The sequence below is a fragment of the Panthera leo genome, chromosome D1 (assembly GCF_018350215.1).
Source record: "Panthera leo isolate Ple1 chromosome D1, P.leo_Ple1_pat1.1, whole genome shotgun sequence".
In the NCBI taxonomy this organism is placed as follows: Eukaryota; Metazoa; Chordata; class Mammalia; order Carnivora; family Felidae; genus Panthera; species Panthera leo.
Genome location: NC_056688.1, coordinates 110,940,090 through 111,006,333, shown reverse-complemented (window position 1 = coordinate 111,006,333; position 66,244 = coordinate 110,940,090). Strand labels below are relative to the sequence as shown.

General features: G+C 58.9%; 2 protein-coding genes across 6 annotated transcripts; one reads left to right on the top strand and one right to left on the bottom strand.

The window, feature by feature from the left end:
* Nucleotides 1-17,210: 17,210 nt before the first annotated feature.
* Nucleotides 17,211-43,792, bottom strand: IGHMBP2 (immunoglobulin mu DNA binding protein 2). Of its 5 annotated transcripts, XM_042903952.1 has the most exons (16): nucleotides 43,646-43,792; nucleotides 41,010-41,179; nucleotides 37,518-37,701; nucleotides 37,187-37,284; nucleotides 35,454-35,617; nucleotides 33,025-33,225; nucleotides 31,293-31,440; nucleotides 29,700-29,874; nucleotides 26,888-27,070; nucleotides 26,433-26,551; nucleotides 25,919-26,013; nucleotides 24,861-24,984; nucleotides 23,190-24,035; nucleotides 21,054-21,440; nucleotides 20,806-20,978; nucleotides 17,211-18,221 (listed from the first exon to the last, which is right to left on the bottom strand). In XM_042903952.1, the coding sequence occupies exons 1-16, from the start codon at nucleotides 43,729-43,731 to the stop codon at nucleotides 18,024-18,026; spliced, it is 3,351 nt and encodes a 1,116-aa protein (XP_042759886.1). In that variant the 5' UTR covers nucleotides 43,732-43,792; the 3' UTR covers nucleotides 17,211-18,023. The 5 variants fall into 5 exon arrangements, with proteins under 5 accessions (XP_042759886.1, XP_042759887.1, XP_042759889.1 ...); XM_042903953.1 differs by lacking the exon at nucleotides 21,054-21,440; XM_042903955.1 differs by lacking the exon at nucleotides 41,010-41,179 and having other exon boundaries at nucleotides 43,646-43,715.
* Nucleotides 43,793-43,845: 53 nt separating this feature from the next.
* Nucleotides 43,846-56,777, top strand: MRPL21 (mitochondrial ribosomal protein L21). The gene is made up of 7 exons (XM_042903962.1): nucleotides 43,846-43,967; nucleotides 48,191-48,248; nucleotides 50,338-50,423; nucleotides 51,579-51,742; nucleotides 54,161-54,213; nucleotides 55,180-55,283; nucleotides 56,663-56,777. The coding sequence occupies exons 1-7, from the start codon at nucleotides 43,868-43,870 to the stop codon at nucleotides 56,725-56,727; spliced, it is 630 nt and encodes a 209-aa protein (XP_042759896.1). The 5' UTR covers nucleotides 43,846-43,867; the 3' UTR covers nucleotides 56,728-56,777.
* Nucleotides 56,778-66,244: the final 9,467 nt, after the last annotated feature.

The window sequence follows — 66,244 nt, the reverse complement described above, 5'->3', positions numbered from 1 at the left end:
CGCGGGCCTCCGCGCACAGAGGAGCTCACCCGCGGGGCCCGGCAGGCGCCCGGCGCCCTGGCCACGTTCCCCTGCGTGGGTGCCATGGTGGACAAAGGCGCAGTGGCCCGGCCGCTGAGCTTCCCCGTGCAGAGGGGCGCTGAGGGCACGTCGGTCCTCCACCCGGCCGCCGCCGACCTCGTCTTCCTCGGGCCTGACCATCCTGAACGCCGGCCCCCAGGCGGCCCCCACGAGCCACGAGGGGTGTCAGGCACCTGGCCTACGGCACACAGGCCTGAGCCCGCTGGAGTTCACCGGCACCCAGCCCTGCCTCTCAGTCCTCGTCCCCACCTGTGACAAGCACGGGGCGGGCCACCCTCCGGCTGCTGCCCCTCCTGCCGACCACGCTGGCCTTGTCCTTCCACGGCGCGCCCAGAAACGCCCACCTGTGGCAGGGCTCCACGTGGACACCATCCTCCACGTCTTCACGCGGGGCAGCTCCGGGACCGTCGCGATCCCGTCCAGCGCGGTCTTCGTCATCCAGACTCAAAGGAGCTCCTGGCGGCGACCGCGGCCCACGCCGCCGTTCGCGGTCATCCCGGCCTCTGTCCTGGTGTTCCTCACCCGCGCCCTCCCCGCCCCTCGGCATCTACTGGCTCGACCCGCCCCCCACCCCCAACCCGGCGGACGAAGACTGTGTTCCGCCACCCGGAGTGCCTGTCCTCGGCCGCGAGCCACAGCGCCCAGCCTGTCATCTACTTCCCGATGGGCGGTCCGGGCGGCGCGAGCCCGCGTGAGCTCCTGGGGACCGTGCTCCGCAGGGCGCGGAGCGGGGAGCCTGTGCTGGAGCGCGGACGCCCTCCCCCAGCACCAACCAGGTCCGAGCCGAGAGCGGGGCCTCCGGACGCCCCTGCCCCGGGGCTGCCCCTGCCCCGGGGCCGCCCGCTGACGCTGGCCATTCACAGCTCTGCCCCACGGCTCCCCGCCCGGCTCCTGCCCTTCCCCGACTCTGAGCGCCCAGTGTCCGCTTAACTGGCAAACGGCCAGTATGAGCCGGGTCCTGCGGGCGAGGGCAGGACACAGAGGAGGCGGGCAAGCCACCCAGGCACGTTTATACAGAGTAATCTTGACACCAGTCAGGTGTGGGAGGCAGGCATTCCACAGCCTTGGGCAGCCGCCGGGTGCCCACCCTTCAGATGCTGAATCTGATGTTGCGAGAGAGGTCCCGCGGGTCCTGGGCAAGAAGATGAGCAGCTAGGCCATGGCGGGGGGTGTGGGGGGGAGGCCAGGAAGGGGCAAGGAAGGGGGGCGAGGAAGGGGCAAGGCATCAACCGGTTAGGAGGTGGTTCCGCATTTCAATGGCCTCAGGGCCTTACTGCGCACACAGCAGCTGAAAGCCCAGCCCGCACAGTGACCAGATAGGGCGGCCACCCTGTGCCCAGCCACATGGGCAGCACCTTCCACACTGGCAGGAGGCTGTGCGGGGCCGTGGGCTGTGGGCAAGAGAGGGTGTGGCTACAGAGTTGCCAGGTAGGTGGTGCGGGACGGGCGGAGAAGGGCACCCCGGAAGACAGGACCTGATGGGAGCAGCGTTTCTAGGAGACCTGGCCCGGGCGGGAAGGTGCTGGGAGGGGAGGGGGCATCCGGGGCCACGGGATCCGTCGGGACCATGGGCCTCTGCACCAGCCCCATTCACCCAGAGACCTGCATGCCAGAACAGGGAGCAGGGGTGGGCAGAGCCCCCCAAGTGACTGCCACCCTGCTGGGTCAGTGCCCCCCAGGAGACACACCCCAACCCTGCACAGACCACGCATACGGTAGGCATTCAACATGTCTGACCCAGTGAGAATAACACTACCGGCTTGCAAGATGCGGGACACCCTCGCTTCCTTCACACTCTCCTTTGGGCCCTTTCCCACCTCCTGCACACACTCCTGGGCAGTGACAGTCATGGCCACGGCCTGCAAGGTGTCCCTGCCTCAGGGACTTACTCCAGTCCACCAAGCATCCGCCTCAGGGCCTTTGCACTTGCTGTGCCCGCTGCCGAGAACGCCCCTCCCCAAGCCGTGCACAGAGCTCTCTTCCTCAGTTTCCACGGGTCACTGTTTAAACATCAACTCTTCAGAGAGGCCTCTCCTGATCACCTGACATAAAACAATGTGATACATGGGGCACGTGGGTGGCTCAGTCAAGCGTTTGACTCTTGATTTCAGCTTAGGTCATGATCTCATGGTTAGTGGGTTCGAGCTCCACCTGGGGGTCTGTGCTGACAGTCTGGGTGGGGCCTGCTTGGGATTCGGGATTCTCTGTCTCCCTCTCTCACTGTCCTCCCCCACTGGCTCACGCTGTCTCTCTCTCAAAAATAAATATTTTTAAAACTGTGATACACATACACTCCCAATCTGCCTCACTTCCCTGGTATGTTCACCACTGACCGATACGTTACGTGTTTACGTGTTCACCAAGAGGGCAGAGGCCATGACCATTTTGATCACTGCTGTGCTCCAGGCCTAGGATGATGCCTGGCAGACAGGGGCCCAGGACATGTTTGTGGGATGCCCACTGGTAGGCACACTGTGGGAGTCCAGACAAGGGACAGGGAGAAAGCCACAGCGGTGAGGCAGAGTGGTAATCCAGATAGCTCAAGTCCACAGTTCACCTCCCAGAGGGCCCTCCTCAAATGAAACCCTTAAGCATCCTCCCCCACACCTGGGTGGGAGGACCGTTCCTGTGGGCACACGCGTGTGACTGTGTCAATGAGAGAGGAAGAAATGTGTCTACCTGCTGGTGTTGCCATCCGTGAGCGTGAGTGTGTCTACAGTACAAAACCCACACGTTCCTCAGCTAGTGCCAGCCACTGGTCTCCAACTATTTCATGCATCTGTGATTTTTTTTCTCCCTTCTGCAGGGCAAACTCCCCAAGAGGAGGGCCTGACTCTTCAGCCTTGCCCAAGGCTGCTGGCCAAGACTGAAGTCCATCAAAAACAAAACAAAACAAAACAAAAACACAACACCTGACTTCCGGAATGAAAAAACAAGTCCATGCATGAGCTGCTACCTAACTTTATCAATTTTGAGATGATGTTATTAGGAGCATACAGCTTTAGGAGTGTTATGTCATCCAAGGGGAGTTGGCGCTTTGGTGATAAATTATGAAGTTATCATCCTCGATCCTAGTCATGTTATTCCTTACAATCTATTTTATCTGATATTAACTTGGCTCCACCAGGCTTTTTTTGGTTGGTGCTTGTTTCTTCTTGCCTCCTTTGACTTTCAACCTCTCTGTGTTCCTATCTGTTAGCTATATCACTTGTAAGCTATATCACTGAGCTGTTATAGTGATCGAGGGAAAGGACTGGCTTTGGCCCTGGCTCCATCACCACTGTCCTGGGTGCCCTTGGGCCCATCTTGCACCCTCTCTGAGCTGTCTTCCCATCTGTATAATGGGAACAATCCACCCTCTACCAGTCTTCAATGTGGAAAGGACACACAGGTCCTGCATCCATCCATCACTGGGCACTGAGAAGCATTATTCCAAAGGCGAAATCCTGGGCCCCTCCAATGACGGGTCTGTAGTGGGTTATAGAGCCGTCTAACCAGCCCAGCCCTGCCTGAGCCATCCCAGGCCCTCTCTATCCTGTCCCGGGTCCAGGTAGGGTCAGGTAAAAGATGTCAACCCTCCAGAAGACTTGCAGGCTCCCAGAGGATGAGCTCGCATCCCAAATAAGGCCATGACTTACTTGGCTCTTGCATGGTCTATGTGTCATTTTGTGTGGCAGGGCTGTACTCATTCTTGATTGGGAAATTCCACTTCAAACGTGGAGAGCTCGGGGCTTGCTCAGGGAGAGTAAACAGAGGGCAGTCAGGACAGCCAGAGGCACCCGGATGACCAGGAGAGGTCAAGGTGACCGAGGGAGGCCAGGATGACGGGGCAGCCAGGATGATAGTACACAACCTCCCTGCCAGTCCACTCTGTTGCCAAGATCCCCTGCCCCCAGAGGCTCCTTTCACCTCCTTTTTGCCAAAGGGAACATTTTTGCCTTTTCCAGATCTGGCGCACTGCAGTCTGACTGGGGCAGAGCCAGGAGCACGCGGAAGAGGGAAATGCAGAGAGAAAAGGACAAATGGCCTGTCATCTCACTAAGCCTTCCTCCCTCCCCAAACTCCTCTCCCTTCTCAAGCAGTGATGGGGGAGCGGGGAGAAGAAAAGAAACGGCCACTTAAGAGAGCCCCTAGACCCTGCAATGAGGACGCATAAGCATCTCGGGCCCCACGAGAGAGGCACACGGGCCGCCCGGGCACAGGGACCACCTCGCGGAGCGCCCAGCCCTCCAAGTGACCCGAGGCTGCCTCTCCCCGGGCCAGGCTGTCGGCCCTGCACAAACAAAACCTGGTCAGAGAGAGGGACGCTCTCTCTGTTTACCAGCGTCCTGTGCAAACCCCACGCCTGCCACTCGGCCCCGCCCCGGCCCCGCCCAGACAAGCCCCGCCCCAATCCCAGCACCCGCCCTATCAGATCCCTCTGTGTAAGCCACGCCCCGGGCTCCACCCGGCTCCACTCACACGCAAGCTCCAGCCCCGCCCGCCCCAAGCCCCTCCCAGCCCCACCCCCAGCCCCCACTTTGCCAAGTGGCTCCCGGAGCAAAGCCCCAAGTACACCACACCCACGCTCCTGCTGTGCCTGGTCCCCACCCTCCGCCTCCTAAAAAGGATTCCCCAGCAGGGCTGGAGAGTCCTGTCCGGGGTAGAGACGCAGGGCTTGAAGCTGCCTCCTGCTAGAGCCCCCTTCGTGCCAACTGCCTCCAGTCACATCCCCACGCGGGATCCCCTGGCCTCTGGGCCTTGGATCCTAGGGGCGCCTGAGACCAGCCTCCCCCTTCCCAGCCTGGTCGGGGAGGGGGGGGGGGGCGGTGTGCTGAGTAAGGCCCCAAAGCATGACGACTACAGCACTCCCCTCCCTCCCCCATCCCCAGCTGCGACACTGACCCAAGACTTCCCATTCCAGGGAATTTCTCCCAGGGAAAGATTCCACTACATCAACCCTATGGGGCCACAGGGAAAAGGACATGAGAGAAGGCAGGTGAAAGACGGCGTAATGCCAGGCACGTGAGACACTCGCCACGTGGTTGTTAAGCAGCAGTCAGGAGCCCTCACTGGGGGCCAGGGACGGTTCTAGGCACCACCCGGTACTCAACAGCACCGGCAGGTGTTAGGAGCACCCTCCTCGTAAGGCTGAGGCAGCTGGGGTGGGGGGGGTGAGGGTTGAGTGGCCCGTCACCAAACCAGGGGGCGGCAGAAGTGGACTCAGAAGCCAAGAATTGGGCTCCAGAATCCATGAACTTGGCCCACGGGCTCTTCAGCCCCCAGAGGGTGGGCACCCAGGTGGGAAGGTGAGTGTGTGTTTCACACTCTTCCGCAAACTCAGAGCCCGGCACAAATTCGCACTGGTCAACAAATGCTTAGTATTCTCCATTGTAAAACCAACCAACCTCAGGTCTGTATCCAGCGACAAGGCCAAGAACAGGAATGAGGGGCCATTCTGAAAACGGAAGAAAAAGCAGAAGCACCCGCTGGTCAGAGCAGAGAGACGCCCCCCCAGCTCGCCGGGTGGAAGGTTGGAGGGTTCTTTACCGCGTGTGTTAGATTCCCGGGGCTGCCGTGACTGACCACAAACTTAGTGGCTTCAAACCACACAAATGCATTGTCGTACAGTTTGGGAGGTCTGAAGTCTGAAATGGATGGGCAGGGCCGACTTCTTTCTGGGAGCTGTAGAGGAGAATCTGTGTCCTTGTCTCTTCCAGGTTCTAGTGGCCCATCTGCATTCTCTGGCTGTGGCCGCTGCTCCACCTTCAAAGCCAGTAGGCTAACACCTTCAGGTCACTCTCTCCGCTCACCTTTTCTGTCTCTCGCATGCCTGCCTCCCTCTTTAAGGACTTAATTAGGCCCACATGGACAATCCAGAATAATCTATGGCAAGTTTCTTAAATTAATTACATCTGCAAAGTAGCTTCTGCCATTAAGGTCACATATACACAGGCGTTGGAGATGAGGACACAAATATCTTTGGGGGGGCCATTAGTCTGTCTACCATACTGTGGGAAGTGGCCTGCCCAAGAGGTAGGACCTACAGACAGTGTGTAAGGTTTTCCCAAAGAAACTAATGAGCCCTTCCCTATAAACTGATAGTGAAACCAGTAATCACTGGTGCCCCCCCCCCCAACAGAGTTTGCCATCAGCTCTTAGTACTGCACTCTTCAATAAAATAAAAATAGAGTCCATGATCTCCAGGGAACTTTTAAACATGAAAGACGAGGTGCCAAAACAAAATGGAGAAAGGAACTCAGAGGAAACAGATCATGCAGGGTGTTGAGGGAAGAAGCAAAACAGCAGAAGATAATGCCTTCTGATGCCAGGGTAAAAACGATCTTCAACCTAGAATCCACACTGTCAATTCAAGACTGAGACTAGATAAAGAAAAGTCCTCAAAAACAAAACAAAACCAAAAACCAACTACCTCCCATTCACTCTTTCTCAGGAAAGTCACTAATACCAAAAACCAAGAAAGAGGGGTTTTTAGTTTTGTGAGAATGTCTGAGGATGAATTTGTGAAAAGTACATAGAAAATTAAGCAAATGAGAAAAACAAGGCAATGAATAACTAGTAAAAACAAAGAGCTGTCCAAGAAGGAAATGTAGTCAGAGTTTACCATATTTCTTTCTTCTACCCTGATTTGTCCTCCTGCATGAGCCCATCCCATCCCATGCCTTAAATGCATTGTGGAGTCAGTGACTCCCCCTCCCCTATTGTATCCCATCACCCACCTCCCTACTGAGCTTCAAACTCTGCTATCGACCTGACTTCTTAAAAAATCTCTCCCTGGGTGTCTAATAGGCTCCACAGACGTAGCATACCATCAGCAGAGTCCCTGCAGTCCTGCAGATCCTGGCTCCAAAACTTCATTCCTCTCCCAATCTGCCCTGTCTCAGGAATTATAACCCCATCCACCCAGCTGCCCAAGCCAAAACCCGAGGAGGTGTCTTAACCCCTCTCTTCAACCCCTCATCTCCCACATCCTTTCAGCAATCCTGTAAGTTCCAACCTCTAAAATATCCTCCACACACCCAATTCTCTCCATCAACCCTGCACTCTCTCTGACCCTGCAACCTGTTTTCTACAAGCCCTGGGGGCCTGCCAAGGACCCTCACACAGGGTGGCTCTAAGTAAAATCCAAGCTCCCTTCCATGGCCTCTGAGGTCCCGCCCCACCTGGACCATCCAATCGCTCTCTGTCCCACTCACACTCACCTCCTACTGGCTCAACAGTGTCCACCTTGTTCCTATTTCAGAGTATTTCCTCTTATTCTTTTTTTGCCCCAGTTTGAGAAACAATTGACAAACATCACTCTATAAGCTTAAGGCATACAGTACAATGATTTGATTTACATATGTTGCAAAATGGTTACCCCAATCGGTTCAGCTAATATTGCCTTCACTATTCTCTTGACCCAGAATGTCCTTCTCCATGGTCTTTGCATGGCTGCTCCTTCCTAACATTCAGATCTCAGTTCTAACAACACCTCCTGGGTGTCACCTCCTTGGAGAGGTCTTCCCAGACCCCATGAGCTTCCCCTGGCCACTCTCTGAGACAATCTTATTTCACTGTCCCTCTCCTCACCCCACCCAACATCACTTCCAGAACATTCCAGCCCTGAGGGCTCAAGAACCCTGCATGCTCTGTTCATTCTATGTCCCACTGTACCCCAAAGCTTAGATAGCACCTGCCACCTAAAAAAGTACAGAACCAAGGGGCGCCTGGGTAGCTCAGTCGGTTAAGCATCCGACTTCGGCTCAGGTCATGATCTCGCGGTCCATGAGTTTGAGCCCCATGTTGGGCTCTGTGCTGGCAGCTCAGAGCCTGGAGCCTGCTTTGGATTCGGTGTCTCCCTCTCTCTCTGCACCTCCCCTGCTCGCATTCTGTCTCTGTCTCTCTCTTTTAAAAAAATAAAATAAACATTAAAAAAAAAATTTTTTTTAAGTGCAGAACCAAAAAAAAAAAAAACAAAACCTGTAAATAATCTTAATCAGGAGTGAGCAAACATTTTCCTGTCAAGGACTGATAGGAAACATTTTAGTCTTTGAGGATGACACGGTCCCCACACAGCTACTGGATTCTGCCATTTCAGTCAAAAGCAACTATAGACAACAGTAAACAAGTAGGCGAGGCTGTGTTCCAATAAAACTTTACTAACAGACACTAAAGTGTGCGTTTTATACCATTATCATAGATCTTCTTTTGAATTAAAAAAAAAATTTATGTTTTATTTTATATTTGAGAGAGAGAGAGAGAGCAGGGGAGGGGCAGAGAGAGAGGGAGACACAGAATCCGAAGCAGGCTCCAGGCTCCGTCCGATCTGTCAGCCCAGAGCCCGATGTGGGGCTCGAACCCATGAACCGTGAGATCATGACCTGAGCCAAAGTCAGACGCTTAACTGACTGAGCCACCCAGGTGCCCCTGGATTTTTTTTTTTTTCAACCGTTAAAAATGGAAAACCTGGGGCACCTGGGTGGCTCAGTCGGTTAAGCGTCTGACTCTTGATTTCGGCTCAGGTCATGATCTCATGGTTCTCGAGTTCGAGCCCTGCGTCAGGCTCTGCACTGGCAGTGTGGACCCTGCTTGGGATTCTTTCTCTCTGCCCCTCCCCTACTCACACGCTCTCTCTGGCGCTCTCCCTCCCTCTCTCTCTCTCTCAAAAATAAATAAACGTAAAACATAAAATAAAAATGGGAAACCCCTTCTTAGCTTGTGGGCCATACAAAACAGGTGCTGGGCCAGACTGGGCCTGCGGGCTATACTTGCCAATTCCTGATCTGAAGAACAAACATTAGGGGGATGGTTTACTAAATTATGGAGAGCCCCATGATGCGAGACTGTGAGACTCTTTAAAACGACAGTTGTGACAAAGGCAAAAAACACGGGAAATGTTTGTGACTCGTTCAGTGAAAAACAGCACAACACACAAGGGGATGAACAGCTTGATGGCGACTATGCAAAATTATGCAAAAGCATGTGGAGGGCGGTCTGCCCAACACTGAAACAGCCGGGCTGAGTCAGCAAATCACGAGGGGCGCAGGGGTGCTCATCATTCTTTCTACACCTTTTTCTTCAAGAACCAATACAACAATTCTTGGCTCCTGGCATAAAACGAAACTTCGGAGGCCGGGGACGCGGCACGGCCAGCGACTAAAGTAACTTCTGGGGGCATCAGGCGGTGAAGCGTCCGACTTCGGCTCAGGTTGCGATCTCGCGGTTCGTGAGTTCGGGCCCCGCGTCCGGCTCTGTGCCGCCAGCTCGGCCAGCAAGTGTCCCACGGGCGCCCCTCGGCCTGCCCGCAGGCCCGGCCCGGTCCACACAGGCTCGAGACGAGCTCCTCTGTCCGAGGGACGTGGCCTCGGAGCCACAGGGCAGAGGCGCGGAGGCCAGACCCGCCTTCTCACTGCCCTGTGCCTCCGTGTCCTCGCTGGAAAAATGCAGCTGGCCAGCACGCCTCCGTCACAGTGGACAGTCAGGGCCAAAGGACCGGAGAGTTCTAAAGAGCCCGGCTGAGAGGGCAGGCAGGAAGTTCCGTGTGCGTTTCAAGAAGTCTGGGGGACACGGAGTGACCCCATGAGCCAGCACTTACGCTCCCAGGCACATGCCCAAGCCGCGAAAATACGTTCATGTCAAATCTCGTCCCGCGGCGCCTGGCTGGCTCTGTCGGCGGAGCACGCGGCTCTTGGTCTCGGGGCTCCGAGTTTGAGCCCCACGTTGGGTGTGGAGCTCACTTAGGAAAATAAAACAAAATCTTTAAAAAAAAAATACAAAAGAAATAAAACCTGTGCACAAATGCTCATAGCCGCACGATTCACGACAGACAAAAAGTGGAAAAAATCCAAATGTCTACCAACTGGATGGGTAATTCATTACGAATGGATAAATACGGTGTCGTCTAGCCATACGAAATAGTACTCAGCCCTCAAAAGGGATGAAATCCTGACGTGTGGAGGAAGCTCGAAAACATTCTGCTCAGCAAAGGAAGCCAGGCACAAAAGGCCACACGCTGGGTGATTCCATTTATACGAAATGTCCAGAATAGGGAAGCCATAGAGACAAACGGGTCTGTAGGGACTGGGGGGCGGGGCGGGGGGCCGCTAACGAATGCGTACAGGGCGGAGGGAGGGAGAAATGGGGGAGGGTGTCAGTGTCTCGCGGGGACAGAGTTTCCATCTGTCACAGCCACACGACAGTGCGTGTGCAGTGAATGCCACCGAGTTGTCCCTTTTAAAAGGATTCGAATGGCAAACCGTATTGTCGTTTATCTTACCACCAAAAAAAGAAGGAGCGGCAATCAGGTCCTCCGACCGCTGTGCCCCTCAGTGAAGGCTCCGACCCAGTCTCGGCGAGGACTAAACACAGGTCTTGTCTGCGCAGCAGGTAAAACAGGGGATGCTCCTCGGGGCCCGGGGTGCAGTGGGGCGGGGGCTCCCACACAAAGAGAAGGACATCCAAGGGCGCCTGGGAGGCTCAGGCCGTTAAGCATCCAACTCTTAATATCAGCTCAGGTCATGATCTCTCGGCTCGTGGGTTCAAGCCCCGCATCGGGCTCTGAGCTGACAGTGTGGGGCCTGCTTGGGATCCTCTCTCTCTCCCTCTCCCCGACTCGCACGTATGCTTTCTCTCAAAATAAATAAAATAACCTTTAAAATAAAGGGGGGGGGGTGGTGCCTGGGTGGCTCAGTCACTTATGCGTCCAACTTCAGCTCAGGTCATGATCTCACCATTCGTGGGTTCGAGCCCTGCGTCGGGCTCTTTGCCGACAGCTCAGAGCCTGCTTCAGATTCTGTCTCCCTCTGCCCCTCCCCTGCTTGCACGCGCACTCTCTCTCCCAAAATAAATAAATAAGCTTCAGAAAAAAATATTTCATGCAAAAGACCAAGAGATAGAAACGGAAGAGGACAGAAGAACTAGAACCTGGGCCCAGACCTGCCACACGCCTGGGAGGTGTTCCGGGAAGGGGACAGAGAGAAACCACACAGAGGACAGCAATCAGGAAAACAGTTTTGGAAAACTCCCCTGGGCAGAAGCAGGGAAAGGCACTGCGCTAACCACAGAGGGAAGGACCTGAGCCACCGTCCCAGGGACCACCGTCAGCCCTGGGAGGACAAAAGGGGCACAGAGGGTGTCCAGAACGCAGCAGCTCACGGGGCGGGCCCCACAGAACAGGGGGCACCGTGTGGCCTCTGAGATCAGGCAAGAGGCTGGTTTTGGAAGGACCAGAAGAAGTCTGGGCAGGAGACAGCTGCCACCGCTGGGGGGGCGGGGAACACTCGGAGGGCCAGGGAAGAACAGGACCCCAGTCCCTCGTCCCAACTCCATGGGAACAGCCAGCGGCCCCGGGGTGAAGACAGGGGAACAATGAGGGGGCAGCGCTGGGACCCAGGGGGCAGGTAAGCACCTGCTGAAGGCCTAGCAAAGAGGAGCTGCTGGCAGACGGGTGTGGAGTGTGGGAGAAAGAGGGGGGACAGGATGACTGCAAGAATTTGGGGGATCTGGAGGATGAAGTTCCAGATCTGGAGGCCGTGTGAGTGTCCTGGGGCAGCTGTACCCGGAGGCTGAAAACAACAGTAATTCCTTTGTTCCTGGCTTCCGCAATCCAAAGGTGTGGGCACGCCCCCTCCAAAGGCTCTGCAGGGGGTTGGGGGGAGGGTGTCCTTCCTGCCTTTTCCAGCTTCTGGGGACCCTGCCTTCAACTTCACACGGTCATCCCCTCCTCTCGTGTGTCTGTCCTCTGTGCATCTCTTATAAGGACACCTGTCGCTGGGTCGAGGGCCCACCGGCCTCCAGGATGATCTCTCGAGATCCTTCATTACCCTGCAGACCCTTTCTCCAGGTAAGATCACATCCCCAGGTTCTGGGTATTAGGACGTGGACGTATCTTTCAGGGGTCACCATTCAGCCCACCACCGAGGGGCTGACAGATGAGGCCGCACGGATTCGGACACGCTGGGTTCGAGATGCGTCTTGAACATCCAAGGGAAGACGTGAGTAGTTCATCGCTCGGCATTGGGGGCAGACAGCGAAGCCGATCGTCAGCGGGGAGCCCCGAGGCTGTGCGCACAGCGGCTCAGGCCCAGTTTGCGGGACACGAGCCCGAGACGGAACTCCGGGGCGTGGGGTTTATTGGGAGAGGCCACTGGGGAGAAGACGGAGGGGAAGCAGGGAGGGCTCAGGGGGAGCTGGCTGGAGACCAGGGCCGTCAGCCTGACCCCGCGGCAGCTCTGGGGGACAGACTGTCCCTCCAGTTGTCCCCCCGGAGGCGAAGGGCTAGTCAATCTGCCCGCGCCCCAGAACCCACGAGCGTGGTAACTGGTTGTTTCATACGACAGTTTTGGGTCAATGTATTACGCGGCCGCAGTAAGGGGAACAGCCTTTCTTCCTGTGATGAATCGGGGAGTCCCGTCCCGGCTGCCAGGTTCAGTGCGTGAACCTGGCTCCGATCCCGGCTCAGAATCGGCCCTTTTGCGGTCCCTGTCACCCACGGCAAAGCGCCTCCTGCTTCTCGCCACACCAGGTACCTCGCGGGCCCACGGCGTCCACGCCGCTGACCGCCCTGCTCGGTGCCTGGAAAAAACACGGATGTTTATCTTCTTTCGAGTGTGGCTCTGTGTTTTTAAAACTTTCTCCACCGGCTCAGAGACGGGGGTGGGGGGCGGTGCCTCTCGGCATAAACCAGCCATGTCACCTCGGCCTCCTGCAACGCGGGCCGCCCTCCGTGACGGGGCTGGGAGTGCCCCCGGCGAGGCCTGAGAGCCCCGCTGCCCCACCGATAGAGTCCTCGGCGGAGGCCTCGCCCAGAGCACAGCTGAGCGGCCGCACGGTGGGAGCGAGGGGCAGGACCACTGTGGCTCCCGGGACCCTGCCCCACGACACGCTGGCCGCCCCCATCAAGGCGTTTTCCCGAACATTTAGAGAGCGAGCTCGCACTCTGGATGGGGTCTGCCAGGGCGGGTCTAAGGGCGGGGAGCGGGGGAGGAAGGCGGGAAGGAGGAAGCCACAGGCTCTGTCCTCTCCACGCGAGGAAAGAGTGCGAAAGACACGAGGACAGACCAGAAATTCCCTGTGCAGGGTCGGCGGTGTGATCCCAGCCCGGCACCCGCACCCCTGCCCACAGCCAGGGCCGCCAGCAGCCTCCACGGCAGCGCTGTGCAAACCGGGAGCTGGCACCCCTTCCTCCGAGGGGCGACAGCCCGTGTACATGACTTGACCAGCAGGCACGAGAGCTGCAGCCCCCAACTCGCCCCTAAAGCCCACCCTGCATGGCATTTGCGTGGGGGCCCGCTGCCATCTACCCCAGGAGGTGACAGGCCAGCCGGGCCGGGACCACCCTGCCTGCTGATGCTGCGCTCCGGGTGAGGGCTAACGTGAGGGGCATCACAACGGAGGACGGCCTGGGCGCTGCGTTCCGTGGGGGGACCCTTCGGCGCGTCTGTGCCTCCGGTCCCGACTTCTGTCTCGGTTCGCAAAAAGAACCCAACCGTGGCTGCCCCATAGAAGGAGGGTCACTTGTGATGTGGAGCAGGTCCCAAAATGGTCGTTTCCAAATATTCCTTGGTCACCTACCCCTCTCGACAACACAGACGTAAACTGAACACCGTGGCCAGGTGGGATTTATCCAGGAGTTCAAGGCTGATCTGACACACAAAAATCAACTAATGCCACAGGCCATATTCATACAACCGAGGACAAACCCCATCTCAACGGGCACAGAAAAAGCATACGATGAAGTCCCATGTCTATTCATGATTTAAAAAATAAAAAAACGTATAAACGTGGGGCGCCTGGGTGGCTCAGTCGGTTGAGCGTCCGACTTCGGCTCAGGTCGCGATCTCGCGGTCCGTGAGTTCGAGCCCCGTGTCGGGCTCTGGGCTGACGGCTCGGAGCCTGGATCCTGTTTCCGATTCTGTGTCTCCCTCTCTCTCTGCCCCTCCCCCGTTCATGCTCTGTCTCTGTCTCAAAAATAAACGTTAAAAAAAAATTTTAAAAAAATGTCAATATTTAGGGACGCCTGGGTGGCTCAGTCGGTTGAGCGTCCGACTTCGGCTCAGGTCGCGATCTCGCGGTCCGTGAGTTCGAGCCCCGCGTCGGGCTCTGTGCTGATGGCTCAGAGCCCGGAGCCTGCTTCCGATTCTGTGTCCCCTCTCTCTCTGACCCTCCCCCGCTGGCACTCTCCCAAAAATAAAACATTTTTTTTACAATTTCATAAACAAGCAAATAAACAAAAACTCTCAGCAAACTAAGGCCAGAGGGGAACTTCCGGGCCTGATAACTACAAACAGGTACGAGGGAGTTGGGTGGGGTGACGGCTGGCAGAGTTCACGTTCACGGCGTGACCATCACACCTTCAATAAAGTCGCACAGCAGGACAGCTCGCTGGCCGCTGAGGGCAGGGCCGGGCGGCCGGGCGGCCACCAACAGAAGGATCCTCGGACCGGACGCCCCATCCCCAGCACAATTAAAAATCTGCCCGCCCGGATGAGAAGTCTGCTTACTTAGCCCGCTTTTCCTCCAAGCAGTTTCCAGACCAAATAAGGCTGCAGCTCTTGCAGTGCTCCTGGCACAGAACACAGTTCCTTTTAAGTGCCAGGTTATAGCTTGGGCCTAAAAGGTCCCAAAGCAGCACGGTGCCCGTCAGCCCACTGGTCCCTCCGGGTAACGCTCCAAACAACCCGGGTAAACACAGAGTGGGCAGCCTGGGCCGCCGGCAGGGGGCGAGGCTGAGCCCTGCTGTTCCGAAGGAAGCCTGGCGTGCCCGCGCGGAGGGCCAGGGCTCGCTGCACCCACACCTTCTGCCGGCAGCTGACCGGCGCCTGGGGCCCTGGGCGCCCTTGCCTCGGCCCTGAGCAGAGGGCTGTGTGTTTCACCTCACCTTTGCCGCAGCTCTGCGAGACGACAAGGAGGCGGGCGCCCCCTGAGCACTGAAGCACCAGGCACCGTTCTGGGGGCCTGGTGACTTTCAAGCAACTCATCTTTGCAGCAACCCTGGGAGACGGGTCCTGTCATTTACCCACTTTACAGATGAGGAAACAGAGGCATGAGCCACACAAGGGGGGAATCTAGAATGAACCACCCCCCCCGCCCCGGGGCTGACACACTCCGAGCAGGGGCTCCGTTTCGTGCCATGGTGCCCCCTCCCCCCAAAAGAAAAGGCAGGGCTCCCGGCTGGGTGCCTCGGAGGAGAGGAAGCACGCCCACCCGGAAGGGACCCCTCCGCTCCAGGCTGCTCCCCCAGGAAGGGCTGCAGCCTGCGGGTTACCGGCAGACCGCACTCACTGGCTAAGATGTCAGGCTTGGCACGTTGTTTCCTGTCTGGGGGGCTACCCTGTCCAGGCCAAATGTAGGACATTGTCCCAACAAGGTCTCTCTGGGGCGACAAACGGCAGCTTTACGCGTTGCAATGGTCAACTCTGATATTTTAACGATGCGTCAGGACCAGCTTGAATGGAGGTCGGCGGTGGAGGGTGAAGGCTCGGGGGGGGGGGGTGGCGCGTGGGGGTCACAGCGAACCCCGTGCCGGGCCACCGCCGCGGAGCCTGCTAACCCACACCCAGGTCTTGCAACACGTGACGCTGCCCGTCGATCATTCTGTGGGCCTGTCGGCACGGCTGGAGAGGCGAAGACGGTTCTCAACCCCGTGAGCTCATCGCCGAGGAGCGGACAGGCTCAGGGAGGCGGGGACTCGCGGAGGCCTCCCACGACCCCAGCCCAAGCCCCGCGGCCTTTCTTTGAGCTCTTCCTGGCAGGATGGCTCACGGGAAGACCACGTGGGTGAAGGTACAAGACCCGCTCCCTCTCTAAGGAGCAGAGGAGTCCTGATTCGGTACCGCCTCCCTGCTGGGGCCGGGTACACCCAATGGGATACACAAAGGCACGACGGGACCGGCAAAGGTCATTCTAGCTGCGAGTGACAGAACCTCAAGACAGACTGTTTTCAGCTGAGAAAGGAGACTAGTTCAGGACACCGGGAAGAATGGGGTGGGGGTCAGGTGCGGCTGGATCCAGGCGCTCAAACAGTGTGATCGTGTTCTTTCCCTCCCCCAGTTTTTGGCTGTTTCCGTGTCGGCCTCCTCCCCTCCTGCGGACAGGCTTCCTGCAGGTGGAAGGTTGGCTACCAGCCACACCCTCAGGAAGAACGGCCAACATCTTTCTCAGCATCTGCGTATGGAGCGCAGGCCAGAACCCTGATGCTCCCTGGCCGGACTCTGGCCCGTCCCTGAACCTGGCCTTGCCGTGGCCGTGGCCACAAAGACAGGAAGAGCGAGCGAGCGTCCTCAGCAGCCAGGAGAGCGCCTCTGTGCCCGTCAACAACGGTGAAGCAGCGGGTCGTGTGCACGGAACTCCCCACCTTGCGGTCATCTCCTTGCCTGCCGCCGGCCACGGGCTGCTGGGGGCGGTGAGGACTGCACCCGACCGTCCTGCGTGTGGGAACCGGCTGTCCCCACGAGACGGTGGCCCAGCACCGGCAAAGCAGAGTGGCCCACGTACGCGGGCCTGGCGCCGAAGACACAGGCAATAAACGTGCTGAATAAACGGCGTTGGGGGGGGCAGCGGCACGGGGATAAGGCCTAGGAGGCCCCCGAGGACGACACAGACATCTCGAACGCCCGGTCAGGGAGGCCGAGACACGAACGGCACGCAGGGCCAGAGAACGCAAGGTCTGCACGAGGGGGGCCGGGAGGGCTGGTGGAAGGAAGGCAGAGGACGTCGCGAGTCGGGCGAGAGCAGGCGGGTGGACGTGAGGGGGAGGGCAGACCCCCGGGCCCCCAGGGAGGCAGCATCTCTGGCACCTCCCTCTTTCTTCCCTCGGGGGGCAGCCGCTCTGCCACGGTATTGCCACGGAGCCCGGCCTGGTTCTCCGACCTTGCCGATTTCAAACGTTCGTCCCAACCGGTAGAAAGGCAAGTAGGACGGGGATTTTTTCCTCCTCTTGTCATCTGTTAACGGGACAAGCTCCCCCCCCCCACCCCGCAGTGGCCCTGCGCGTCCCCCTCCTCGCTCAGAGTGTAGTTCATGCCTTCTGGAGGCCAAGAGCTGAGAGCAAACGTCAGCTCACCCTGAGCTCAGGGCCCTCACTCCACGAAAGAGACGCTGAGCAAACGGGACAGCACGTTCCCCGTGAACACGTAACAAACACCGGGTGATGTGCGTATGTCTTTATTGTTTTCTCAAATAATTTCTACCCCGTTTACACAAATAACACCCTGGGACTAAAACAGGACGTGCCTCTGAGGCTCTCTTCAATAAGGCAGCTGGCAGAGACCTCCACCCACACAGGGCCCGCACGGGCCACACGCGAGGGGCCCTCCAGACCTCGCAGGTGCAGCCCGAGCTGTGCCTGCCGCCCGCGGGACAGGGTGGCTCACGGCAGCCACAGGGGACAGGAGACAGACGGACGGACGAGGGTGAGCCAGCTGCAGGGGGACGTGCGGGAGGAGCGCCCCGGAGAACATTCTCAGAGCCCATCTCAGGCGCGCTGAGTTCTCGGGTGCTCTCCCTCACTCTGATGGGCCGAAAGCCGGCCGGGCCCTGACAGGATTTACTTTTACAAAGCCTGAGGGGGCATCGGACCTGGGCAGGGGACACAGAGGCACGTCTCCAACGGAACTTAGTGACCCTCATGGCAACACCCCAAGATTCAGACGGGGTGGCGGCGGGGGGGGGGGGGGTTCTGACCGGGAAGGAGAGAATGCACCGGGCGATGGTCCTGGCAGTGAGGGGGAGGAGGTAGGGTGTGGGCACGCCCGGGGAGAGGGCTACCTGGCCTTGACCACATGCCCAGGCACCCTCCCGTCAGGTTAGAAGAGCCCACCCTTTCTCCCCCAGACCCCGAGCCCCACATGGCCGTGGCACAGGCAGGTGGGTCGGGTTGCACGCTGTCACGGGGAGCAGCCACAAGGAAGCAGAAGGCAGCCATGCTCGCCCTCACCCGTTCTTTCAGAGACACAAGCCCGTCACTTCTCCTTTTCCTTCCGTTTACTCTTCCTCTGGCTGGTCAGCTCATCCAGCTTCTTATCCAGCCTCCTCTGGAGCTGGGCCCTCTTGGCTGGGTCCAGGGACCTGTCCTTGGTCCCGCTGCCGGCGTAGAGGACTCCTTCCCGGCTGATCCTCTGCCGGGCGTGGGCACGAGCTCTCTCCCCACAGCCGTGGATCTGGGGGGCACACAGCAGTCGGTGCTGAGCCAAGTGGGGACAAAGGTCCCGCGACTCTGCCTGCTGCCCCCGGACGAGGTCCTGGAGGGCTCCTTACCCTTCCTGCACCCGGATCCTGCACGTTCAGGGCTGGGGGGGCCGGAGGGAGCACCCGCACCCAGCCTCCAGCCCCGCCCTCGGCTTAGCCACGCCGTCCTCTGACAGGGGGACATCACACCTGTGTGTGCCACCAGCAGTGGCATTTGAAAGCAGAGCGCGAGCCCCCGCGAGCCACACCGCCTTTCCACGAGCACGCAGCCAAAGCACGAGCAGGCTGCTCCGGGCGACAGGCCATTTTCTCTAACCGGACCCCAGTGCTAGGCCCGTCCCAGGAGCTCCAAAACGTGCATCAGCTAATGACGTGCCCCGGCGGTTCGAGGACGCTCTGACATGACCCCTTCTGTTCTTGAAAGGAGAAGGAAGACAGAAGGAGCCCCCTGAGCATTTCCCCAGCGCCGGGCACCGAGGCCACGGTGCCACGTGTGTGAGTCACGGCTTCTTCTGGAAAGCCTGGGCTTCCCCGTTGCACAAATGAAGGCTGCCTCCTTGGGAACTGCCGGGTGGGACCCAGTTTGGACTCAGCAAGGCCCCAGAAGAGACAGCTCAGCGGCTCACCCAGCCCGCTGTGCACAGCCCACCACACCCCTGTGCCGCGCCCGTCCCCTCCCCACTCGGGGGGGCGTCCCCTTCTCCTGCCCCTTCCGGGTGGCCCTCCTCCTCCACACCCAGCACCGGCCTGCTGCTCCTCCCGGCACCTCGGTGAGGGCTGAGGGGAAGTGAATTTGCCCACGTCACAAAGGGAGCAGGTGACAGAGCAGGTTCTGAGGCCAGGTCCCTGCCACCCAGCCCTGGGCCTCATCCCGCAGAGCAGCTCAGAGCAGACAGACTCGCGGCCCGGCCCGCAGCGGCATCCGTGCTCAGACGGGCTATTCCACGGAAGGCACGGGGACCGCACGGTCCACTCGCCCCTGTGGGCTCCCACCGCCCGGCACCAGGGACCAGCACAGGCCGTGCCAGTAACGCACACTGGCCTCCCAAACCTGGCATCTGGCCATTTCTAAACATTCTGGATGAAAATCTTTCTAGAACACCATACGCTTTGTCAACAGGCATCGACAGACTGCACACCTGTGTGTGGAGAAAGTGTGCATGTGCCGGGGGGGAGGGGGGGAGGCGAAGGGGAGGAAGGGTGTGAGGGAGAGGAAGAGAATGAGGGAGGAGGTGAGGGGAAGAGAAGAAGGAGAGGGGAGAGGGGAGGGGGGAGGGGGGAGGGGGGGAGGGGAGAGAGGGGGAGGGGGGAGGGGAAGGGGGAGGAAAAGAAAAGGGGGGAGGGGAAGAGAAGGGGGGGAGGAAGAGAGAGGAAGGGAGGGAAGGGAGAGTGAGAAGGAGAGGAAGTAGGGGAGAAGGGGAGGGGGAGGGTGGGAGAAGAGGGGGAGAGGGGGGAGAAGGAGAGGGAAAGATGAGGAAGGAAAGAGAGAGAGGTGTGGAGGGGGTAGAGAAAGGGAGAGAGGGTGAAGGAGGAGAAGAGGTGAGGAGGTGGGAGAGAGCAGGGGAGGGGAGAGAAGGGGGGAGAGAGGGGAAAAGAGGGAGGGAGAGGGGAGGGAGGAGACCCTTTCCAGGGTCGGAGGCAGCAGAGCTCCCTGCGGGCAAGCACTACAACCCCTGACCCAGAGCGTAGGGACACCGTGAGGACCCCCACGTAGGTGGCCCAGGACGGTGACGCCCCAGGTGCCACGATCCCTCCCCTGTGCCCGCCCCTCCCTCTCCCTCCGAGAGCCCCACTGCCTTCCTCCCACGGCCCAAACCAGAAACCCCAGGGCCACCGTGCGCCCTCCTTCCCCTTCTCATCGTCACCTACAACCACTTCAGGGGCCCAGGGGCCCCCTCCACGCCCCCCACTGCCCGCCCCAGGGGAGGCCCCGGGACCTCCCAGCCTTGCCGGCGGCCTCCTCCGCACCCCGGCCAGGTCTCCAACGCTCCCCGCAGCTTCCAGAGCCAGGCCCTCTCAGCCTCCACCCCTGACCCCCTGCCCCCTGCTCTGCTCCCAGCTGCATGCATGCGCCCCCTCCCCGGGGGCCTGCCCACATGCCCTGCCCGGCCCAGCTCCCCACCCCTGCTGCCAGAGGCCCTCCCTCCACACACTCGGCACCCGACACCATCCACCGCTCTCACACCCAGGTCCCCACGGCCCGTGCCCCCCGGGCGGAGATCCCAGCCATTCCTGCTCAAGGAACGAATGAAGCAGCAGCCAGGCAGCCAGCCCGTTTCAGACCGTGGGCCAGAGGCCCCAGCTCCCCTCTACTATGCCACCGAAAGACCCCAAACGCGCTTAAACAAGATCCTCTCTGCCCGGAACTCCCACCGGCTAGGTTTGTAATGTGATGCGTCAGAAACCAAGCCCAGGTCTGTGTCCGCTTTAAAAGACTCCGTGCTCGTGACCCGCTACCCTTTCTGTCGGGAGCGCATCTGGCCAGGACCGAGCCCCGGAGACACGGCCCCACCGTCCCCCCGCCCAGCGCCCCGAGCCCCAGCAGGGCCAGCGCACCTCCGGCAGGTGGTGGCTGAGGCAGAAGCGGCGGCCACAGTGCAGGCAGAGCTGACCCAGGGTCGCGACGCTGGCTGTGCACTTAGCAAGGCCGCAGGTGTTATCGGCCTTCACGGCGGCCGAGACCAGGGCGTCGAAGTCCTCCTCGCCGGGCAAGTCTATGGCCACGTGTCCTAGGGGAAGAAAAGCGTCACTCACGCGGGGGGGAAGGACACAGAAGCAGGACGAGAACCCCCCGCTGGACCCACCTTCACCCCCACGGAGCCGCTCTGCCCAGCTTCCTGCCTTCGGGCTCAGTGAACAGGCAATGACCCTCCGTCCGGCCCGGTGTCCGTCCAGCCCGGGGCGGCCCTTCCTCAGCGAGCTAGTAACCGTCACCGCCAGGAGGTGCGAGCACCGTGCGGACTCCCCGGAAGGAGTGGCGGCCCACGGAGAGCGCCTCTGGAAAGCACATCCTCTTCCGCTGAGCGCACGTTTAAAGACAAGAACGCGCCTCACGCCATCGACTGCACAAACGAAACCCAACGGATGCTGCCGTACCCGGGACGGCCAGGTGAACCACGGCGTAGTCACGGGCCCCAGCGCCAGGGGGCCGTAAGCTTCCTGACCAGGTGCGCACAAGTCCTGGAAAGTTCCTGCGGAACGCTCACGAGTGGAAAAGAACACGAGGTCACACGCACCCGTAACTCTGTGGGACACACGCCCCCACCACAAACGCACACGCAGACACAGACACGCAGGGAACACGGCGGGGGGAGGGGGGGCACCAGCCGGGTGGCTCTCGTCAGTTATGCGGCTGACGGGCACGACAAGGCGAGGCGGCCGTTTCCCCGAGCAGATTCTCTACGAGAGGCGCACCGCGGGGCCAGGTACACGGGCCAGGTCAGCCTCGGAGGGGACGGGGGAGGGGGGCAGCCGGCACACCACAGGGCCTCCCAGTGCCCCCGCTGCAGCCACTGCCACCCTTCCGGGCAGGGCCACCTGCGAAGGGGGACGTGCCCCTCCCCGTCCCCCAGGACGGGCCGTGGTAGAAGGCGAGCTCTACAGAGGGCAAGGCGGGCCAGATGTGCTGATGCCCCAGGAGCAGCACCAGGGGAGCTCGGAGAAGGCCCGAGAAGGTGCTGGCTGCTCACTGGCAACCTCGGGAAAGGGACACGCCGCAGGGACCAGGCAGACGGCGTTCGGGCCCCAACCGGAAAATGAGATCTCATCGACAGAGCGCTGACCGCTTCTACCACGGGCCTGAGCACCTGTCATTCCCCCAGCCCTCCAGAGGGACAGGCAGCCCTTGATCACTCAGTGGCACCCTTCCCCGCGGGGGCCCCCAGCCGTGGCCCGAGGGGCCCGCTCAGACTGGCCTCTGCTTCTCAGCTGCTGGGACCTCGGCACAGCCTCTGGGGACCTGTCCTGCTGGGTCACGCTCTGACCTGAGCGGCAAGGCGAAATCGGGAGGCGGCTTGAAGGAACGCTTCAAAACTAAGCAGTGCTACCGTCCCCTACATGGGGCAAAGTCTCTCCAGGATGCTCTGTCCTCAACTGACCACCCCACACACCTTCTCCCAGGTCCTCCTGTCATCTCGTCCCAGCATCTGCCCTGCACGGCACTCAGCACCTTCTTGGTGTGGTTTAAGGAGGCACCTGACATTTCCACCCTCTGCCAGAACACCCATTCCTGGGCGGCAGGGCTGACCTCGCTCCCCAGCACACGGCCGGGCGCCTAGAGGCCACTAAGTCCCCCAGAACGACATCGGCTGCACCCCCGCTCTGCGGTGCTTTCACAGACCAGGAATCACACTTGTGATTCCCACGCGGCTTTGCTCCCAGGAATTCAGTGAAAGAAGGAAACGCTCGGTGGCCCTGCTCAGAGGACAACAGCGGGAGTACGACTTTACCCAGAGTCTGCAGGAAATCCACGTCATGCCCGTGGATGCCCCACCACTGCGCGGGACGGGGGCAGAGCAAACAGCCCCAAGGGGCAGCGCAGGACGCAGGTGGCCCCCTTCCTGGGATGGGGACCCGGGACGGCGGACGTGCGAGCTGGGCTGTGAGCAAACGAGGCTGCCGCCCGCACGGGGGTCCGTAACTGCCCGAGGGCTCCTGCACGCAGTCCTCGTCCCCTCCTCCTGGCTCTTGCACCCCGACGGCTGCCTACCTGCCAGGCCCCACCTGATGAGCCGGGGGGGGGGCAGAGGCCACTGTGGCCAATCGCCGCCCTCGGGGAGCTCACACCTAACCGATTAAAAACAAGGCGCGGGACGCGGAATCAGGGCCGTGGCACCAAGAGGAAGTCCCAATTCTGGGGGATGGGGTGGGGGACTTCAAACGGGCAAACGCCCCGTTAAGGGGACACCGAGCTTGCGCTCTCCTCAGGTAAACTCGCTTACCTTTTGCTTCTTTTTTCTTTTTCTTCTCCGGTAACTTGCGCGGCCCTGAGCGCGAGGCCCGCTGCCCCTGCTCGGCCTGCGGCTCCCGCCGGCTCTTCTCCCTCTGCAGCCTTTCCAGGTGCAGAGCCTTCAGATCCGGGGGGTCCCGGCCGCTCTGCTCCCCGGGAGGGGGCTCCGCCTCCGTGGGGCCGGGGGCCGTGGGGCCGCCCGCTGGAGGCGGCGGGGCAGGCGGGGCCCTCTTGCTCACGGTTATGAACCTCTTCTTCCCTTCGCCGGTGCTGTCGTGCCTCAGCCCGTGCTCCTCCGCTATCTGGTGGATCCACATCCTGTCGTGTGAGTTCAGGGACGCGGGAAACTCCAGCCGCGTGTTCTCACTCGCCACAAACTCCGCTATCTCGGCCCTGAAGCGGTCCGCGCGGTCTCCGCCGTCCGCGGCCTCCGGGCAGAGGCCGCCTCCGTCGAGGCTGGGCTGAGACCCGACCTCAGGGCCCGAGGGCTTCCCGCCAGGCGTCTTCCGCTGCAGCCCGGCGGCCGCCCGGGCCTCCTGGACCCCCTCCCGCGGCCGGCTTCCAGGAGGCTTCCCGGCAGCCGCGGCCGGGTCCCGGGGCCTCGCACCAGCTTGGCCGTGGCCCTGGGAACTCTCGTGGGAGTAGTTTTCAGGGACGATGTCATCGAGATACTCAAAGGCCGTGCGCACCTCGCCGTGCTCCGTGAAGTGATCCAGCAGGGTCTTCAGAAAGGCGTGGCTGTTAACGGTGCGCGAATCACACACGACCGCCACGTGGCGCCGAGCGCGGGTGACGGCCACGTTGATCCGCCGGTCCTCGGCGAGGAAGCCCACTTCGCCTGCGAACGAGGCCGCGGTGAGTGGCCGAGCAGACCCGAGACCGAGGAACAGGAAATCAACGCTTCTGCCCACCGCGGGGATCAGCCGACACCCCCTCCGGCGACCGCCGGGACATCAGGCCTGCGCAGACTCCCCGCTGCCCGACCCCGGCTTCCCAGGTCTGGCTCCACGGCACCCGGTCCGGGTGTGGGACCCCCAAACCGTCGGTCACTTCCAAGTACGGGCTCCTCCCTCCGCCCAGCCCAGGGGGTGGCTGCAGCCGAGACCCGGGAAAGCGAGGGGGATTCTCCAGTGGCTTCTCCCCCGTCCCCCGTCTACCCCACCTCTCTTGTCTGCCTTCAACCTTCCACTGAAAGCGCCTTACAGAGCCCACATAAGCCCTTTCAGGGTCCCACACGCCCTCCACACGGAGGACCCACAAGCCCCAGTGGCAGAAACACCAGGCCCTGAGGCCAACTTCACCTTGAGGCCAAAAGCCAGGCTCTGTGCCTCAGCCCCGCCGCCCGCCCCCGGGGCAGGATGCCAGGTGGGCCAAGCATACCCGCACCTGCACGCTGCTCAGCCTCCAGCTCTGCCCTACCCCCCACCCCCCATAACACCCAGCTCACAGGCAGCCCCTCGGGATCCTCCCGGCCCCGGCGGCTCCGGTCAGGGCCTCACTGCACCCCACGCCTGCCGGCTCTCTCGCCCGCCTCTCACCCGATGCTGAGCTCACGGAGGCCACACTCGCACCGCCCTGCACAGCCCGGAGCAGAAATCTGGTACGCACCCCCGGATGACCCTCCTCTGTGCTTCCCCAGAGGAGTCTGCTGAGCCCCACGTACCTTTCCTATTGGATCTGACGAAGGACAGGACCACAGCCTCCTTCTCTCGGCCTTGGAAGCCATCGACCGACTTAATTTCAAGCTCGGGGTGCCTGTGAGCGAGGCTCTGCCTGAGCAGGTCCACCTGGAACACCAAGCAAGGCCGCGTCCCCATCGCAGCTCAGGCCGGGGCGGCCCCGACACTCCGCCCTTGGACTCCGCCGAGGGCCTCAGCCTGCAGAACCAAAACCACTGCACGGAAGCCCTGCAGAGCCCCAGAGCCGCTGTCCGACAGGTGTCCGTGAACGCACAAGGCAGCGCGTGAACAGGTCGGACGTGACCCACGCCCCAACACTGACATCACACCAGCTCTTCTGGCTCACGACAGCCACCTGCCTCAGACGCCCCTTGGTGTGGTGTCCACACGCCGGGAAGGGGTGGCAGCCCGCCCACGGACCCCACGACACCCTGCCGTGGCCGCGTCTTTCCCACCAAAGAAGACGGGCTTTGCTGATAAGCCCACAGGCGCCGAGAGAGAAGACGTGAGCAGAAAAGAAAGGAGTGAGCACGGGTCGTTCTGCTGGCCCACCCCCACCCCTCCTCCAGGCGGCACCCCGATCTTCCTGTCCACCCACGCTCGTCCCAGGAAGCACAGCCAGCGCCCCCGCCCAGAGGTGGGCAAGGACCCCGCACCAGCCACGGCAACCAGCTCAGGGATGGGGACCCGAGCCCGACACAGAAGATCCAAAGCTGAGACCCTGTGGGAGATGCCGTGGAGGGTCAGGCGGTCCCCGGGGCCGCCCCGTAAGGACAGCGCCCCCGGACAGGGCTACCGGGAAGCTGGCCAGAAAACAAAGCCAACCAAGGAAGCAGGTTGACATCAGGGCGGGGCAGACAAGTTAGAGCAAGTAAAACGGACGGACGGACGGACAGAGGCTCTTGCTGAGGTCACGTGAGCCCCGGATCCGGTCGTGAGGTGGTCGATTCCACCTGGAGTTTGCAGTCAGAAGAGACCGTGAATCACCCCTTTCCCGTCAGCCGCAGCCCGGGGACACCGGCAGAGGGGGGCCCTCTCGCACCTGGAGGTTGTACGGTGTGATGACGGCAATGTCGCTCGCTCGGACGCCAGCCTCCACCAAGGCCTGGACGTGCAGGCTGACGAGACGCACCTCGCCTGGGGAGCAAGCAGGCCGCGGGGTCCAGGTCACGCCCTCGTTGGTGCCGGTTTCTTCAGGACTCCGCCCGCCCCGGCCAGCGGACCCAGCGTCGGCCTGGGGCACTGCCGGGTCGCAGGCCGGCCGGCTGGAGCCGGCAAGGACGTGGGCCCCGTGACGTTGGGTGCAAGCCGGCGGGCTGGGACCTCGGGGGAGCAGGGACCACCCCGTTCACCCTCCCGGGCCGGCTCCTTCGCCGAAGCAGCGCCACCCGCCGAGAAGGGCACCGCGCGCTCCCGTCCGGCCGGAACCCCGCAGCTCACCGGGGGACCCCCCCACCTCCCCGCTAAGGTCCACAATCGCAGGCCCTCTGCTGTCCACACAGAGGAGCTCAGGGTCCGTCCAAACCCAAAGGCTGGCCCTGCCCAAGCAGGCTCACCAGGGTTCCCCTTAGACTGGTCGTCCTCCTCTTCGAGTTCAAAGAGCCCGCAGCCGGCCGTGTCCACGAGCAGCAGGGGGATGCCCGTCTCCTCCGTGGCGGCCACCCCGGGGAGGTCCCTGCACCGCGGGCGGACACTGAACACGTGAGGCCAGGGCAACGAAGCAGAGCCGGGGCCCTCCCGACAGGACTGACGCTTCCCTTCGCCCCGTCTGGTGCGGGCCCTTCCCTCTGGAGGACGAGGAGCCCGGGAGCACCGGAGACCGAGCGCCCCCCGCTGGAGCTCCCCAGGGCCAGGCCCCTCCCCCCTCCACCCTCCCCCCTCCCCCCTCCCGGAAACCGGCCTCGGGGGCGCCTCTGAAGTCTTCACAGCGCGTGGTTCGGGGGACACAGGGGACTCCGGGGCACGAGGACCCGGCAGGGCGGGCCGGGGAGGGCACGAGCGGGTCACTCACCGCAGGAGGTGGCCCGCCACGGAAGGGTGGGCGGTGAGCCGCCCGTGGTACAGGGCCTCGGAGGCCCACTGCATGATGGCCCGGTGCATGCGGTACTGCACCGTCAGCGTCCGCACCACGCCCGCGCCCCGCTCCGCCGCCAGGCGCTCCATCAGGCTGCGCGCCAGGCCCGCCGCCGCAGCCCTGCCCCGAGAGAGGAACCGGGAAGGGGCGCCTGGGTTCCCCCCGTCCCGCCTGACACCGGCCCCCAAACCTCGGGACCCGGCTCCGCCCCGGTCCCCGCCTAAAGTGAAGGGCGTGCTCGGCTGAACACCGGCCCCCAGAGAAGCCCGGGTCCCGAGCCTGGGACCTGCGAACGTGTGACCCTCCGAGCGCGAAGCTAAGGTGGGCCCGGGGCCGCCACGGGCTCCTCCTCAGAGGGTCAGGGCAGAGAAGACGGGACCGGAGGGCGGGAGTCGCTGCCGGGGGCTCCGCAGGGGCCCCGAGGGAAGGGGGCGGCCCCTCTGCCGGCTGGAAGAGGCCGACAAGTGAATCCTCCCCCGCAGCTTCCAGAAGGAACCCGTCCCTGCCCACGCTTGGATTTGAACCCACCGAGGAAGCCTTCCGACTTTTGATTTCCAGAACCGCGGAACAACGAACCCGCGCAAACCTACCTCGTCCGCATCTGTGATGATCTAGCGCAGCGGCAACAGCGAGCTGCTACGGGTAAACTTTTCCACAGCCGATACCCTCGGCCGCAAGTAATCCCTTGCTAAGCACAACCGCAGCTTAACGTGCTGGGCGCTTCCTGCGTCCCGGGTGCCGCTCTGCACCCCTGATACTTGTCAACCTAACGCCCACAAAACCTGAGGCGGGGGTCACCGCTGCGCTTGCCCCTTCCCTAGGAGGAGAGTGCGACCAGAGAGGTGAAGGGAGCAGCTCAAGGCCGCCCAGCCAGCGATCTCCGGAGTCGCCATCTTAACCACAGCTCTCGCCGCGTGGGTGACACTAAAACCAGGGGACGCTTGCTCATTCTAGCTCGGGGGCCCTTCCCCGGAAGCTCGTAAGATCTCGCGCTTAACCTTTTGTGATAAAGGCGTCCACCAAAAACGACGCCAGAGACGCGAGTGAAGAGGTTACCGGTCCCAACGGCAAACACGGAAGCACCCAGCACGTTTCCCCCTGACACTCTGCCCCCTAGACACAGAGGGTCCCTGCTCCCAAGGGCACAGCCCCAGACGTCCTCCCCACAAAGGCCTGTGGAGGACAACGCGGTCTTTCAAGGACCCCCGGGACCCCGGAACAGACCGCTCCTGTCCTGCAGTCTGCACGCTGACTCCCACCGCGGGGGCCGTTCCCCGGCCAGGACCAACTTCCCAAACGCAGTCCCCGGTTGCCAGCCACACCGCGTGGATGGGACACCCTCTCTCTCTGAGGGATCCTGACCTGACGCCCCCCCCCCGCTCCGGGAGCCGCACCCCCCTCCGGCAAGGCTCCACCCGACAGACATGGTATGGGCACATCCCCCACATCTCCGAGGGCTGCTGGACCTCAGAACAAGTAGGGAGCGTCCCGCGGTCAAGCGCGGCCCGTCCACACTCACCCCGAAGGAGAGGCCGGGCCCAGGCAGCAGGGGGACAAGAAGAAAGCCCCCTGCGTGCAGGGAGAGCCCCGGCGCCGGGCTCTGGGAGTCTCCTGTCCCCCCGCCTCGGGGGTGGCTGGAGCGGCCACGGTCCCGGGTGCACTTAGAGACGCGCTTGGGTCAGAGATACCCACGTGCTGGCTGTGGTCCCGGCTGCACACGACTTCCATTCTAGGTGGACCAGCCAGGGAACGGACAGAGAGACACGCACCACCGCCAGAGCGCGCTCAGGAACGCGCAGCTGTAACAAGGGACCCGCAGGGGGTGGGGACGCGCTGAGGCGGGGGGCGGGCAGGGACCCGCCGGCAGTGGGGACGCGCTGAGGCGGGGTGGTCACGGGAGCCCGCGAAGTGGGCTCATCTGAGAAAGTACTGAGTGGAGGGAGGGCATGGCCACCCAGGGTCCGGGAAGGAGCCGTCCGGACGGGGACAGCAAGGACAGAGGCCGGTGTGGCCGAAGCGGTGCGGGAGGGGTGGCAAGACCAGTGCAGCTAGGCAACGGCAGGGACCGCTGTGTCTCTACAGAGACCCCCCTGTGGCCCAGGTCAAAGGACGCGCCTACAGGTCAGGACTGGAAGAACCCGTGCCAGGCCGTGCGCCAACGAACCCGGAGGCCAGCCGGCCCGCCCACAGGGGCGCCTCCCTCGGCTCAGGAAGGCTCGCCTGGCGGGAACGGGCACATCAGCCCGCCGGCCTCACCAGAGAAGCTCCGTGCCACCAGCACGACCGGCCACGGCGCCGGGTGCTGACGCTACGGACAGGCGTGTGGCGGCCACGACCCCCGACCTCAGGAGCACACGGTGGGATCGCCTGACCTCTAAACAAGTACGCGCAATAAAACGGGTGCTAGGGCTTGGGGCGCCCGGGTGGCTCGGTGGGTTAAGCGTCCGACTTCGGCTCAGGTCATCATCTCCCAGCTCATGAGATCGAGCCCCACGTCGGGCTCTGTGCTGACGGCTCAGAGCCTGGAGCCGGCTTCGGATTCGATGTCTCCCTGTCTCTCTGCCCCGCCCCTGCTCACTCACGCGCGCACTCTCTTTCTCAAAAATAAACACTAAAAAAAAAAAAAAAACGGGCGCGAGGGGCTGTCATCAGGAACGTGCAGGAGGGCACGTCAGGGCCGCTGCGCCCAAGGAGAGACGGAAGGGGGTGGCGGGTGAGGGCCGAGGAGCGCCGCGGGCAGGGGTCTTACTTGGGGGACACGATGGTGGGCGGCAGCTGTTTGTGATCTCCGGCCAGGATGCACTTCCCGGCCTTCAGCAGGGGGATCCAGCAGCTGGCTTCGAGGGCCTGGGCGCACTCGTCGATGACCACCACGTCGAAGTGGCCGTCGGGCAGCAGCTTCAGAGGGCCGTCGGGAGAAGCGCCTGGTGGAAATCGGAACCGTGAGCCTTCACAGAAGGTGCCAGAGGCCGCACCCACGCCGGACGAGGCCGCGACGGGCCGGGGGTTTCAGAACCCAGCCTGGCATGAAGACTGTGTGAGAAGCACTGGGCGTCTTAGAATAAAAACGGGGAAGGTCACGAGAAACCTCCCGTTCCGGCCCACCTGCGTCTAAGTGTGAGCACTGGCCCCCTGGCCAAGGGCCACTCCCACAGTCCAATCGCCAGAATCGATCTCCCCCTTGGGTCTGGGCCCAAGTCCCCGGAAGGGTGTCTCTTTTCTAAGTATTATTCCTGTATCATTTTCTGAATTTCGAGCTTAATTAATTCCCCTCTCTGCTGCTCTCCCAGACGTACCGAACAGTAAACTGAACGTCCATCCAGGGGGAAGCCTCCGTGTGTCTGACGGCACGAAAGCACAGCCCCGGCTCCTCCTCGGAACAGCAGTGCCGTGGCAAGAGCTCACGTGTGAGGATGACCCGGGCCCCGCGCCAACCCCCACAGACAGCAGTGAGCCTGGGCAGGGCCCCCAACCCTGAACCTCTCTCATCTACAAACGTGGGCACCGCCTGTATCGCACAGGACGGCTCCCGAGACCAGACGCTCAACCAGCTGGGCCACCCAGTGGCTACTAAACCAACTAAACCCTGTGTTAGTTAGGTTCTCCACAGAAACACAGAAGCAGAGGCAGGCTCTGAGCTGTCAGCCCAGAGCCCGACATGGGGCTTGAACCCACGAACCGTTAAGATTACGACCTGAGCTGAAGTCAGGCGCTCAACCCACCACGAAACACAACCTATGGGATGTTATACGTATACCTTAATATAACATAGCGATTTTTTGTAAGGAATTTGCTCCTGCAGTTATGGAGACTGACAAGTACTTGGGACTCGAACTCACCGACCGCGAGATCATGACCTGAGCCGAAGTCGGTCGCTTAACCGACTGACTGAGCCACCCAGGCGCCCCTGGAGGCACTTGACTCTACGGTACTTGCTGGAAGGCGGGTTCGGGCCTGCACAGCCCGGACGCCCCCGCTAATCACTGTCCTGACAAAGTGTCAAATTACCGACAGCAGGAAGGAAACAAGTGAGGTCGCCCGAGATGCTACACGCTGTCAAAGAAGGGGAAAGAGTGAATGCTAGACCTACAAATGCAATCACGTAGACTCAACAAACAGATTCCTTGGAAGACGCCAGCTGGCTCCACGAGCAGGAATGTGGGCGCCCCCGTACCGATTCGAGAAACGTCCTTACAGGAAGACCGCAGGCCCGAAGCCTTCCCTGGGAACCCTACCCAACACCGACGGACGGTTTTATGCAAACCCGCCCCCCGCAGCCTGTGGGAGGAACCGCGCCTCCGTCAAGGGGGCCCCCCGGAAGCGGGGCGCACGCCCCCCTCACCTGTGTTCGTTGCCAGCACCACGGCTGCCGACCTGAGGCTCTCCAGCATGGCGGCCTCCTCCCTCTCCTTCAGCTCTTTCCGTAACAGCTTGATTTCGTTCCAGAAACTACTCTTCTCTCTCTTATCCTGGGTCTGCCTGTTCTTCAACTACAAAGGAAAGCCAAGAAAACGTAAGTATTTGGACATGACTTTGCACCTGCTTAGCTCTTTCTCGCTCCCAAAGCGCTTCTGTTTACAACCAGCGGGTCCACCGCGTGAAGTTCCTTGAGGGGCACTAAGATGTCAAAAACCTTTCTCGACGGAGCAAACGGATACACGCAGGTGACCGAGCACCTGACGCCCTCTGTGGCCTTACAGCTGCTGTCACCTGCACCGGCAGAGGCAGAGAGACAAAGGCCAGGTCCTCGAAGCAGATGGTGTCTTGAACTGTAAGCTCACACAAAACCGGAAATTGGGCCCTGCCCGACCCTGCACGGAATTGCCACACACGCCCGTGCAACGAAGAGCACCTGCCAGCCCAGGATTTGGGTTTTTCGCTGCTTACAGAGGAGAGGCTGCACGCCAGTTTCCACTCCACATCTGCCAAGGGAGTAACAGCTCTTCCCGGGCCCATAAAATGCTTAGCTAAGCCCCAACTTCCTGCAATACTAAAAAAGACATCCTTCCTTATCTGTGGTTCCTGCTTTGGAGCACAGGGTTTCCAGGGCTGGCAGAGGGGTTTTACTGCGCCTCCCTTACGGAGAAGATCCCGAAAGCACTGATTAAACAGGAACAAGAAGTGAAATCATCCGCATTTGCAACGGAGGAAATACCATCGCTGCACATTCCCACGCCACCTGTACCCTTGAATGACATGTTTTCAACTCGTCCCCACCTCTGCTGGGCCCACGCTGGCATCCCGTGAGCCATCCCACTATCCCGCAGGCCCGCGGGAAGGTTGACTCACAGCCCTGTGGGGCGGGGACACGGAGGAGGCCACGCCAACGTGAGGCCGTGAGGCCGGCTGACAGTGAGCAAACCGAGCGGACGTTAAGTCACAGGACCACGGAGTTCCAGAGCCCCAACTGCAAGAAGAAACACGTCTCCGCCTGACCCACTGCCTGCTGCGTCTCTTCCACAGGGAGGGTGTAAAATGGACCAGAGACTGGGAGGATGAATATTTTTTGAATTTTTATTCTCAGGCCGCTGGGTATTTTCTTGCCGACGTGACCCAGCCAGCAAGATCCGATGAGGTCCTCTTGAAGACGACCCCCCACCTACTCACGCAACTACCTTGACAACAGTCGAGTCCCTACGAGATGCCGAGTACAAGTCTCTACCAAAAACAGGCAGCCCTTCCTTTCTTAGTAAAACTTGGGGGAAAAATTTTTTAATGGGCCATCCTGATATCTGAAATTTTTTTTAAATGTTCGTTTTTGAAAGAGAGAGAGAGAGAGAGAGAGGGAGTGCACGAGCTGGGGAAGGACAGAGAGAGAAGGAGACACAAAATTCGAGGCAAGTACCAGGCTCCGAGCCATCAGCACAGAGCCCAATGCGGGGCTTGAACCCATGAAGCCATGAGATCATCACCTGAGCCGAAGTCGGACGCTTAACCGACTGAGCCGCCCAGGTGCCCCCTAATGTTTGAAATTCTCAGAGGAGCTGACGGAGGCCAAAAAAAAGCAAGAGAAACACAGACAGAAATGTCTCCCGGGAGAGACCTCAGATGAGAAGGCACACAGAGGGACGTACGAAGGCCTGATCGATGTCCTTTCTGATGTCTGCGACGATCTGGGCGCTGTCGCTGCGTGCCAACACGGCGTCGAGGGAGTGCTGCTGAATGCAGTCCAGCAGCCGGGCGGGGTGCCCGAGGCGCAGGACCTTCTGCTGACACCGCGCCAGCCGCTCTGCCAGGTTATCCACGGCGACGTTAGAGGGGGCACAGCACAGCACCTGGGGAAGCAAGGCTCGCGTTCGGTGACTTCTTTAACCACTCAAGTTCCCGCTAAAACGGACCAAGACCAAGGGAGGAGGATCGGAGCGTGTACAAGAGGTCGTGTCAACGCATAAACACGCAGACGCAAGCATGAGTGGACACGCCCCACAGGACACGTGCTACAGGGGCGTCTGGTGGTTCAGTCAGGGGAGCGTCTAACCTTCGATTTTTGGCTCAGGTAATGACCTCACAGTTCGGGAGTTCGAGCCCTGAGTCAGGCCCTGTGATGGCAGCACAGGGCCTGCTTGGGATTCTCTCCTTCCTCTCTGCCCCTCCCCCGCCCACACACACGTGCGCACACTCTCGCATGCAAAATAAGCATTTAAAAATATGTTTTTTTTTTTAAAAAAGAACACATGACCGCAGACTGACACAGTATCTGGAACTTTGGTCTTAAGAACTATTGAGGGGCACCTGGGGGGCTCGGTCGGTTAAGCCTCCGACTTCGGCTCAGGTCATGATCTCATGGTTCGTTGGGTTCAAACCACAGGACGGGCTGTGTGCTGACAGCTCAGAGCCTGGAGCCTACTTCGGATTCTGCCTCTGTCTCTCTGTCCCTCCCCTGCTCACGTTCTCTTTCTCTCTCAAATATAAAATAAAATATTAAAAAAAAAAAAAAAGTTTTTCTAAATAACAACTACCAGTGACCAAAATACCAAAAATGTTAAATAATTGGCAACTGGGGGAAAAAAAGGACTCAAAGATTAAAGTGTGCTCTGAAATTATCAGGTTTGAAGCATCCAGCTTCTTACCAATGAAATCACTTTATCAACTCACAAAGTGGTACGAGGGAAAAATCTTTCTGATGGGCTCAATCTTGCGTCTAGAACTCTCCTGTAGTGCCTTCCATCAGCAAAGAAAAACCTGAAGTTCCACCATGAAACACAGGTGGCGGGGGCTCCTGGGGGACTCAGGAGGTCGAGCGTCCGACCCTTAATTTCAGCTCAGGTCACGATCTTACGGTTCGTGAGTTCCAGCCCCGCATCGGGCTCTGCACTGACAGTGAGAAGCCTTCCGGGGTTCTCTCCCTCTGCCCCTCCCCTTCACGGGCACGCACGCACACTCTCTCTCTCTCTCTCTCTCTCTCAAAATAAATAAACTTTAAAAACAAAAAGCAGCACGTGGCAGCTGGCAGAGGAGGTGGAGAGGAGAGCCCCCCCGCACACACACAAGCCTCGGTGGCAGGCGCCCCCCCCCCAACCCCCACCCCATCGCCTTCACCCCCACCGGGGGCCCGAGCGTGAGCATGAGCATGTCCTGTTTCACCGTTTATGGAAACGGAAGGCATCCGATCAAACCACCAGACCTGCTTCCCACCAGCGAATGGTCATTCATCCAGTTTTCAAGTGCCACTCACCTGGCGGAAGCCACCGGACAGCCCCGTGACCAAGTGACAGACCTCCCTACGCTCTCGACGGCAGCTCTGCCTTGCGGAGAAGCGTGAGGTACGGAGCAAAGGCTCTGGGGAGCGTGTCTGCCGAGTTCCAATCCTGGCCCTGCCACGCACTGTGACCGGGGCACAGGACCTCAGTGCCTGCTTTCCTCTGGGACCTGGGGGTGCCAACGGTCCCCAGCACCCAGGGTTGCCCCGACCTGAGTGAACACGCAGAGAGCGCTCAGGAGAACTGCGTCGTAAAAAGTCAAGCGTTGACCATCATCGCTCTAATTCTCATCACCATCTGACGTGTCTAAACGAGAAAGACTTTCCAAAGTCTTCCACGGGCTCAGAACCCACGAGGACTCACGTGGATGCACACGAGGACAAAAGACCCCGTCGGGACCACTGAAAACGTGCGTGAATAACAGCATACAATCACCCCGTTCCACATCTCGGGAAATCAGTCATCTGGGCACCACACACGGGCAGCGCGCCCGTTAACGGCAACACGTCTGTCTCCCCCGACCAACCGCAGAGCTCCTGAGGGCACGGACAGACCTGCGCACAGCGCGGGCACAGCAGGCGCGCCGAGCGGGACCCTGCGGACCGATGCTCCCGAGCGTGTGCCCTTCCCAGGCGCCCTGCAGCTGTCGGAGATCCGCCAGGGCCCAGCCCCACGCCCAATCAGTCCACGCTCGGGAACGTTCCTGACCAACCCCAGAGCGCAGGCGAGGACACTGCTGAGCACCCGCGAGCCGGGCGCGCGGAACCCCTTCGCCCTGTCGGGGCTCTGGCACCCACGCCCACCTTTAAGCCCCGTCTCACAGCCTGAAGGATGATTTCGACCACAGTGGTGGTCTTCCCAGTGCCGGGAGGCCCGTGGATGATGGCAAGTTCCTTCTGGGACAGCGCAAAGGAGACGGCTTCCTTCTGGGAGGCGTCCAGGGAGGTGTTACAGAACGGCGGCGGCTCTGCGGGAGGGGCAACACGGTCAGGCTGGGGCCCCGCACCCCCCGGTGCCTCCTCCTTGCGGACGGCGCGGGTGGAAGGAAGCGCGCACCAGCCTCCTGGGTCTCCCCGGGCATCAGCCCGTCAACACAGAACCCACCTGCTTTGTCTCCAAAAGCTTCCTCCCAGAACAGGAAGCGGCAGGCTGTGGACCACGGGCCCCAGCCAGCCTGCTGCCCGCTTTCGGCCGTCCGGTCTCACCGGAACCCAGCCACGCCCGTTCGCTTACACGCGGCCTCCAGCCACCGCCAAGTATCTCCCTCGTGTGCCGTGTGCTCCGAGAGCGGGCCCTGGGCGTCCAGCTCTGCCCCCAGCGCCCGCCGGAGGGCACCCGACCCCTGAGTGAGCACAGCTCCCGGGCACAGCGCCCTGGTCGAGGCAGGCCAGACTGAAACCAGCTTGGCAAGCAGCAGCGATCACCTGACCCGAAGTCCCAGCGCGCCCCACCTCTTGGAACCGCATCCCTTTTCCTCAGGGACACCTGCCATAACCACCACATAGCCTGCTCCTTAAAACACGGCAAATAAACTTCTAATTCAGTTTTTCCCGCGCATAGCAGCCTCTCGATAAATAGGTGACAGAATAAAACGTTGAGACGTAAGTGCTTTCAGAATCTGGAGAAGTACCATATGGCAGCCACATCTTTAAAGGCTACTGGCACGGCATCACGAGGGCGTGAATGAGCCCCGCCACCCCAGGCGGCAGGGACAGACCGAGCGCTGCCGAGTCAGGAGATGGACGAGGGTGACATCACGGGCGGTGCTTGGGGAGGCAACAAGCCCCCTCAAAACTGAGGCTCTTCAAGACCACTGAGGGGTATGAGAAAGTGCAGGCGAGGAAGGGGAGCGTGTGCGTGTACGTGTGTCTGTACGTAGAAAAGACCAGAACAGGGGCGCCTGGGTGGCGCAGTCGGTTAAGCGTCAGACTTCAGCCAGGTCACGATCTCGCGGCCCGTGAGTTCGAGCCCCGCGTCAGGCTCTGGGCTGACGGCTCGGAGCCTGGAGCCTGTTTCCGATTCTGTGTCTCCCTCTCTCTCTGCCCCTCCCCCGTTCATGCTCTGTCTCTCTCTGTCCCAAAAATAAATAAAAAACGTTGAAAAAAAAATTTAAAAAAAAAAAAAAAAAAAAAAAAGAAAAGACCAGAACACGTGCAGCTTGAAAGATGCCGAAAAAGGAACAAAATGCACTTAGAACGGAGACTTTTCAAACAAACAAACAAAAAATACTACTGGGCAAACGCTATACCCAGCCATCACGTATTTTCGTGGATCACTGAGCTAGAACATCCTCACATTTTAAAACGATGTATTTAGGAACACTCGAAAGAACGTTGGAAAGTCGATGGAACGAGCTGCTTCTTGGCACCGAGCGCTGGACAGTCCGGTTCACGTGAGTCACTCAAAGAAATTTAAAACAAGACACAGAGATTCCCTCCAACTGTACATCCTCAACCTCTTGCTGAAACACCCCAGCTCACTCTGCTCTCAGTATTTCCGGAGTGATCTCGTCGACCGGGGAAGAAAAGGCTCTTACGTGTTTCACTGGCAGGACTGGGGGGTGATCCACCGAAGACGACCTCTATGAGGGAGGTCGCGGGGCCAGAATGATACTTCTTTAGGGTAATGAGAGCTCTGCCAAGGGAGAAAAACGAGAATTAGGAGCTGGGTGAAAACCAGCCACTGATTCAGTGCCCGAGCCCCTGTCCCAGCACAGCCACCTGCAGCCACCACCCCCTGGGAGGGGCACCGAACGACTCCAGACTCAACTCGACTGCACTCCTTTCCACCACAGGACAGGCGGCCAGGGTGAGTGAGCCACGTTAAAGGAAAAAGAACATGTGATTCCCAGGCTCACTCGCCCTTACTTTTTCAGCCGCTTATAAGTGACGTCATTGGCGAGTTTTAACAGTCTGTAGGCACGCTCTCGGTCTAAGCTCAGCTGGAAATCATGGGACTCATCAAAGGCTACTGTGACCGATCTCTGCATGATCCGGGTCAGGATCCCCGTGGCCAGCTGACCGCCTTCGTCATACAGACCCACTATATCTCCTGCAGGAACAGAGACTCCGGTTATACAAACACTGAGCCAAGTTAAACGGTGAATTATTTTCTATGATAAATTCCAGCATTATTTCAAATACCCTGTTAACTTTCTTTAGAAATGAAATCAATAGCAGTAAAAAAGTTTAACTGACATCTAAATTACGTACAAAAGTTGACTTGAGATCAATGAACTATTTAAAGCAGACACGCCAGGGACAACACCTGGGTGGCTCAGTGAGTTAAGTGTCCAACTTCAGCCCAGGTCATGATCTCATAGTTCATGAGTTCGAGCCCCGTATCAGGCTCTCTGCTGTAAGCACCAGGCTCACTTCGGATCCTATGTCCCCCTCTCTCTCAATCTCTCTCTCAAAAATAAATATTTTTTAAAAATTTTTAACAAAAAAATTAGGACAAACGTGCCAGTCAATAAAACCTTTTGAAGTGCCTACTCTGTGCTAGGCACTGTTCTAGGCGCTGGTCCAATTAGAAATAAGACACACGTATCAGCACTGGAGGTTTCAAGGTATTATGCAGCCCAGGAGGGGATGGAGAGGGACGGGGGTGTCATTTTATTTATTTTTAATTTTTTTATTTTCAAAGAGGGAAAGAGAGAGGTGGCATGCACAAGTGAGAGAGGGGCGGAGAGTGAGGGAGAGAGAGAATCTCAAGCAGGCTCCGCAACGTCAGCACAGAGCCCGACGCGGGGCTCAAACTCATGAACTGTGAGATCATGACCTGAGCGGAAATCAAGAGTTGTATGCATAACCGACTGAGCCACTCGGGCGCCCCAGCGTGTCATTTTAGAAACAGGGTATGGCAAGGGGCCCTGAGTGGCCACAGGTAAGCAGGATGGGCCCTGAACGAAGCGGGGGCCACGAGCACATCTAGAGGAGAACATTCCAGGCAGAACGTGAGCACCAACGGGGGGACAGAGGTCATCTGCTGCCCACCCAAGTACGGACTTCCCCACTTCCCACAGTAACTGTCGGGTGACTCGCCCACCCGCTGGGTGACTCTGAGGGGCTTCCCTGATGCCAGGGACGGAGCACACAACCTACACCTCAGCCAATCACTGCTGCCACGTCCCTGGCCACAGTGACTGCTCAGAGATGAGCCCCCTGAACACGGTGAGACTATTGCTTGCACCTGGCAAAAAGGCCCTCCCTCTGTCCAGCTGGACCAGAACCCTGAGGGCACATGGGGGCTATAACTGCGATCCTGTGTCGCCTGAGAAGGAAGCCACCCCAGGACAGGGCAAAGCCAAGAAACGGAGAGAAGTCTGAGCGACCTCCCGTGGGCCCTGAAGCCAACCTTCTAGCATCACAACCAACGCAATCTTTCTCGCCCAAGCCAGCGTGGCCTGGGTTTTCATCACCTGGAAGGGGAGACATTCCGACCAAAACAGACTCCACTCTGAGATAAAGCCAGAGCCACCCACACGCTTACATCCCATTCATTCCGTGTCTGAAAGTGTGTGCCCCAGGTCAACCAGGCACCAGACGCACTGACCCCGCGCTGTTTTTCTTCAAGCAATGAGCTTCACCCGCACCTTAAACCTTTTCTCTGTGTTCTCCCCAACTTTATAAAGACAGACAGCAGGTGGCAACAATCCCCCAGGGGCAGAGTCCAGTTCTGTCTGTGCGCCCATGGGGCTGAGCACAGAGGACCCCGTCTCTACCGTGACCTCCCCACTAGTGCCCTGAATAGGATCCATCTCAGAATTTACATTTCTAGGGACGCCTGGGTGGCTCAGTCGGTTAAGCGTCTGACTTCGACTCAGGTCACGATCTCGTAGTTTACAAGTTCGAGCCCCGCGCCGGGCTCTGTGCTAACAGCTCAGAGCCTGGAGCTGCTTCGGATTCTGTGTCTCCTCCTCTCTCTGCCCTTCCCCTGCTCACACGCTGTCTCTCTCTCTCCCCCCCACCTCTCTCTCTCAAAAATAAATAAAAACATTAAAACAATTTTTTAATTAAAAAAAAAAAAAAAGGAATTTACATTTCTAAGCTGAGCCTTAAAACTGCTCTTCCGAAGACGAGAAACTAACAGCTCCACCCGGGTCTGGCCCACAGCCTCGGCCACGCGGCAGATTCTCAGCCGGATCCTTTCGCGCCCAACTGCCACTCCCTGACTCCCATTTCCGAACCATTCGCCAACCTCGTGGATCCCACTCCGTGATGCCTGCTAACCGTATACGCCACTGGATGCGTTTTCACTTTTGGTTTTCAGAGTTTACAACCCCCGCATGGACGTTCAACCCTGACGGCCAGGAGGAAATGTGCCAAGGCGCCCCCAGGCCCGTCGGCAGCGGGCAGGCAGTGGTGAGCTCTAGCTCGCTTAACAAGAACACGGGAGACCGGACTGCAGCCAGCAGCCCCCCTTGTCCCCCCATCTCCAACTCCAGCCACCACTCCAACAACCGCGGGCAGGAGTCTGGGAAACCCGAATATGAAATCAAAAGCCCGTCGCCACCAAAACAAGGCGGACTCTTCTAGAGCAAGTCCGGCTCCTCCCGGCCGCTGCTCTCTCGGGCAGGGCCGGCCCAAGGGTGCCCCGAACACGCTCGGCATGAGAGGCTGTGGGAATACAGAAGGAGACGTGCTGTACCCCAGCTGCCCAAGACACGCACGGCGACGGTCACGCGTAATTCTGCCCTTTCTAGTAGCCGTGAAAAAAATAATCTTCAGGAAACAAGTCGACTTATTTTAATGATGATCTACTTCATCCGATATATGACAGACACCGTTTCAACAAGTAGTCGGGTTTCCAAAAGATTACTCTTCCGGGCCGCCTGGGGGGCTCAGTCGGTTAAGCATCTGACTTGGGCTCAGGTCACGATCTCACGTTTCATGAGTTCGAGCCCCGCGTCGGGCTCTGGGCTGACAGCTCGGAGCCTGGAGCTGCTTCAGATTCTGGGTCTCCCTCTCTCTCTGCCGCTCCCCCGCTCACGCTCTGCCTCTCTCTCTCAAAAATAAATAATAAAATGTTAAAAAAAAAAAAAAAAAAAGTCACTCTTCAGATAGTCCAGACATCTGTGTGTGTACTCAATCTCCAACCGGGTGTGCACGGTATGCCTGCGGCAATCGCGACCCACGTCTCAAGTGTTCGATGACCAAGTGTGGCCAGTGGCTGCCGTCTGGACGGTGCTGACCTAGACTGCCAAAAAGCCACGTGACTGGCGAATATCTAACTAAAGGGCCTTCACCGCAATGCTGTATTCCCCAATCAGCCATGCGTAACCCAGCCTTTACAGAGCGAAAGTCGCAGTCGGGAGGCGAGCAGTAAACAACATATGCCTACGTCACAGACGCACGGACCGGAAGTAAAGCTGTTGCTGGGAAGGGCCGTGGCAGACGCACATCTCCTGGGCTCGAAGGTGACCAGCAGCCGCCCGTACAGCCCGGTCCGCTGGCTGGACACCTGCAGCTTCAGCAAACAGACCCCTCGGCTCTGGAGCTCTTTCAGAGAGATGTTTTCCTGCCAGGACCTGGAAGATACCCAACACTGAGAGTTCAATACTTACGCCCCACCAGCTTATATTTCCCCCCATACGGGAGGAAGGAAAAAGGGAGAGAGACACAAAGATCTGTGCATAGGCACCAAGTAAGACCCCAAGTAAGCCCCTCAGATCGGGCTCCCCCACATCCTCCTGCCGGTAGAGCTACGCGCTGGCCCTGCTCTGCTCTGACCGCATATCCTGGTTCCCACCTGTCACTAAGTCCATCGTACCCCCCCCACCCCACCCACCCCCCACCCCCGCCATCTGCACCCTCACGAATCCGCCTCTGCCTCCATCCTCCCCACCATAACCCTGGTTCAACCCACACCAACTACATCGTCTGGACTAGACAGAGCCTCCTAACTGCCTCACCTCTGGGGCTTGCCCTGTCCGGTCCCCAGCAGCAGCACCCAAGCAATCCACCCAAAACACAAATCTATTCACCCACCTCCCCTCCCCCCACCCGTGAAAACGAAGAGGAAACCTCACTGAAATGCAGCGGGGAGGCCAGAAGGGGGAGCTGCACCTACAGATGTCAGCGACCAGAACTGTCAGTGACAGACCCCCCACAGCAAAGGGGCCAGACCATCCCACAACAGGAATGATGCACCCTGCAACTCCTACAAGAAATCCACTACCCCTGGACGCAGCCAGCGAGAAGCGGCCGTCTTCCCGAACTCGTGCCCCTTCTGTAACGGACTTCAGTTCAGAACGACCCCTCCCAACTCCTTCCTCCACAAAATAAAGGTCCTCCCCTTCCCTGGTTGCACTAGCCTAGAGCTTAGGCCACAGATTCCATGTCCAGAACTGCAATCCTCTGCTGTTATGAATAAACCCATCTTGCTAGGAGAGGAACTGGCTGTTTTATTTCTAAGGTGAACACCCCACCCTCTTACCTGTGCGGAGAGCCGGCCTCTGCATACGGAATATAACACAAGCTCACCCCCAAGACCCTTCTCAATCTGACCGATGCCTACCCTTCTGTGGGTGCTCACTGCGCCCGGCACTGAGCTGGGCGCCTGACAGCAGGCCATCTTGTGCTCACAGCAAACCCATGAGGTGGGAATAATCCCACTTCACAGGCGAGGTGGCTCTAAGGCTCAGAGACGTAGCCTGCAAAGTCACACAGCCACACACAAAGCAAAGCCCATCGATGTCTGCAGTGCAGACCTTGGAATCAGACTCCTAGCCTCCGGTCCTGACTCCACCTGTTACCCTGAGCAAGTGACTGAACCGCTCTGTCACAGCCTCCTCGGGCACCAAATGAGAAGAACACTGAGGTTTGAAGGAACGAGGGTCTGGAAAGAGCATTTACAGTGAGCCTCCATAAGCCTTGGCTGTTACTTCTTCAGCTAAGTGAATATTCGCGTTGAGAAGCAAGCCGGGCTCTCTATGGCACGCACCCTCAGGTGCAAGGCTGCCCTGCCATCTCATCCAGGAAGGCTCCTCAAGGCTCCTCTCCTTCCTCTTCTATCCAGGAAACCTTCACTCCTGTTTTTCTGCTCAGGCACCACCTGTCCCCAGAGCCAGCCTTAGCCTCACCCTCCCCAGGGGGAGCTGGTCTCCATCCGAGCTTGCACAGCCCTTTCCGCACACACAGCATGAGTGTGCCCAGCTGGAAGTAACGGTCCAGGCAAGCCCACCTCCTGCCCAGGCCCAGGCCCAGGCCCACTCCCTGCCCAAGGCCAGGCCCACCTCCCCCACCTCCCCCACCGCCCCCACCTCCCCCACCCCCACGCCCCCATCCCCCCCGCCCAGGCCCAGGTCCAGGCCCACTCCGTGCCCAAAGCCAGGCCCACCTCCCCCACCCCTCCACCCCCCCCCCCACTCCCCACCCAGGCCCAGGCCCACCCCCTGCCCAACGCCAGGCCCACCTCCCCCACTCCCCCGGGTGCCAGGCCCAGGTCCACTCCCTGCCCAAAGCCAGGCCTACAACCCCCCACCCCCCTCGCCCAGGCCCAGGCCCACCCCCTGCCCCCCCCCCACTACTCCCCACTCCCCCCTTCCCCCCCTCCCCCCGCCTGGCCCAGGTCCAGGCCCACTCCCTGCCCAAAGCCAGGCCCACCTCCCCCACCCCCTCACCCCCCGCCCAAAGCCAGGCCCGTCCCCTACCCAGACCAGGGCCCAGGAGGCCGCATCGTCGCGCTTTCCCACCCGCCCGGCCCCGAAAGAGAGAAGGGCTGAGGACGCGCTGGGGGCAGGGGCAAGGCCTGGGACTGGAAGTTCGGGGGTGGGGGCTCCAGGCCAAGAAGAAAGGGCTTCCTGAAGGCCCCAAACCGGTACGGCCGCCCGGGAGGCGACAGGGTCGCATCTCCAGAGGCGGCCGAGCCCCCCCCCCCCCCCCCCCCCGCAAACACACACACACACACACACACACACACACACACACACACACAGCTCCGCGGGCGGGACTCAGGGGGCAGAAGGGCAAATCCCGGCCGGCCCACCCAGTACCTGCGCTCCTCGACCTCCGCGTCTCTCTCGAGCTCCAGCAGGTCCAACTGCTTGCTCACGAAGCTCTCCACAGCCGCCGAGGCCATGACCGCCGCCCGGCCCGGGCCCGCGGCGGCAGAGGTCCCGCTGCGGCGCGCGGCGGCGTTCCCGGCCGGGCCCGGTGCGTCGACGCACAAGGTTCGCGCCGCTGCCGCTTCCGCTTCCGGCCGAGGCCGCGGGAAGATGGCGGCGGCCATGGCCGCGCGGGCCGTGCGGGTCGGCCTCGGGCGGCTGGCGTCCGCCTGCAGCCGCAGCGTCCTGAGCGCGTCGGGGCCCGGAGCGGGTGAGACCCGGGCGGCGGGGTGAGAGGAGGGGTCGGGGCGCGCGTGTCTGTGTCCGCCCCGGTGCCTTCGGTGTTGACCGCTGTCCCTGATGCGGCGAATATAGCACCGGCTCTGCGGTGGGTGAAACCAGGGTTCGGATCCCGGGTCCTTTAGGAGCTTAGCTGCTGACCGCAGCCCTTCAACTTCTCTGCAGGCCCGGTGTTACCGGGGGCGGGGGGGGGGGGGGCAAACTGAGGCTCGGTTCAGAGAGCTTAGGTAACTTGCCCAGGGTCACACGGCGGGGAGGTGGGGGAAGAGAGATACAGACCTCCAGGCGCCTGTGCTTTACCATCGCCCCCGGGCTACGAGCCACTCTTCCAACCTTCCCTGTCCCCCCCCGTCTGGAAAATGGTGAAGGTCCTTGCCGAATCTTAACCCGTTCAGCAAAAGCAATGGCTGCATTTTAGGCCCTGGGTTTTTCTGAGGCTAAAAAAAAGTTGCATTCGTCAAAAACACTGTATTTTTGCCTGAAATGATTGGAGTGTGTATTTGGGGGGGGGGGGGGTGTTTAAACATGTTTTAAAATTAGATAAAATGCGCATTTGACGGTATTAAATAATTGTTCCCTTTTTTAGATGTGGTGATGCGGGTTTGTTTGTTTTTTTTTAACTGTTTGTTGATGAAAGAGTGCAAGCGGGGTTGGGGCAGAGAGAGGGGATCCGATGTGGGCTCTGTGCTGACAAGCAGACAGCAGCAAGCCGCGAGTGGGGCTCCAACTCACCCACCGTGAGATCATGACCTGAGCCACCCAGGTGCCCTGGTGAAAGTTGGCTTTAAGTTGGCAGGAACATTTTTACAAAAGCACTGGAAACCACTGCTTTCTACCTCCACGTAAAACCACCCCTGGAATGCCGTGTTCAAGTCCGGACGCCCACTTTAAGAAACACAGACAAAGTGGAGCCTGCTTAGGATTCTCCCTCTCTCCCTCTCTGCCCCTCTCTCTCTCTCTCTCTCTCTCTCTCTCTCTCCCCCCACCCCCTCTCTCCCTCTCCCCCTCCCCCTCTCCCCTTCCCCCTCTCCCCCTCCCCCTTCCCCTCTCCCCCTCCTGCCTGTTTCTCCCCGCTCCTTCTCTCTGTCTCTCTCCCTCTCTCCCGCCCTCCCCCCCCCCCACCAGCCCAACCCCACTTGGACACTCTGTCTGTCAAGAAAATAAACTTTAAGAATATTTTTTAAATACACACATTACATAGTGTGCTGGAAGCTGATAAGTCTTACAGAGAAAAAGAAAGCGTAGGTTGGGAGGGAGGGGATCAGTTTTAAATAGGATGGTCAAGGAAGCCTCTCTACTGAAATAGTGTTTGAGCAGAGACCCAGAGAAAAGAAGGGAGTTAGCCTTGTGGATTGCAGGGGAGGGAGGTTCTAGGGGAAGAACAGTCAAGGAACACAGGTTTTGAGGTAGGCATGTGCTTGGCAGGGGCCTGGCATGTTATGGGAATAGCCAGGCAGCCTGAGCAGCGGGTGCGGAATGAACAACGAGATGGGCTCAGAGAGACAGAGGGGATCACGCTGCCCGTGCCCTGTAGGCCACTGCAAGGGCTTTGGCTTTCTCTCTGAATGAAATAGGAAGCTCGTGGAGAGTTTCAGCACAATAGTGACAGGATCCGACCTAGGTTTTAGCAGGATCACTCTAGTTGCTGTGCAGAGAAGGGAGGTAATGGGGAGAGCAGGACATTAGTGGTAGTTCAGGCGGGAGGTGGGGGTGGGTTGGAGAACGTAGGTGGTCAGAACCCGGATCTCTTGAAGAGGAGAACCAGGAGGAACTGCCAATAGCTGTGAAGGCAGGAGAGAGAAGGGTCCGAAATGATGGAGACTTTTGGCCTGAGCACCCGGAGGGATGAAGTTGTGGTCACGTGAGATGGGGAGGAGAAGCAAGCACTCGGGGGAACCTGGAGCCTTTGTAGGTTTCGAGATGCCTATTAGACTCGCAAGTGGTGATGGCAGATGGTCAAGTGGGGAGTCAGGTCCAGGCTGCACCTTAAGCATACTGGTGGTCCTCAAATCCATCCAGCCAAGTGCAGTCACCAGGCAAGTGGGCGTAGATAAAGGAGAGAGAAGGTCCAAGATCTAAACCCCAGGCGCAGTGAGGTAGCAGAGGAGAGGAGGAAACCAACCCAAGAGACCCATAGTTGGGAACACCTGCTATCAGGTAGCTACGAAAGGGTGAATCTTATGGGATGTCAATTATAGCTCAAAAAAAAAAAAAAAAAAAAAAAGACGCGTCAGTAGATATAGGAAATATTTGACAAAGGCCAACGCGTGTTCATAACAAAAACAGAAAAAAAGATACAAAGGAAACTTTTTTTTTTTTTTTAATTTAAGTAGGCTTCATGCCGAACATGGGGCTCAAACTCACAACCCTGAGATCAAGAGTTGTCTGCTCTGATGCAAGGAAGTGGTTCCGTCAGGTAAGCATCCGAGTCTTGAGTTCATCTCAGGTCACGATCTCACGGTTTGTGGGACCCAGCCCCGAATCAGGCTCTGGGCTGACAGCGTGCAGCCTGCTTGGGATTCTCTCTCTCCCTTTCTCCACCCCTCCCCCACGTGCACTGTCTCTGTCTCTCTCAAAATAAAAATAAAACTTTAAAAAAAAAAAAACGTTGGGTCCCCTGGGTGGCTCAGTCGGTTGAGTATCTGACTCTTGGTTTCAGCTCAGGTCATTATCTCAAGTTTGAGAGTTCAAGCCCTGCATTGAGCTCTGTGCTGACAGCAGGGAGCCTGCTTGGGATATTCTCTCTCTCTCTCTCTCTCTCTCTCTCTCTCTCTCTCTTTCTCTCTCTGTCTCTCCCTCCCCGCCCCTTCCCTGCTCACTCTCTCTCTCTCAAAATAAATAAACTTTAAAAACGTTTTTTAAAAAAGCATCCGATGCTTGATTTCCGTTCAGGTCACGATCTCACAGTTCGTGGGTTTGACCCGCGTCAGGCTCTGCATGGAGCATGCAGCCTGCCTGGGATTCTCCCTCTCCTCCCCTTGCCGGCTCGTGCTCTCCCTCCCTCTTGCAAAATAAGTGAATAAACATTTAAATTAAAAAAAAAAAAAGTCAGACGCTCTACCAACTGAGCCAGCCAGACACCCCCGCAAAAGAACTTTAATAACAGAACATCTTCAGAGATAAATGAATAAATAAACCCTCAACAGCCACTGAGTCGCTGCTCTTTTCTTTTTGCTCCTAAGCTCTGCATCTGATTTCCAGGCTCTTGACTCAGTAGGGGGTGACTGCCTTTGTCCCTTGGTGTATTGGTCACCTGCTGCATAACAAGTTACTCCAAAACCTAGCAGCTAAAGACGACTAACTTTATGTCATACCGTTTCGGATGGTCAGGAGTGCGGGAGCAGTTTTGCTGGGTGGTTCTGGCTCTCATTAGATGGCAATCAGGCTGTCGGCTGGGGCTAGACGATCGTTTCTTTTTTTTTTCTTTTTTTTTTTTTTTTTTTTTTTTAATGTTTGTTTATTTTTGAGAGAGAGGGAGAGAGACACAGAATCCGAAGCAGGCTCCAGGCTCTGAGCTGTCAGCACAGAGCCCGACACGGGGCTCGAACCCACGAACCGTGAGATCGTGAACTGACACTCAAACAACTGAGCCACCACCCGGGCGCCCCAAGGACAGTCCATTTCCAATCTCACTCCTTGCCTGTCGGCAGGAGCCCTCAGTTCCAGTCTTTTATAACCTAATCTCAGAAGTTCTGCGACATCACTTATGCCATGTGCCATCGGTCACAGAGACGGGCTCCATCTGAGAGGGACAGTACAGGGGTGAGAATAGCCCCTCGGGCCGTCTTGGAGGCCCAGAACAGCATCTGAACCTGCTGGGCACCTGGTGGTCGAGGAGTGGATTCGTGGGTGAGGGATTCCGGTTTGGGGCTCTTTTCAATGATGCGGTCAGGGGCACGCGGCTGGCTCCATCAGAAAGAGACTTGTGACTCTTGATCTCGGGGTCGTGAATTTGAGCCCCACATCGAGTGTAGAGATTGCTTGAAAACTTCCGATGGTGTGATGAGCACATCTCGACACACACAAGCAGTAACTAAGTGACGTTCTTTTAGCTTCGGTGACCTAGATTATTCCACAGGCACGTGATAGTGTGGTGTTCTAACTCGGGCACCAGCAAGAGCGTTGTGTGTTTTAGCTTTGTGAAGAACTGTGGCATTTCATACCAGTAACTACCCCTTTTTCTTGTCCCCTCAGCTTCCCTGGGGTCGGCTTCCCGAAGGTTCGGTTCACAGAGCACTTCAGTTCCACAAGGGTAATGTCCAAATGTGGGTTCGGGCGACCCTTCGTTTGTGGGACTGTCGTTCTAAAGCCAAAACTGCACGTGCGTGTGTTTTCGAGAAGATGTAACTTTTTTGATAGTGTTTTTCTAAAACCTTCGACGTAAGTGTGGATGGGGCATCGAGAAACCCGAAGACGAGTGTGCTCCCGGGCCTTACGCAGCTGTGTTTTATTAAGCAAAGTTTTTAACTCCGAGTTAGAGACTTCCAACTGGGAGTATGGAAGGTTGTATCAGAATTTCCAGGAACAGCTTAAATACCACTGGGAAGAGTGTATTCAGTATTAAAGCATCACGCTTTGGGGAAAACTACAGGAAGTGAATCTGACAAAGTCACGCCCTAGTGGCAGTTAAAAGCGAGGAAGCCCCGCCTCCTATCCCGGCCCCACCCCTCGCAGCCTGGGGCAGGTCCCTGGGCGGGTGGTCCACTCTGAGCTTCGTTTCCTCTTCTGCAAGATGGGAGTGATGTTCGTGTCCATCTCGGTGGAGTCCTGTGAGCACTCAGTAAATTTCCACGTCTAAAGAGCTTAGGGCAGTGCCTGTCGGACGGGAAGTTGTCCCAGAGTGTCAGCTGCCCCTGCGTCACAGGATCTCAGAAATGGAGACATTCAGGGCTCTCTTTACGTTGAGAAGAAGTCGAAAGACAGAATCCGCTTACAGAGAGAGCCCCTGAAGGGGGATTGTAGTTAATTTGCCCGATTCTTCCTATTTCCCCACGGGCCTCCAGCTCGCCAGTCTGCAGTGGGGTGCCGCCCGACCCGGCAGGGGGGCCAGGGCTCCCGCGCACAGACTCCGCGCCTCCGGGTCCGTCAGAGGTCATTGCCTGGCCGCAGAGCCGGGACGTGTCTCTGGGAGCTCCAAGGTCAGCACAACGGACGAGCCCAGTTTAATTTTGTGGCCAGCGGACCCCGTCCCGGAGAGCGTTTGACTCGCGGGTCTGTGTCGAGCACCTGCTGACCGCCGGCGACATGGGTCCTGCTGCGCGGTCGGCGGCTCTGCCTGTCGAGTGGCCTTTTCTCCTTGCTGGAGCTCTGCAGCAGAAACGCCGACCTGTCACCGTCTGGCAGCAAAGGGACAGAAGCTCTAAGACGCTTCTGATAATTCAGTTTGGGCTCTCCCGAGCTCTCCCCTCTTTGCAGGCGACAGTAGTTGGAGGCAGAAGTAGATCGGGAAGTCAGAAAGACCCCGCGGCCCTTTTTTGCCTCCAGGCTCCCGGCCCGGTGCTCCCGGCTCCTGTGCCGCGGGCAGACACCTGGCTGCGGCACAGGACAGACGCGCGACGGCACTGGCACTGCCCCTGCTCCTGAGCGCGTCCCCGATGCCCAGCCTTCCGGGCACACTGACCCTCCTGACCCTGCCCGGCCCCGGGGGGGAGGGGGAGGAAGGGGCTTTTATTCCCATTTGCTCAGTGAGACAAACCGGCCCGCAAGCTAGTGAGACGCTTGCCAAGGTCGCGTTACTCTGGTGGCAGAGCTGGGCTTCAGATGCAGGCCTGCCTGGCTCCTGTCCCCCCCATGAAGGCCGAGCAGGCCCCTGCCGGGTGGGAGTTAGAGGTTTGGGCTGGCGGGGAAGGGGGAGAGCACGGGAAACGGTCCTGACGTTGGAGTCCTGCCCTCAGGGCCCTCGAATGCCAAGATGAGACACAGGAGCCTGGTGGGCTGGGGGTGGGTGGTGCTGAGAGCTTCTTATCTTCTTGTGGAGTGTTGGGGGGAGGGGAGCACAGCGCCACAGCCCATACCTCCGAGCACGTGTGCCCTGGGGACACTGAGAGGGCCCGGCTTCCTCGCTCGGATGGGCCACCGGCCTGGGGCGTGGTTATTCCAAGGAGGGGATCTTCTGGAATAAGATGGTCGGAATTCCGTTTTAATTACGAGTGATTAGTGGGTGTTCCTTGGATCCCTGCTCCTTCCAGGAAGCTGTGCGGGAGCCTGTCCTCGGTCGTCTCGTGGCAGCACGGCCGTGAGTTTGCACTTGCCGTGCCCCCCCCTCCGCCCCCGGGCTTGGGAGCGCAGCCCCGTCTTACAGATTCTGAACGGTGACACACATGTGTGAAAACGTTTTACAGGTACGTTCCTGAAACGTCGCTGAGTTCACCGCCTTGGCCAGAAATTGTTCTGCCAGACCCAGCTGAGGAGACCAGACAGCACGCAGGTAACGGGGGCAGAAGCTGGAGGGCGGTGCCCCCCTCCCTGACAGAGGCGGTCACCTGGCCGCAGACAGGACGTCGCATCGCCGGGCGCTCTGAGGCCCAGTGTGAATGCTCAGGCCCATTTTCATCACCGAGCACAAAAAGTTAAACCGTCGTTCACTTAGCAAATACTCCTGAGCACTGAGCACGTTCAGGGCAGGCTGCGTAAGTGAGGGAGGGGCCCCCGGGCCATCCGTGCTTCCCGCCACTGGTAGGAGCATGGGGTCAGGGACAGATCTGTCCGCAATCAGAAGAACAGGGTGCACGGCGGGCAGCGGGAGCCCGTGCCGTCCTGGGCGTTGGAGAAAACCGTCGGGGTGTCGGGACGGGTGTCCGCCCGGGGCTTGTGGCCGTGAGGAGGGACGGTGTGGCCGGCCGCGTGGCTGCCATGAGGGGGCGCGGCACCCTCGGTGTCTTTTACGGAGCTAGACACGCAGGGTAGCGGGTGGCGTCTTTGAGATGCCGCGCCAGCTAAACAGCGTCCTGCCCTTCTTCGGTGCGGCTTCCGGCCTGGACTCCGCTTTCAGGGCAGGAAGGATGTCTTCCTCCCCCGCGCACCCAGCCCCGCACAGGCTGGTGGGTCAGGGCTCCGCAGGGGCTGTGACCCGAGCCGGGGCGGCGGAAGCAGGGAGCTGTGTGGGCAGAAGCTTCCAGGTAGACCCCGACGCTATGCGGCATAATTCTAGCTTTTCCTTATCTGCAAAACGGCCTCTCCTTTCGCTTTGCCAGTCCTCTGGCCTTTGCTTAGTAAAGACGGGGAATCAAACAGGGTGAAGGTTTGTCCTCCCCAGAGTCAGAGAGACAGTGCTCAGGCCAGAGCGGGGTATCGTGTGGGGTTGGGGACTCGGTCTGGAAAAGCCCCACGTGCCCCGAGTGCCTGTGCTCCTGGGAACAGCGGGCTGACACTGCCCGCAGCAGGGAGAGGAAGCAGCCCCCGGCTGTGAGCTCCCCTTTCGAGGGTGCCAGCTGCCGGGGAAGCTTCCTGTCCCGCTGAGAGCGAGCAGGGGCCACGTGGTCCTGTACCACGGTCACAGCGGCTGGGGTGGAGCGGCTGCCATCCCGGTCATGAGTAGCTGACCGACCCGGCCCGGTCCTGACTCCCCCCCCCCCCCGCCCAGAGGTTGTGGGGAAGGTGAACGAGCTGATCGCCACCGGCCAGTACGGCAGGCTCTTCGCCGTGGTGCACTTTGCCAGCCACCAGTGGAAGGTGACCTCCGAGGACCTGATTTTAATTGACAATGAATTAGACGTCGCGTGTGGGGAGAGGATCCGGCTGGAGAAGGTGAGACCGGCAGTGACAGTCACCACACGTGCCATCCCGCTCCCCGGGTGCATCCCTGGGGAGGCTCCCTCGGGTCGGCGGGGGAAGGCAAGCATCCCCATGGGGCAGGGGAGCAGCATCCTCCCCGGGGGTGGCAGGCAGGGAGGGGCGGGCGGCTGCCCCCCCCCCCGCCCCCACCCAGGAGACCCTGTCACAGGGAGGCAGGCAGCACGTTCCGCAGAGGAAAGTACGTGTGCTGATTCGTCTCCCGTCTCCGTAACGTGCTCCCACAGAACATAATGGGCGTCCAGGTGAACACGTAGACTTTCAACCCCATGTTACGGGAGAAATGTTTCAGCTGGAACACCACTCTGGCCTTTGAATCGATGGCTGGTGCTTTTTTTTTCTTTTTTTTTTTTTTTTTTTTTTTTTAATATTTGAGAGAGAGAGACAGCACGTGCATAAGCAGGGGAGAGAGGGAGAGAGAGAATCCCAAGCAGGCTCCACACTGTCAGCACAGAGCCCGACGTGGGGCTCGATCTCACAAACCATGACATCACGACCTGAGCCAAAATCCAGAGTCAGATGCTGAACAGACTGAGCCCCCCAGGCACCCCTGATGGCTTTTAAACAGAGAGGACTGGATTCAGAGGCATTTCCCTGGGACTGATTGATCTTACTGGCCGTTCTACACTGCTCTGTCTGTGAAGTTAGTGTTTCTACTCATCACTTAGGATTCTGTTTGCTGTTTTGGGCGGCTCTATTTGTTTTTGGCCTGTTCTATTTATAAAAGTATATAAAATTTAAGTTCTCTGCACTAGATCATTTTTGTAGGATAGGTTTAACTGTTAGCGTAATGTGCCATAACACGTGTGGTTTTTTCATTAAGACTTCTTCCTTTGTGATTGCAGGCTCTTTATGTGTTACACCAAGCAGAGCATTAAATTCTGTTTCTAAGAAGTTCTTCTCCCAGCCTGTGATCTGAGCCCAGAGCTGGACTAATTAACTGTTTTGGACATCAGCAACCCTCAGAACTCTCCTCTCCTTAATGACACGGTGGCCGGTCATGAGCTCGTGAGCACGAGCGGCTTTACTCTGTGATGTCTAAAGTAACGGGAGCCTTTAAGAGTGTATCTATGAAGGCTTCTAAAAAGGCTTTTTGCTTTGTTTTGTTTTTTTAACAATCTCTATACATGGGACTCGAACTCGCAACCCTGAGATCAAGACTCACACACTTGACCGACGGAGCTGGCCAGGCACCTCCCAAAGACATTGTTCTCAAACATCACGTTAACATAGATGAAAGCCTCACCTAACGCGGGTTGTTTATTCCTAACTTAGGAAATCTAGACTCTAGGAGCAGGAAACACGTCCTTGAAGTAACTGTGAAAGTTTTTTGATTGTCATCGTTTGGCATAAAGAGCCCGTTTACACTGCTACAAAAGACGCTTTTTGCCTTTAGATGTTTAAGTTTCATACGCTCAGGTATTTTTCTTACCAGTCAAACTTCAGATGGTTCTCCAACTTCAATAAAAACCCCTGCCCTTGCAGCACAAAGAGGTCTGGGAGGCCACACTTGGCCGTGCCGAGAAAGGCTGCTGGATGGGATTCCGCAGTCCTCAGAAAATACACTTGAACCTGAGTGCGCAGGGTTAGCATTACGAGCTGCTTCAAAAGATGCCACAGAACGAGGCCCCCGCTGGGCTCAGTCGGTTAAGCATCCGACTCTTGATTTCAGCTCCCGGTTCGTAAGTTCGAGCCCCACGTGGGGTTCCTTGATGGCAGTGTGGAACCCACAGGGGATTCTCTCTCCCCGTCCCCCCTCTGCCCCTCCCTTGCTTGCTCTGCACTCTCTGAAATAAAGAAGTAAACTTAAAAAAAAAAAAGTACCCCAGTATGATTTGTGCATTTTTCTCCTTGTCTATGTCATAACTTCCAATAAAAAGTTAAATTTTTTTTTTAACGTTTTATTTTATTTATTTTTGAGACAGAGAGAGACAGAGCATGAACAGGGGAGGGGCAGAGGGAGACACAGAATCCGAAACAGGCTTCAGGCTCTGAGCTGTCAGCACAGAGCCCGACGCGGGGCTCGAACCCACGGACCGCGAGATCACGACCTGAGCCGAAGTCGGCCACTGAACCGACCAAGCCACCCAGGTGCCCCCCAAAAAGGAAAAAAAGAAAAGAAAAGAGCCACCGTTTGCACAGATGGCGAACACTGCCCGGGGTGCACAATCACCGGGTTGAGGGCTCGGTTTTTCCTGCCCCGGCTGCCGCTCGCCAGCTCCTGAGCGGCTCCCGTCCCAGGCACCAACTCATGAGGTAGCCTGGTCGGCGGCATGCCATCGGCACACTGTCTCATTCTCCAGGGTGTTTGTGTCGCCGCCTGATCGACGAGCTCGTGTCACTTGCCGGTAACGTGTCTGTTTCGCTCCGCAGGTGCTGTTGGTGGGAGCCGACAACTTCACGTTACTTGGCAAGCCGCTCCTCGGGTAACACGCTCGCTCACGTTGGCTTTGTCCAGGACCCACGCGGGCCACCGCAGGGTCGCCAGGCAGAGGATCCCCGGACCACAGCGTTGTCCCGTTACTAACTTATTACAGCATAGGCCTTTACGATTTGTTGCCGGACTATGCTGCGATCTTCTTGCTGGTTTTGTTTTGTTTTTGTTTTGTTTTAATGTTTGTTTATTTTGAGAAAGAGAAAGAGGGAGACAGGGTGCATGCATGCGTGCAAGCAGCGGGAGGGGCAGAGAGAGGGAGACAATCCCAAGCAGGCCCCTTGCTGTCGGCTCAGAGCCCGACGCAGGGCTCGAATTCACAAACCGTGAGATCGTGGCCTGAGCCAAAATCAAGAGTCGGGCGCTTAACCTACTAAGCCACCCAGGCGCCCCTGTTGTCTTTTTTTCTTTTTGTTTTTTTTTTTTTTTTTTTTAAGTAAACTCTACCGAATGTGGGGCTCGAACTCACAACCCCAACATGAAGAGCCATGTGCTCCACTGACTGAGCCGGCCAGGCACCCTGATGCTGTTCTTTTTTTATGGTGTTGAATTGTATAATTCACATACGACACGGCATTCGTTTTAGGTGTACGGTACCTTCATACGTTGCAGAGTGCACGCCCCCCACGGGCCTGGTCACCGTTTGTCACCACACGAAGCGATTACAGCATTATTGACCGTATTCTCTGCTGTAGTCACGTCCCCATGACTGATTTATTTCATCACTGGGAGTTTATCCCTCTTCACTTACTTTGCCAGTCCCCCCAGCCCTGTCCTTCTGCACTGATCTTGATCAGGCTGCTATGTGCTTTTCAAAATATCTGCAGGGAAAAGGACATATCACTTTTATAACACACACACACACACACACACAACAGTAAAACTTTATTTTGGAAATTCTTACATAAAGCGTTAGTAAGCTTGAAAAATAATCAAAAGGGTATTTTCTATCTTCTAGAAAGGATCTCGTTCGGGTAGAAGCCACAGTCATTGAAAAGACAGAATCATGGCCAAAAATCAATATGAAATTTCAGAGAAGGAAAAACTACAGGAGGAAGAAAGGTAAGTTAGAGAAAGTGTGGCTGGCACCTTGTTCGTGCTCTGCCGGGGGTACAGCGGCCACACCCCGGGGAGGGAGCTCTGCCCGGCCTCACAGGTCTGACGGGGACGGACAGGCGGAGGGGTGCAGAGGGAGGGCCCGGGAGCCTCAGGCTCCCCTCAGGTGGCAGGGGTGAGGTCAGAGGTCGGAGAGGGAAGAAGCAAAGCCCACCGTGGACCAGGGGGAGCTGCGTGATGACGGTTCGGGCAGCTTGCAGCGTGAGGACGACGGGACAAGGCAGGGCCTGAGCCGCGCAGGGAGGAGGCACCCTGGCGCGGTCGGGGAGACCCAGGGTGGGGTTGGGAGCAGCGAGTCTGAGGGGTGACTTCACAGCAGAGGCCTCACTCGTGCGTGTCACCTGTGCGTGTCCCCCGCGTGGGTGCACAGGCAGGGGCTCGTGAGCAGCACGTGAGGGAACAGAGGGGCCGTGGGGTGGGCTCAGCGGCCAGTGAGCGGGAAGGGGAGAGGAGGCCTCATCCCGGGGCGTTTTGGAGCGCGCTGCAGGAGTGTTGCAGAGGGTGCGATGCGAGGGGTCAGGAAGGCGAGAGCGTCCCCTGAGCAAGGGCAGGAGGCCGGCTTTCCCCGCCCAGCCTCTTGGTGTGGGTGCCAGGCTCCACGCATCCAGGGTAGAGGGCACCGGGGCACCTGGGCTCACAGGGAGGAGGCCCCAGGCGGGTCTCAGTCCAGCTGGCACTACCCACTCTCTGCCCCCCCCCCCGTCCTGGGGGAGCGCCCAGCCGAGGCCTGGCCCGTGCCGCCCCGTTCTTTTTGACCCCCACACGTCACCCTTCTTTGCCCCAGTCCACGGCCACCTTCCGTTGCCCGGTTAACTGACAGGGTGGGGGCTCCTCGTGGCTGGGACGCGCGGGCTATGGAATCCTGCCTCCGGGAGCGCATAGCGCCCACGGTCCTTGGTGACGCCGTAAGGGCTGCCTAAGCTGTTCATAGTCGGGAGTCGCTAAAATATCCCGAACCAGTAGGCCGGCCTCCCCGCAGGTCAGGCCAGGAGGAGCCTCTCCTACACTCTGCCGCCATCAGGTAGCCCCAGGTTCGGGCAGACGGGCCGTCCGCCCCCAGGCCAGGACGCTCCTGGCCTCCCCGCCCTGGTGTTGCTGTGTCTGATGGTGCCCGTGGGCCGTGTGGGCAGAGAGGAAAGCACCCGCCGTGACGCGCTCACGGCAGGTGGCCGGTGGGGCCCACACGTGCCTGCCGCCCGGGGAGAGCCGGTGTGAGGCCAACCCCATGGAAAGTTCGGGTGGCCCAGCAGCAGGGTTTCACTATAGCTCGCGAACAGCGGCAGAATCCGTGGCCGAGCGGTGACCCTGTTGTCTGTCTTTTCCAGTTATCGTGAACCCACAGACTGTCCTCCGGGTGAACACCATTGAGATCGCTCCGTGTTTGTGCTGATCGCGAAGCCACTATTTACAGAGTATAAAAATAAACTCCCGTTTTCCGGAGACCGGGTTTCTGAGTTGTGACGTAAAATCTCCGCGTGCCCGTGACAGGCCATTGTAGCTTGAACCCCCGTCTGTGAGCATAGTTTTTTAAGCAGCCAGCCTCCCGGAGCCAGAGAAGCCTGGAATTCGGGAAGAATTACAAGCACGGCCCTCCCGGGGCTGCAGCCTGGAGGCTTGTGCAAGGGACACCGTGGTTCTCTTGGCTGTCCTCCACCGCAGCGCAGGCGGTGGGGCCCGAGGGTGTGGAGGGGGGCGCAGCCGGGACCCGGGAGCCCACGCCAAGAGAAACAGTCCGGCTTCCACCTCTGGGCAAGATGGGTGGACAGAAAGCGAGTGGACCCCATCTCCGAGTATACCTGTGTCTAGTGATTGGGTTTTTCAAGAAACTGGGGTTCGAACCTTCTGGGCCCAGAGTCCCTGTTCTTGTCCTTTGCTCTCGGTCCAGCAGGAAAGGAGGATTGCGGTGCAGGGGGGTGGCGCTCTCACCAAGGGCGGGGCAGCGGGGACGGGAGGAGGGACAGTGGGCAGCCTGGAGCGGTGAGGGGCGGGAGGGGTTCCCAAGTGGGTCCTGGAAGCAGCCGCCTGTCCCAGAAGCCTTTGGGGCCGCCCAGATCTGTGTGCTGGGAGTCAGGCCAGCTAACCCCCCAGGCAAGGAGGGACGACAGGTCCTGAACCCAGAGTGGGCCCGGGACAGGGGGAGCCAGTGGGGGAGAGGGGCTCTCCGATGGCAGGGTCCCCTGTTCTGTGTCCTTCCCGGAGGCAGGGCCTTCCTCCCAAAGAACAGTTAGGGCTTGTAAGTCGCACAATACAACCTTTTGTGGAACCGGAGTGAATGCTTTCTTCGGCAGGAGTCCTGGGGAGTTGCTTGGGGGGTCGGGGAGTCATGGGAGGGGGGTAGTCGCCTGTCAGGTCCTCCCTGCAGGGGGGTGGGCAGGGGAGGGAAGGAAGAAGACAGCTCTGTAGGCGGAGCCCCCCCCCATGCCGGCAGCCCTTGGGGGGGCTGTCCCTCCCGTAATGCCCTCCGTGCACAGCAGGGGGCGCAGCCCAGCAGGACGGGGCCGCGCGAGTGGGCAGCAGGCCCCCCCGTGATGCTGGGTGTGAGGGGTGGCGGGAGGCAGCCCCAGAGCGTGGGGTGCACTCCCGCCGAGGCCACGCCAGGAACTTCTGAGGACCGTCCTCGTGCTGACACAGTTGAGGACGGGATCCGCCTTCCACGTTCTTCGCCTTTGGCGCATCCACGCGCCGGGACGCGGAACCGATTCCGGCCGTACCGCTCGGCTCTGGAGCCAGACGGAGCCGGGCGTGCGGTGCCCGCCTCGCTGGACGGCTGTGAGGACTCGGGCGACGAGAAGTGACCACGCGCACCGCCTAGAAAGAGGCGGAACCCCCGCTCTGGGGAGCTGGCCGGGTGCCCACGAAGCATTGAACATACTGGACGAGGCCTGTTCACAGGAGCCAAAATGCAGAAAGAACTCGTGTCCGTCAACAGGTGGGTGGATAGATGTGGGTGGTGGGCACACAGTGAAATGTCGTACAGCCCTAAAAATGACGGGGCCCTGACCTGTCACCACACGGGTGAACCTTGAGCACCCGATGCTGAAACCCACCAGTCCCAAAAGCACACAAACCGTACGATTGCACGTGTATGAAACGTCTAGAATTTGCAAATCCGTAGAGAAAGCATAGAGGTTCCCGGGGGCTGAGAGCAGCGGGTGGGGGGGGGAGACGGGGAGTTCTTGCTGGATGGGTACAGGGTTTCTGTTTGAGGTCATGGAAAAGCCTGGAAGTAGACGGCAGTAATGGCTGCACACCATTGTGACAGCTGTTCACAATGTGACAGCTGTGACAAACTGTCGCTTGAAAACGGTTAAGATAGTAGGCACCCAGGTGGCTCAGTTAGTTATGTGTCCGACTTCGGCTCAGGTCATGATCTCGCGGTCCGTGGGTTCAAGCCCCGCGTCGGGCCCTGTGCCGACAGCTCAGAGCCCGGAGCCTGCTTGGGATTCTGGGTCTCCGTCTCTCTCTGCCCCTCCCCCACTCCTGCTCTCTCAAAAATAAACAAGCATTTTTTTTTTTAATTGAAAAAAAAAAAAAGATCCACATCTGTATTTTTGCAGAGTGTGAACTTTTCCTTACAGGCCCTTCCTGACAGCTGTGCTGTTCTGGGGCGAAAGCCACGCCACAGGCCGCCCCCAGGGTTGGTAGGGCGCTCGGGGGGCCCGCAGCACCTCCCTGCTCCCCTAGGCCAGCTTTCCGTTCTTTCCACGGGGTCACCTTGCAGCTCCAGGAGCAAGGGGGGGGGGTGGCCAAGCACCTGCCTGCCTCACCTCCCTTTAACCCAGCCCCCTGCTCCTTCCACCCACCTTGGCCTGCAGAGTCTGCTCACCCTCTCAGAGCCTCCCAGGAATGTCCTGAGAACGCGGTGGGGGGGCAGACTAAGAAAAGCATGAAAGGGGACACTGGGAGGCAGGACAGCCCAGGGGTTTGGCACAAGGGCTATGACTCCCGCCCTAACCCGCACGCCCGGCTGCAAGGGATCTGCGTCCGTAGCTCGGAGGGGGCTGCCAGGCCATCTCATCTCAGGAGGACCCTCCCCTGGGTCACTGTCTGCTCCCCGGGGTCAGCACATGTGTATTTATTTGTCCCGGGTTTCTCGCTGGCCTTCCCCCCCTCCCTGGACAGCCAGCTCCAGGATAAGGATGAGATTCTGTGTTACTCACCAGCGAGGCTGATGACCCGGGAGGTTGTGGAGGAGATGGGGCCCAGCGTCCACGGGAGCCACGGAAAGACACAGCCCTGGAAGCATTAAAGTCCAGGTGGGACTCAGCGATGTCTACAAGGGTCGGCCAGGGGGACGCCTGGGTGGCTCAGTGGTTGAGAGTCCGGCCTCGGCTCGGGTCGTGATGGCACATTTGTGAGTTCGAGCCCCGCATTGGACTCTGTGCTGACAGTGCAGAGCCTGCTTGGGATTCTCTCTCTCTCCCTCTCTCTCTGCCCCTCTCCCACTCATGCTCTCTCTCTCCCAAAATAAATGGATGAACTTTATATATATCAAAAAGAGTACACTTATCTTAAAAAAACTAAAATAATAAAGTGGTGCCCACGGAGCTCACCTGTCTGCACATGGCTCCGGGACCCCAAGGGTCAGAACCTTTCCTCCCAGCATCCCCACACCCAGGGCCTCAGACACCTGGGCCCGAGGACCACTTCCGTGGAGGCGGGCACAGCAGCGGCCGCAGGAGACAAGAGCCAAGCAGCTGGAAGGCTGGGTGCATTTTGACCCGCTTCCTGTGCAGCCACACGGGAGGGACTGGAGACACAGAAACCCAGGCCGCCTGATGTCCTTGAAAGACGCCCTCCAGGTTTCTTCTTTCTTTCCTCCGGCTGAAGGCCGCCACGACAGGCAGCGCCCCGCTCTCGGCAGGGCCAAGGGGTCTGGGCTCCGTGTGCAGAACAGAACTGCGAGGTGGGGGGTCTTACCCGCCCCCAGGCTCCTCACCAGACCTCAGGGTCAGCAGTTTAACGGGTTGTCTCTGGGAATGATCTCTGAGGGACAGAGCCCATAAATAAATAAACATTTTTTAAAAATTTAAAAGGATCGTTTTACTTATTATTTTTTTTAATGCTTATTTATTTTTGAGAGAGAGAGACAGAGTGAGAGCAGGGGAGAGGCAGAGAGAGAGAGGGAGACACAGAATCTGAAACAGCCCAAAGCGGGGCTCGAACTCACTAACCACGAGATCATGACCTGAGCTGAAGTCGGACATTCAACCCCAATGAGCCACCAGGTGCCCCAATTTCTTTCTTTCTTTCTTTTTTTTTTTTTTTTTTAATGTTTTCCAATGTTTATTTGTTTTTCAGAGAGAGAGAGAGAGAGGGCAGGTGAGGGGCAAAGAGAGGGGGGTACAGAGGATCCAAAATGGGCTATGCTGAGAGCAGACAGCCCATGCGGGGCTCAAACTCATGAACCGTGAGATCATGACCTGAGCCGAAGTCGGATGCGTAACTGACTGAGCCCCCCAGGCGCCCCGAGGAAAGACTCTTCTCACAGGAGGATGCAGTGCAGACATGTGGCGTCTCGTGATTTGCCTGCCCTTCCAGGGAAGACTCTACTGAATTGTCAACCCCATACTTTGAAATGAAACCGGTATTTCCACCGATAAGGAATGTTTTCCTTAAGGAGACCGTCCGAGTCTCCGAAGGAGCCTAAGGGAACTTGTTCTCCCGACCAGCCTGATGCCCAATGTGAAAGCCAAGTATGTCTCCTTCTGCACACGCCCCCAGCCCCTCCTCTGTCCGCTGCCCGGAACTTTCCGGAGCTCAGCTTGGGGAGTTCTCTCTCCTGGAATGTTTGAACTGGGGAAAAAAAAAAAAATCCTAGGATGTTAAGATTCTAGAAGTGGGGCTATTTCAGGGGGCAGGATCTGAGACCGGGTTCAGAGCCCTCCGTCACCCCAGAAAATTCCCTTCCCCCACACCACCTTTCCCTCCCCCCGAAAGCCCACCTGTTTTTCCCCCGTGCCCTCCCCAATTATATCAGATTTTTAACATCACTGTACGAACGACACGTAGCATTAATGAGTTTGCCGTGTTCACTCTGCAGGGGCCGTATGGGATTCTCTGGTGGCACTCCTCCACCGCCTCAGGACAGGTGACCCTGTTCAGAGTCCCAGCTCTGATGGGCAAACGACTTCGCCTCCCAAGCCTCGGCCAAATGGGGCCACAGTGCTATTGGCCTCAAGGAGGCACTTGGCCTGGGCCATTAGTATCCAGAAGGACACGACGACCCCTTCCCTGGCCGTTCGGTACCCTTGCCCAGGACCACAACGCCTGTGCCAGGTGGTCACCTATGTGAACGTCTTCTCCTGGCCGGCAGGGAGCTGCGTCCCTCTGTTGTATCTCTTATTATTTATTCTTTTGCATCTGGCGTAAGTCTTTTATAACTGGGCTTGTTAAATTCTGCATTACGCTTTCTGTGCAATAAAATACGCGAGGTGGGATTCTGTGCAGCAAAAAGCATTCTTTTCTCTGTGCAGCTGTGAAGTCTGCTCTGTCGGGTCAATTTCTGGGAGTTTCAGAATGACCCGATGGCTTATCTAGTCGTGTCCATGCGATGAGACGAGCCTGGGATCCTTCTGCTCGACCGCCCTCCTCCCCTCTTCTGTACCCCTCTGTTTGTTTTGTTTTGTTTTGTTTTTTGTTTTTTTTTTTAATTTTTTTTCTTAATGTTTTTATTTATTTTTGAGACAGGGAGAGACAGAGCATGAGCAGGGAAGGAGCAGAGAGAGAGGGAGACACAGAATCGGAAGCAGACTCCAGGCTCTGAGCCGTCAGCACAGAGCCGATGTGGGGCTCGAACTCACAGACTGTGAGATCATGACCTGAGCCGAAGTCGGATGCTGAACCGACTGAGCCACCCAGGCGCCCCAACCCCTCTGTTTTTTAAATCTAGGTTTTCATTGTCATTCAGGTACAGCGAGGACAACAGATCTGTGGCTCGCAGAGCCCGAGAGGAGGAGGCCACACGGGAAAGCACAGGGGTCGGTCAGGAGGCAGAGGGAGACAGGGCTGGGGGCAGGAACCATCACTGTGGTTTCGAGGGAAGGAAGAGGCAGGCGGAATGAACAAGTGGGGGCTTGGCTAGTTTGGATAATTTCAAGGCCTCTGTCCCGGCTGTCTGGGACCTGCCCTGGGCTGATCAGGGCAGGGGACCGTGGTCCTGAGGGTGAGACCCCAGTAAGACAGGTGGGAGAGAGGGCTCTGCGTGGGCTCCTTTGAAAGTCACCCTCTCAGGCTAGTTATTTGCTGTCTCTAGGAATCGCTAACCCTGGGAGGGGCTGTCCCTCCAGGGTCAGCAAGGCCCCTGTTGCCAGAGCCTCAGAAATACAGAAAATAGGGACGCCTGGGTGGCTCAGTCGGTTGAGCGTCCGACTTCGGCTCAAGTCATGATCTCATGATTTGTGCTTTCAAACCCCACATCGGGCTGTGTGCTGGCAGCTCGGAGCCTGGGGCCTGCTTCGGATTCTGAGTCTCCCTCTCTCTCTGTCCCTCCCCTGCTCAAGCTCTCTCTCCCTCTCTGAAAAAAAATAAATAAATAAACCTTCAAAAAAAATGTTTTATAAGAAAAAGAAATGCAGAAAATCAGAGACACAGTTGACATACACTCGGACCAACAAAACAGAAACTTTGGGAGCCTCTATTCCCCACACACAATTCAGAGCAAGCCACCCCTCACCGACTTGTGCAAATTCAATACAATCCCATGTGTGATGATGCTCAGCACTCGGCAAAGCACTGCCCATTGCTCCTTGCTCTTGGGGAAGCCACTCACACACACACGCACGCACAAGCACACGCATGTACGCACGCACGAGCACATGCCAAACACACATGCCCACACACACTCACACGCGCACATGCATGCACACACACGTGCCCGTGCACACGCGCACACACATGAACACACGCACATACGAGCACATGCACACACGCACGAGCACGTGCATGCGCACGCGCGCACATGTATGCACACGCACGAGCACGCGCGCGCGCACGCAGAACATCCCGGGAGATTCCTCCATCTCTGAGTCCACAATGAGACCCGGTGTCACGCGAGAGACCCAGAGAGTCCGCGACAAAAAGCTGGACCGTGGAGCAGAAATCTTCCTCCCCCGGGTAAGAGTAAATTACGGGCTTTGACGCAAATGCGTTTTGAGTTTCAAGACGCTTCGCTACTTACCGGATGCGCCCGAGCCGCATTCCGGGGCCCGCGTCGAACAAATCGCAGCTGGGCCGGCTTCCCAGAGCGGAGCCCCTCGAGGGCTCCGGGTGGCGACTGGACCTGGCACGCGGGGGCCCCTCGGGAAACACCTGTAGGGGAATCTGCGATCCGGACGTGAACAGAGGTTGGAAAAGGCAGCTGGCCTCTCGGGCTGCGCGCGGACGGGAGAGGCTGTGGGCAGGCGCGTCTCCTCAGCTCTGCTCACGGCCACACGGGGAAGAGCCACCTATCAAGACACGGTTCTCTGACCGCAGCCACGCGCTGCTTCTGCTCCCAAGGGGCCCAGCCGTCCTCTCGTCACCCAGGAGCCAAGTCCTGGGCCTCAGGCTACTGGAGGGGAAGCCAAAGCCCAGCCTCAAGCAAGCCACCCCGAGGGCACACACACACACACACACACACACACACACACAGGTGTAGCCACCACCGGGACCAACACGGAGAAGGGAGGCCAAAAGAACACGGGGTGGGTGGTCGTCACGGGTTCAACTGTGTCCCCCCCCCCCCCCCCGGCCCACGTGGCACCTCAGAGCACGGCCTTACTCGGAGGCGGCGTCATTGCAGACGTGATGAGTTCAGATGAGGTCACGCTGGACTAGGGTGGCCCCTGATCCAGCGTGACCAGTGTCCTTGGGGAAAAGGGGCCATGTGGACACACATAGCGAGGTCACCATGTGACACAGCCACAAGCAGAGGGGCCACCAGGAGTCAGGGGAGAGGCCCCGGGACACACACCTGCCCGGCCCCTGCGGGGGAATGTGGCGTTGCCCACGGTGTGATCTCAGACTCCAGCCCCCGGCACCGGGAGACAACAGATCGTGTGAACCCCCCACCGCCCCCCATCCCCGGTCTGCGGGACCTTCATCCAGCAGGCCCAGGAACCCAAGCCCAAGACAGTGGTCAAGACGGGGCGGGGGTGGGGGGGACACCAAAGGCACATCCTTGGGTCAGCCCTGAACTCTGCGGACATGCCCCGCGGCTCCCAGCCTGTGGCCCTGCCCGGGTCTAGCCATGGACTCGATCCACATGTGTTACATTTTCCTTCAAAGGCCAAGCCAGCTGCCCAGAGACCCGGTTCCTCCTCGCCCTGGCATCCCACACCCCTCCAGGGATCGCCCAGCGCCAGCTGGCTGGAGTCATGAATGAGCCAACCCAACGGCCCCAGAGGCCCACCCGCCAGCCTGTCACCCTTCGCCTCGAGTCCCTGCCAGACAGAGCTGCTAAGACGTCACCTCGAGGCGCATGGATCTAAATTCTCCCGTGACAGACATCCTAGGGGCGGCTAAGAACAAAAACTCCGGTTCCAACTTCTCTTCCTTCCTTCTGACTCCCATCCCTGCCGATACCTTAACCCCAAATGCGGCCACAGACAGCAGGGGGAGGGGGGCGAGTGGAACCCAGTGAACGTGCATTTGAATCCATTATAGTACCTTCTTTGGTGATGAAACTCACCTTTCAGATGCAGGGACACGAGGCCAGCCCCGGGGGGGGCCGTGTAACGGGATCAGGAGTTCTTTCTGAAATCATCTGGGGACCGTGGCTGGGCCCCCAGCCACGTGTTGTTCCAGGAACCCGACGGGGACCAGCACCATCACGCACCCCTCCCCCTCCTCCTCGAACCAACGGCTCAGGAGTTCTGCCCTTGAACCTTCACAGCAGCGCTTGGATTGTCCCTCCTTTGGGACATCCATTTGTTCCCTTTGGCCCCACAGTGGCAAGCCGATGCCTGGGTCACCGCGCGAGCCGTCGGGCCGGTCTCCCGGCCTCGGGGTTCACCCTTCGTTCCAGGTGCTGACACGCGCACTCAGAAGCTCCCCAAGTCTTTTTGTTTATCCGCCAGGGGGGCTGAGCTCCTCGCAAACAAGGACAACATAATCGTAGATTCAGCGTCCTGCGCAAAGCCTGGCCCGGCACCCCACACGGGACAAGGTGACAAGCCGTTCCCCGACCTGGGCTGGTGGAGCCCAGGGCTGCATGTCTCCGCTGGAGGGTACCTTCGGGGTTGGCATCCCAGCTCTGCCCCTGTGAGCCATGGGAGCTCGGACAAAGTTGCTTAACCTGTCTCTGCCTCACTCCTTTTGTCTGCGAAATGGTCAAAACCCCATGGAGTCATATGAAGGGTGTGCCACAAAATATGACGTGAACTCTGTGTAAATAAAAGGAAGAATGAATGAGTGAATGAGTGAATGAATGAATGAATGAATGCTGGTTTTAAAGAGAGGCCTGCCTGGCAAGCTGATTTCTCAGACCAGTTATGCTCGAAAAATACTTGCACACAGGTGAAACCAAATTCCTGTGTAGGGTCCCAGCCACGCAGTACTGGTGACCCAGACGCAGAGCTGGGACGTCCTCGGCCGGGCACATTCAGGTGTTTATGCTGGTTGTTTCTCTCTCTCTCCTTTTTTTTTTTTTTTTTTTAACATTTATTTAGTTATTTTGAGAGAGAGAGGGCACACAAGTGAGGGAGGAACAGAGAGAGAGGGAGACAGAAGATCCCAGGCAGGCTCCCACACGGTCAGCACAGAGCCCGACGCGGGGCTCGAACCCACGAACCGTGAGATCACGACCTGAGCCAAAATCAAGAGTCGGACGCTCAGCCGACGGAGCCCCCCGGGCGCCCCTGAGCTAGCCGTCTTCAGACACCATTTCACTTGAGAAAAGAATTGCAGACAAGTCGGTGTGCGTCACA

What these genes read in the sequence shown, in the direction of transcription:
- IGHMBP2 (XM_042903952.1), bottom strand. Translation starts at nt 43,731, where the DNA reads ATGGCCTCGGCGGCTGTGGAGAGCTTCGTGAGCAAGCAGTTGGACCTG. An exon ending in CCCACCATCGTGTCCCCCAA is followed by an intron (nt 27,071 to 29,699) that starts GTAAGACCCCTG and finishes CTCTCGGGGCAG; the next exon opens with GGCTGCGGCGGCGGGCCTGG. An exon ending in TCAGCCACCACCTGCCGGAG is followed by an intron (nt 18,222 to 20,805) that starts GTGCGCTGGCCC and finishes TGTGCCCCCCAG; the next exon opens with ATCCACGGCTGTGGGGAGAG.
- MRPL21 (XM_042903962.1), top strand. Translation starts at nt 43,868, where the DNA reads ATGGCGGCGGCCATGGCCGCGCGGGCCGTGCGGGTCGGCCTCGGGCGG. An exon ending in CGCGTCGGGGCCCGGAGCGG is followed by an intron (nt 43,968 to 48,190) that starts GTGAGACCCGGG and finishes TTGTCCCCTCAG; the next exon opens with CTTCCCTGGGGTCGGCTTCC. An exon ending in AAACTACAGGAGGAAGAAAG is followed by an intron (nt 55,284 to 56,662) that starts GTAAGTTAGAGA and finishes TGTCTTTTCCAG; the next exon opens with TTATCGTGAACCCACAGACT.